General features: G+C 46.6%; 2 protein-coding genes across 2 annotated transcripts; one reads left to right on the top strand and one right to left on the bottom strand.

The window, feature by feature from the left end:
• The first annotated feature begins 3,954 nt into the window (after positions 1–3,954).
• On the top strand, positions 3,955–16,374 carry SASH3 (SAM and SH3 domain containing 3). The gene is made up of 8 exons (XM_060087725.1): positions 3,955–4,011; positions 11,485–11,580; positions 11,969–12,115; positions 13,478–13,619; positions 14,851–14,999; positions 15,121–15,330; positions 15,466–15,616; positions 16,140–16,374. Exons 1-8 carry the CDS (start codon positions 3,955–3,957, stop codon positions 16,328–16,330), a joined length of 1,143 nt encoding a protein of 380 aa, XP_059943708.1. The 3' UTR covers positions 16,331–16,374.
• Positions 16,375–25,971: 9,597 nt separating this feature from the next.
• On the bottom strand, positions 25,972–60,221 carry ZDHHC9 (zinc finger DHHC-type palmitoyltransferase 9). The gene is made up of 11 exons (XM_060087627.1): positions 60,030–60,221; positions 59,618–59,685; positions 58,127–58,428; positions 47,102–47,262; positions 41,196–41,354; positions 36,470–36,607; positions 35,520–35,566; positions 34,646–34,750; positions 33,114–33,217; positions 32,613–32,709; positions 25,972–27,755 (listed from the first exon to the last, which is right to left on the bottom strand). The coding sequence occupies exons 3-11, from the start codon at positions 58,291–58,293 to the stop codon at positions 27,639–27,641; spliced, it is 1,095 nt and encodes a 364-aa protein (XP_059943610.1). The 5' UTR covers positions 58,294–58,428; positions 59,618–59,685; positions 60,030–60,221; the 3' UTR covers positions 25,972–27,638.
• Positions 60,222–71,302: the final 11,081 nt, after the last annotated feature.

Here is a 71,302-nt window from a genome sequence, read left to right as displayed (position 1 = left end):
GCTCCCATCACTTCCGAGCTGTGTGGTCTTACATAGTTTGCTGAACCCCTCTGATTCTCGGCTTCCTCCCTAGAAAATGAGGATGACAGCAGTGCCTGCTTCATAGGCTTGTTGTAAAGCCCACCGCCTGCCACGTAGTGTTCTTACTTTCGACTGGATATGTGTGGGTGGCAGGGGGAGGTGAGAATAAGAATTATTATTATATATATATATATAATATATATATTATATTATAAGAATTATTCAGGAAGTTTTCCAAATGTAGATATCGCTTATCTGAACTCTTACTCTCTCAACGCAGGGTCGTACCCATTCGCAGAGTGAGGGATGCTTTTGTACATGTCTGGGTCCTATCTGCCCAATATTCCACTCATGATCGTCTACCAAATTAGAATCTCTTGCAGGGAGGTGCAGGTGGGGGGCTGCTCTACAATGACCTTTGTATCTCTGGAAGCCCAGTATCCACCCTCTGAAGGTTCAGACGGGTCTCACTATCGGTGGAACACCTCGTACCCCACCACACACACACACACACACACACACACACGGCAATATTGCCGTTAAATCAAGGCTCTCCTGCCCCACGTTTATACTGGACACATCTTTGCCATAATAATCCCAATTTAAACTACTTACCCCGGTTGGGTGGGGAGCCTGTGCCGGGATTAAATAACGTTTTTGAAGTGCCTGATGCAGTGCTTGTCAAAGAACAAGTGCTGGGCAATGTAAGCTTGCCGCCCCACCTAGGATGTAAGCTCCCGGGTGCAAGGGACCTTGACAGCTATTTATCTTGCATCTCGTCCGAGTGCCTGGCACAAGGACCCAGAGCTAGCTCCTAGGTCCTCTTTGCCAGCCCATTATCAAGTTTGAGGTGGCCTTGTTCACTGAACTACTGACCCGGATCGCTTCTTTAGTTGAGGGCTTTATGTACCTGGATCAGAACCTATAAAATGCAAATGTGTTGCTTGGAAGGGAAACCTATTTAAAAAGTGTTTAGGGCCCATTAGCCAGCTGGGGCCTGACCTAACGGAACTGGGGCCAGGGCAATCTGCTGCGAGAGAAAATTCCGGGAAGGCAAGTCCGGATGAGGGAGCCCAGGACCCCCGGAGTGGAGACTTCTTACCAGAAGCGACAGATATGAAAAGAAGTCAGAAGGGAAAGGCTGAAAACACCCGCTCCCTTCTGTCCCGGGGGCTGGTCGCCTCTCTGTACTTCTCTCGAGGTGCCCCTCACCCCGCCCCCACCCCGCCGCCTTTTCCCAGGCCTCGGCGAGGCGGTCGGGGCCGCCCAGCGCTGGGGTTAGGTGGCTGGCTGCCTTTGAAGGCTCTGTGGTTAGTGTGTGAGCTCGGCTCTCTGCCGGGACTGAGCAAACAGGAAGCCGGCACATCCTGCGCGGGGCCGGGACGCGCCGTCGCGGCGCAGGCCGGGAAGGTTCTGCCCGACGGCTCCCTCCCCGGCCGCTCCGGCCGCCGGACCCCCAGGAGCCCCGAACCCTGCAGCCGCGTCCCCCACCCGGCGCCCCCGATCGCGCCCGCCACCAAAGGCCCGCCGGGTCCCCGACACCGCGCCGTGCAGCCTCAGCCGTTCCCGCGCCCGCGCCTGGGGCGGCAGGGGAGGGACTTCCAGTCTGGAAAGCGCAGGCCCGGCGTGGGGGGAGGGGACGGGGGAGGGTGGTCTTTTCTCGAGTCTACCCGGCAGGCTGAGTAGGACGCAGCCAAAGAAGTATGGTTTCAGCTTGGGGGAGAAGGACCTCGTCTTTCCTGAGCTCATCCCCACGGATGGATGCTGGGAGGGCGTAGGGCAGGCTGGAGAGTAGGGGCGAGGAAGTCGCCAGAACATCTTGGGAACAGCCTCGGATTTCACAAGTGTCCCAGAATGGAAAGCCTTAAAAAGATGCACACCTTTCTTTTAACCCAAGGATTCCCCTTCTGGAAATCTATCCTAAGAAAAAATTCGTGGCTGTACACGAATATTTACTTTAAGGATGTACAATTAGGAGTAAAAATATCAAGGCAACGTAAGTTCATCTGTAGGGGCCTAGTGAAATAATCGTGGTGCATTCGTACAATGGGCTGCTCGGCGGCCATTACAAATCATGTTGTAGAAGAACATTTAATGGCAGGAGAAAATCTTGAGCCTGTGCTCAGTTTGACAAGCAGATTCAGTGTGTGAAGTGGGACTTTAATTTTTTTTAATTTAAAAACAGCTTTATTTAGGTATAATTTAACTACAATAAGCTGCACATTTTAAAAGTATATGACTTGTTGAGTTTTTACATATGTATACACCGATGAAACCATCACCACAACCAAGATTGTGAACTATCCATCACCCCCAAAAGGGTCCTTGTGCCCCTCCTGATCTCTCCCTCCCCTCCCCATCCCCCCAAACCACTGATCTGCTTTCTGTGCAAATCATGCTGCAGAGAGAGAGAGACAGACACACACACACACACACACACACACACACACACACACACGTGGAGAGAGAGAGAGGTTAAATGCTCAAAAACAGAAAAAGATATTCATGCAAATAGTATGGAAGATAATTTTGGAGAATTTTTGAATTTTCTTTTTGTTTATCCTTGTTTTCTAAATTGTATATGATGCATATGAATTGCTTTTGTAATAAGAAAAAGTAATTAAGGTTATTAAAATATCTGCCACAGATAACCCACAAAGCGAACATTCTAAACTTAGCACATAGACATTCGAGAAATGCCTGCTGAAAAGGACATTTGCTGGTGGTGTGGAGTTGCTTGCAATTGCTTTTTTTTTCATGTTGATGGCTGTGGTGGTGCTAAATATAAGTGGTGATGGCCAAGGGATGTTGACTCTAGGTGTGACTGCTCTGGTGAGAATGGCTGTAGGTGTGCCGGTGACAGTGGAGATGACAGCTGCAGGGTGATGGCGGAGGGGAGATGGCTCTAGGAGTTATGGCTGTAGGGGTGAGGGCATCAGTGAGCATGACTGGCTATAGTGATAGTGTCTGTAAGGGTGATAGCTATGAGGATGATCACTGTACTGGTGATAGTGGCAGTGGTGAGGCAGAGAGAGACAGATGGCCGAGGGGTGTTGACTATAGGGGTGGTTGTTTTAGCAGTGATGACTGTAGTGGTGCTAATGGCAGTGGGAATGACTGCAGGGATGATAGCTGAAAGGTGTTGGCTGCAGGGGTGTGGTGATGGTTGTAGGGGTGATGGCTGTAGGGATGATGGTCGTGGGGTAAGAGTGTCATGGGAGTGACTGGCTGTAATCTCCGTAAGGATGACAGCTGAGAAGATGATGGTTGTGACAGTGATAGCAGCAGTGATGACAACTGTAGGGGTGATGGCTGTAGGGATGGTTGTTCTAGCAGTGGTGGCTGTAGGTATGCCAGTAGCAGTGGAGATGACTTCAGGGCTGATGGCTGTAGATAGGAGTGACGGCTGTGGGGTGATAGGAGAGGTACTGATAGCAGTGATGACCTTGGTGATGCAAGGTGACTGGGAGCATTGGCCCCCCCAGGCAGAGAGATGGCCCCGCTTCCGGTTTCGGGACTCTGGTCAGTGAGATAAAGGGCTTGAGTAGGCCGTGTAATGTCAGGTTGACTGGCCGAAGGACCGGCAATGGTTGCCATGAGATGGCAGGGTAGGGACTTTTCTCTGCTTGTTCAACCCAAGAGCCGTCTGCATCAGAATCTCTGGAGACTGAAGCCGGGACTTCCTTCCTCCCTAGGGGCCGGCAGGGGCTGCGATTGCTGTAAGAGCAGGTCACGTGACAGGGCTTCCTGTATGCTGCTGCCGCCGGGTGTCCATGGCCCGCACCCCCAAGCTGCCAGTGCAGCAGTCAGAGTGGCAGCCAGAGGCTCAGTCCATGCCGTGCCCCCTGGACGGTGCTGGCGAGGCTGAGCAAGAGGCCTCCGCATCTCGATACCTAGGAGAGCAGGGACGGAGTATCACCAGGGTAGAGGACCATGTTGCGCCGTAAGCCCTCCAACGCCAGCGAGAAGGAGCCCAGTCAGAAGAAAAAGGTGAGGAACATCTTTGGGAACTCACTGCTTCCTTCCCTCCGCTCTCTCAACCCGTCCTCTCCGGGACTCACGGAAGTGGGAAGAGCCAAAGGCCTTCTGTTGAGTCTGTAGGTGAGGGCCATTCTCCCGAGGGCATGGGACATGGGCCCAAAGGTAACTAGAGTAACAGAAGTACAGAAGAGACTTCCCAAATTCTAGAGAAACGGAGTTACAGAATGCGTTCTTAGAAGTCTAAAAGTTGTAGGATTCAACCCGACGATGATAAGACAGAGACTTAAAATTGGGGACTAGAATCCTAGAGTAGAATTCGACAATTATAGAATACAATTCTCAAGTGGAACCCTAAGACCGTACTTAATTCTCCCTTCCCTACACCGGTCCCGCCAGCGGGAGCCATCTCACTCAAAGGGCTCCGCTGGGCCGCCCAGCCAGGATCCATGATGCTCCCAGGGCCCCCGCCCTTTGGCCAGAGCCCAGGCTCTGCCCACATGGTTCAGCTCTGTTGTAGATCCCGGGGCCCAAAGGAGAGGGGGCCCACCTGAAGATGGGGGCCAGCGTGATTTCCAGATTTAAGGAAAGGGCCTCCAAACCTGCAGTGGGATGCTGGGGGCATACAGGTTCTTCCCAGGTGGAGAGAAATTATTTGTGAAGAATGAGAAATGAAGGTGCTGAGATGATGAGTAGGAGGGAGGGCTGAGGAGGAAAACATTCTGTGGGCGAGGGATTTGAAAGGCCAGGAAGAAAAGCAGCTGCCACAGGCAACTGAGGTGCTCATCTTCCTGGAGTCTTGAGGCCAGACTAGAAGATTCCTTGAAGGCTCTGCCACATTTAGGTTTCTCTAGTTGGATCTGAGGATTTCTAGACTTAATTTTTTGACTCGATCGTCAGATCCTCCCAGGCAATCAGCAGATACTTCCCGCACAGCCAGCAGGAGCCTAGGACCATCCCAAAGCAGGCCTGAACCAGGTCCAAGAGGCCAGGCGTAGCCACAGGCCAAGGACCAGGGCCTTCAGGCCCTCACTGCGCCCCACTGGTTTCCCGTGGAGCCCAGTTCAGGTGCTCCGTGGGGGAGCCCCTTTGTCAGGGGAGTAGCTTCCAGACGGAGACTGAACCGGCTGAGAAGCCGAGCATCAGGGCACTGGGGTGTACATCCTGCCCCATCTCAGGTCCTGGGGTGGCTGCCACTTCCGGCTGTACTCTCCCCACTCCAACTGCTTCTCTAAGGTTGCAGTGGAGGTGGGCGGGTGGGAAAGAGATTCATGATTCTTCACACAGGCTCTGTCACCCCTGTCCAAGCCCCGCACGGCGCCAGCCCCCGGCAGACTTACCACTGGCTGTCCCTCCTCAGTGAGTGGGTCCACTTCCCCTTGCTGTCCGGCTGATGGGGGTGGGAAGCAGAGACCGCCCTACACACGCTGGGCCCCAAACCACAGGAGAGCTGAGCTGGAGGAAAGAGTCTGAGAAAGAGCTAACAGTGCAACGCTGGCACCCTGTGCCGCCTCAGGTGGAGGTGCCCGGAGGCTCACGGAAGCCAGAAGTCCCGTCTTCTTTCCCCACTTCCATTATCCAGATTCTGTGTTTGGTGACTGGGCCTCTGGGATTTCCCACAGGCCTCTCCCAGGAGAATCAAGGCCATTGTGGCACTCTGAGGACCATGTCCTCTAGGGCAGCATCGTCCAGGCAAAGCCTACCTCACCCCTGCAGAGCCTGGGCCAACCTCCAGAGCCACTCTCCAAGGCCCATCCCATGGAAGTGCCCTTAGAAAAGCCAACTTTCCAGAAGGTGGAGACAGCATCTTCCCCAGGCCCAGAGGCAGCGGCGTGGCTCCAGCACTGTGACTTGGGCAAGTCCCTTTCCCTCAGAGGCCAAGGTGACGTGGTGGAGGGGAAAGCACAAAGACAAGAGAGGCCTCCCTTTCCTGGCCCTCTCCTCCTTTCGGGCCTACCTAGTGGAGAATGTGCTGGGCAGGGGACAAGAGAGCAGAGGTGGAATCCTACCAGGTTCCAGCTGTAGGACCCTGGACAGTTCACTGGCCTTCCTTGGGCCTAAGTTTCCTCACCTCGGAAAAGGGGGATAGTTCCTGATCTGCCCACCTCAGGCGGGTGTGTGGATCGCCTGGAACAATACGTGTGAGTGCACTGTGTCACATGTGTACATGCGTCCATGAGAGGGTGTACGCCACAGGCGTGGGTGGGGGTGGGGAACCCACTGCAAGGACCGAGCTTCGGTCCCAGCCCTGAAGTGGAGAAAACAGCACCTAACAGCTCAGCAGGTGCCAGGTGCTGTGCTGTGCACTCCACCCATCCCTTAGCCCGCTGGCTCTTCACGACAACCTTGTGAAGTAGGGGCAGGCATTATCTTCATTCTATGCCTGAGGCTCAGGGAGGCGAAGTGACTTACCTGAGGTCACACAGCTAGTAAACTGCAGAGCAGGGATCTAAGCCAAGATTTGTCAGTGTCCAGGGTCTTGACCCCTTCTCCCTCTACTCTCTTGTCTTCCTACTGATCTCAAAAGCACTGGAAGAGTCTGATGAGCATAAAAGACTCAGCCTATCAGCAGGAGAGCTCTGCAGGGCAGGCCCAGATGGCCATGGAATGAGTGACCTTCAAAGCAGCAGAGCAGAGTCGGGAACAGGCCCTCCAGGATGGTGGGGTCAGGATGTGTCACCTGCTATGCATCATGAAGGACTGGGGAGACGCCCGGGATGGGGGGAGCAATACCCCTTGGCTGCCTTTTGGAGACTTTTGCCTCCATCAAGTGTCTCTCTGCACTCTCTTTGGTCTGTTGGAGTGTAGGTAGTCGACAGGGGTTTGTCCTGGGACCTACCTCCCCTAAGGATGGTCCTACCCCATCACACCCCTACTTTTCGCTACATCCCAGACCTCTCGCCAGGAGAAATGGAGAGGAATCAAGGCTCCCATTCGAGTGTGCTGCTGTCCCGTCCTTCCAGTCTCTCCCTGCTCCCCTGTTCCCCAATCCCAGCACACTACTTCCCCCAGGCTCCCTTCCTACAGCACACATCTGGCATCCCCCTCCACCCCAGCATGCAATTCATATTTCCAGTGGCTCCTCATTGCCCACAGGCTGATGCCATGGCTGGCAAGGGCCTTCTGTGGCCTTTTATGCTCCGCCGCCCACCCCAAGCACTGGCGTACCCACCATTCCATCGCCCCGCCTGGAACATCCCTAACTCTCACTCTTGACAAACCCTTCCCAACTCCACCTGGAGAAATCCTGGCTCCCCTGCTACAGCCCAGCTCAAATGCGCCTCCTTCTCCACAAAGCCCTCCGGAGCCCTTCCTCCTCCATGCTCCCACCTGCTCTCCTGGTAGCTTCCTCTAAACAACGCCTGCAGTCGCCATTGCCCTTAATCCACTTCTATACTAGGGGGCAACTTCTTGAGCTCTGAGCACAGGAACAAGCACAGGCTTCCAGAGCCACAGACAGGGGTTCAAAGCCCTGTTCCTCCCACTGTCAGCTGCGCCACTCCGCCTAGGATGCTTCATTTCTCCGATTCTGTGTCCCCAGATGGGAAGTGCGATGTAAAGACAGGGCTGCAGTGAAGCTGAAGTGAGCGGACACACACAAAGTGCTTGGCAGGGCACCGGGCACAGGGGCGGTGTTTGACCCCTCGTTACTGGATTCCCACACATGCACAGGCCTGTGCCCAGAGCCCAGAGGGCGCTCGGTCTTAGGAAGCAGGGGAAGAATGTGCCAGTGGGGGCAGGGTGAGGCTCTGAGGGGGTGATCAGGGAAGGCTTCCTGCAGGGGGCAGTGCCTTTAAAACCGGATTTGAAAAACCTTTTTTACTGAAGTATAATATCCGTAGAAAAAGTGCATAAATCATAAATGTAGCACTCAGTGGAGTTCCATTAAGTGAACATCCCCATGTAGGCAGCACCCAGATCAAACAGAACACTTCCAGCACTCCAGAAGCTTCCCTCATGCCCCTGCCAGTCACTACACGACCCCTTTCCCCAAAGGTCACCACTCTTCTGACTTCCATGGATTAGTTTTGCTGGGTTTTGAACTTTCTGTACGGGGAACCATATAATATACTCTGGTGGTGGGTCCCTTCTGCCCAGCGGTGTAGCCGTGAGAGTCACTGTATTGTTGGGGAGAGTTGCATGAAGCTCGTTGCCATGTGCTTTTCCCTCCTGTGACTCGGCCACAATTCACGGATCCACTTTACAGCTGATGAGCATTTGAGTTGTTTCCGGTTAAACTGGATTCTGAAGGATGGGAAAAACTATGGTTGACACAGAGAAGGGCAGAGTGTTCCAGGTGGGCAGCGCAGGGGGTAAGAGCCTGGAGGTGGGCTGTTGGAAAGGCTAAGTAAGCCTCCCTGAACGTGCCTCGCGGGGCTGCTGTGTCCCATGCTCACCCCTGTCACCCGCCCAACAACCCAGTGAGGTGTGTGCTCCGGTCTCCATTTCACCCATGAGGAAACGGAAGCCCAGAGAAGTTGAGGAATTGACCCAGCTTTACACAACTGGTCAGTGGCAGAGCCAAGATGTGAACTCTGGCTAGCCGACCCCAAGTAAAGAGACTGAGGTTTGGGGAGGTTAAATAACTCACCGAAGGCCGCACATCCCAGAGCTGAACTCAGCAATGTGTGACGCCAAAAAAGTAGCTCTTTCCAAGAGGCCCATATACTCCCCTTAGACACGAAAAAGTGGCCGACGTGTACGGTACGACCTCCCACCCAGGACCCCCAGGAAGGTCTCACCCTAAAGGGAGGCCAGGCAGAAAATCCAAAAGGGCCCAAGGATGTCCACTCACACCTGGCTAAGGGGGGCGGGTCACTTCAGGCTCATCGAAAGGCATTCAGGATATTTGAGGCCGCCCCTGAGTTTAGAGGTGGGCGGGGCAAGAGGCCCCCCAGGGCAAACGGCCCTCACCCTTAGTCACCCAAAGAACTTGTCTAGCTCCTTCCCCGTCCCTGTGCTGAGGAGTGGCCGGCCAGGCCCACGTCCCAGCACCACCCACATGGCCCTTTTAGGTGGTTTTCTCCCATTTTGAGCTAAAGCTGGGACAGAGGGGCCCTGACAAGGTCTCACGAGCCAAAAGTCACTTTCCCAGCCACCCCCCAACCCCGACTGAGCTTAATGACAGAAAAAGGTAAGAACTGCAATTAGAGGGCAGCCTGGCGGTGAGTCTGTTCTTCCTCAGCAACGCCCACTTCCAGCTCCACGCCTGCCCTCCTGCTGGCTTTCCAGGATCACTGGTCCCTGGGGCTTCAGGGGCGACTCTTGGGATTGGGATTGGTGGAGGGGAGGCCACAATAGGCCCCATTGGCCTAAAAATAGCACCCCAGCCTGCCCTCCTTGGGCCCAGGCCAGCCTGGTGCCCATCCTCTCTCTGTTCCCTCTTTTCCAGGCAATAAAAGGAGGAAGTTATCCAGGCAGCTGCATCTTAGCCATACAAGAGGAGGAAATGAATGGAAGGTGGAGGAGAGAAGGGGAGAGCAAGGAAGAAAAAGAGGAAAGAATAGCGGGCAGGGAAAACCAGGGAAGGAGGATGGAGGAGATGCACGGGAACAGGAGCGGTCACCCCACCGCCACGCTTTCCCCTCCCTGTAACCCCTCAGCCCCCTTTCCCAGCTCCCCAGCATCCTGCGGAAGAGGCTTTCTCCCTGAGGCTGCAAGTGCGTCACCCAGGAGGCCTTCATGGTGGTGGTGTCTGCTTGGTCTGACCGCTGACCTAGTTTCTGGTCAGCTAGCTTGCTGTGACCTCTAGGAAGGTGTGGCCGCTGTCCCTGACTGCTGACTTGCTTTTGGTCAAGACCCACCAAGAGAAATGAAGTGTTCCACTGCAGTCCCCAGGAGCTGGGGCCAGTTGTGTGTATGCTGAGGGGGCAGGTGATACTGCCCCTGCCCTAGGGGATTGTCACTGGACCCCCCTTTTGTAGGAAAGAGGATGTGAAACTTTCAGCTTTGAGCAGGTTTGGGGCTTCGGGGCTTCGGTTCCTCAAGCCCTTATCTCTGGTGTCTGCCGCCGACCCGCTCTATCTGTCTGGCCATCTGTGAACTCTGGTTCCTGTGTGTATCTCTGGTCTTGACTGTTGATCTTGATTCAGGCTCAGCCTCCACCTCTTGTGTCTAAAGTCGGCCTTCCTTACCTGGCCCGGTTTTCTCCTGCTATTTTGCCATGTGCGTTGCACATACAGTTAAGAAAGCTCATTTCCTGAAAACAGGCTTATCAGCACTGTCGACTGAAAAAAAATGCATAACCTAAAGGTTGAGAATTATGGTTTATTCGGCAGACTTTCTGAGGACTTCAAGCCCCGGAGGCAGCCTCTCAGAGAGCTCTGAGGGACTGCTCCCAAGAGGTAAGGGAGAAGCCAGGATATACAGGGGTTTTTGCAGCAAAGACCAGGTAGTGGGAACATCAAAAGATTACTGTTAAAGGAAACCAGGTATCCCAAGTAGTTGAATTTAGCCCTTTTCTGTGTATGGAAAGATGCAAGAGTCAGGGCTTTTTGAAATCATTCCTTTGCTATGCAAAGATAAAGGCTAGTATCCTGTTGTGTCCCACCCTGTGTCCCCTCAGGGTGCACCGCTGGGGGCTTCACAGAGGGCAGCCCGTTTGTCTCCATCCTGAGTTCCCTCGGGGCTCACCATCAGGGCAGCGGTTGTCAGTGGCTTGCTGGCCGCAGCATCCTTTGTTTGCTGATATGGCTGGCAACATTTTTCATTCACAGCACAAAAAATAGGTCGGGGCTACAAGTCTGAACACTGGCACACGTCTAGTGTAGCCAGCTCGTCGCATTAGCGGCTAACCTAAGTTAAAAGCAGAGATGAAGACAGACAAAATGGCAGCTTTCTTTTACTGTATTCAACCCAATCATTTGTATCTCAAATCTGCGGGCACCTTCTCTGAATCAGTCTCTCCTGTGGCTTTCCAGAACGCATAATGCCAGGTCTTGCCCCTGGGGGGATTGCCTTCCTCTTCTTGGGACACAGATGCATCAGCCTGGAGGCCCCAATGTGTTTGCCGCAATCACCATCCCAGGAAACCATGCTTGGGGAAGACAGAGTCTGGAGGCCAGGCTGCGGGGTTTGGGAGGGTTTGCCCTGTTATATAAATAAAGGTGATGCTGCGGTTCGTGCTGAGATATGTCTCCAGTAGGAGATCCGCGTTTACTCAGACTCATTTAGTCTTTCACCACAGGGTTCTGGGGACCAGACTTCAGGTACTGGTGGAAAGCCAGGCTTAGTCTGAGGCCTGACTCGGGTGGAGGCTCCTGAGGTAGGGAGCTTGCTCTGCGGCCTGCTTTAGCGGCTGCTCACAGCTAAAGAACAGGATGAAGCCCGGTAGCCAGAGGACGTCTTGTAGCTTCACCTCCATAGCCCCGTGGCCCTGTCCAGCCCTGGGGTACACGCGGTGTGTTGGGAGCCGGGTCAGCCTTTGGCTCCTGACTCGGCCACCATTTTTAGTGCCACTGATGGCGACACCTCTGCTTCCTCCAGCTCTCGCTTCAGCGCTCCAGCAGCTTCAAAGATTTTGCCAAATCCAAACCCAGCTCCCCAGTGGTGAGCGAGAAGGAATTTAATCTGGATGATAATGTGAGTTTCAGAGCCTCCTTGGGGGATCTGGCTGCGGGCCCTGGGTGGGGGAATGGCGGGGAGCGGCGGGGGTGGGGGGGCCGAGACCCTTTTCGGATTGTTGCGGCAAAGTCTTTTTAAAAACAATGGGCCCATGTCTCTCACCCACCAAAATTCTGGGCCCTAAAATCTCACCTGCATTCTTTTTGATTACAAATTAATTGTCAAGTTAAATACAAATGAATAGGGCCTAGGACGGGTCTGGGGCTAAAAGGGAAGGGGTGGGGAGCTCTCCTCCCCCTCCCAGCATCTGCCAGGACCCAAAAGCCGCCTTCTGCTCCCAAGTCGTGGACCCAGACACGGGTCCAGGGTCACCAGGGTTCCTGGACCTCCACATTTATTGTCACAGATTCCAGAAGATGAGTCAGGAGTTCCGACCCCAGAGGATGCTGGAAAGAGCAGCAAAAAGCTGGGGAAGAAGTGGAGGGCCGTGATTTCCCGAACCATGAACAGGAAGATGGGCAAGATGATGGTGAAGGCCCTGTCGGAGGAGATGGTGAGGCCTGGGACCCATGGGAGGGGGGACAGGGAGGACAGGCACCGCTCTGGTAACGATGCCTGGCCCCGTACAAGCAGGAAGGTCACCTTGGGAAGGGAGCTCCCTCAGCCATGGACATGGCAGGAAGGCATGGATGGTCCTGAGGGAGCAGTAGTGGGGTCCGAGGAGGGATGAAGTTCTGGGTAACAGAAGCTTCCTGGGCAGGCAGGTCTGAGGAGATGAGATCCCATAGCGCAAATTCATCCACCGCAAACTTTTGCTTGGAACCAGCCCCTGTGATTGGGAAGGCTTGGTTCAAAGAGGCCCTATGAAGGAAAATCGAGAAGGCTGACTTTGGCCCAGGGAGGGAGGGCAGAACACACAGCTGTGGGGCAGGCACATCCAAGTAGCCAAAGTCACACAGCGAGTCTGGTTTGCTCCTGGTTCTTGGAGGAGGTGCCCTGGCAGCAGTGTGCTCACTGGCTCATGCCAGCTCTGGATAGCAGTTGGTCAAATTTTCAGGAATTTTGTGAGCCAGGTGTGAGATACAACCATTACTGAAAATTAACTTCTACCAACTTAGAATTAAATCTATTATTTTTTTAAAAAAAAGCCTAAAGTCAGTCTTCAAAACTCATTTCCTAATTCTTGTACTACCTTTCACTGTTCTCTGTGCCCTTGAGGTTACTGGCATCTACAGTCTTTGGGGGGTGGAAATAGCCGATGATGCTACTCATTCAGTGACACCAGAGTGGTAGCTGTCTGTTGGACATGGTGGGGAATATTTACAATACAGGAGTTGGCAACTTCTACAAATCAGGGCTTTTATTGCCATTGAGTCATTTGTGAAAGTTACCACCGCACTGAGGTGTGGGGAGGCCCAGGAGCCCTAGTGTCAGACCGACTTGTCTGTGGGCTGCTGCGTGGCCTCGGGAACGTTCCTCCATTACTTCTCATCTGTAAACTTGGGATGACCGAGCACATATCCTCAAGCGAGGATTAAATGAAATCCTCTGTCTGGCACATAGGAGCACAGTCAAAAGTAGTGGCTCTCCAGCGCCGTGGTCTGCCTGGCTACGCCCTAGTAACAGCTCTGAGTTTCAGTTCTGGCACCGAGGCCTTTTCTGTGTGTAAGTTGGCACTTCAAGCTGACAAAGTGCATTCACACGGCACCCCCGTTGAGCCTCATTCCATGACGTGGGCAGGGCAAGGACTGTCAGTCCCACTTCACGAAAGAGGAAACTAGGGCCCAGAGGGCGCCATGCAGCCCGCAAGAGGCAGAGCTGGGGCTCCAGCCAGGCCCCAGTTCTCCCTGGAGCCCAGGCCTATTTCCTCTGCACCCGGGACTGCTCAGGGCTTGCTGCCTCTCCTCCCTTCCAGGGAGATACTCTGGAGGAGGGCTCAGCCTCCCCGACGTCTCCAGACTTCAGCCTGGACAGCCCTGGCCCTGAGAAGATGGCGCTGGCCTTTTCTGAGCAGGAGGAGCAGCAGCTCCCAGCACTCAGCCGCCAGGCATCCACAGGTGAGGAGGGGAGGAGGGGAGGAGGGGCACACCTGCCGAGTCTGGAGGAAAGGGCGGGGTCTGGGAGGGGGTGGTAAAGAGAAATGAACCTTTACTGTTAGCCTGCTGGGACCTTTCCCAGCCCTCTTCACGTTAAATCTTCACAACAATCTCATGGGGCCGGTACTATTATTATCCCCACTTTATTGATGTGAAAACTGAGGCTCAGGGAGGTTAAGTGACTCGCCTAAGGTGACCCAGGCTTGAACTTAGTTCTGCCCTAGAGGAGCCTCCACTTGCTGGAGGGGCCCAAGGGCACAGGAAGAGCCCCATTGCCCTCTTGGACCAGCCCTCCCCCACCTTCCAAGGGGAGCTAGAGGCTACGGCTCCCTGGGCCTCTGACATCCGAGGCTCGGGTGGGGGTATAGGGTCTCCAGCTGTGAAGACTCAGCCTCATGGACACCAGCCCTTGGTTTGCTGGGCTCAGGGTGCCACACGGCATCTTCTAGATGTCCGCGGGGCTGGACAGGAGCTTCCAGCAGCCCTGCCTGGACAAGGGGCTGCAGGCTTTGCGCTGCAGACCTACAGAGGCACTGTCGTTCTCTCCCTTCGGATTAGTTCCAAGTTCTCTGATCTTTCTCTGGCTCCAAAGACACCTCCCTACCCCCACTGAAAGCCACTTAGGCCCTCACCCTGCCCTTCCCAGAGAGAAAGTCTTGAGTTTCCGTGTGATGTTGTAACTTGACACAGAGTCTTATTAAGTAGACAGAGTAAAATATTGATGCACGATGTGGCTTCCTGGGTGGAAGGTGGCTTCCAGGAACACTGGAGTGGGAGTCAGGAAGCCTGGAGTCTAACAGACCCAGTGCTGCCAATTATAAGGTGAGAGGCCTTGGGCAGGTCACTTGGCCTGTCTGGCCTCAGTTTTCCTCATCTGTTCATTGGGGTGTTGGCCCAGTTGGTCTCTAGAGACCCTCCCAATTTGCCCAGTCTTTGATCTGTGAGCCATTCCTCCTTCTATGGTCAACTATTTTCATGCCTGGGACGCCAGGAGGGAAGCTATGCTCCTTCAGGGTGGCAGAGGGGTTGGGTCAGAATCCCTTCTGCAGTGTGAGACTTACTAGAGCTCGGTTTTCTTCCCCAGCATGTATCTTTGGGATTTCTAGCCAGACCTCCTGGAAGGTACCTGCTGGGCACTGCCCCAGCTGTCCGGGGACAAAGGTGACCTTCCTCCCTGTCCCATTTCCTGCAGGCAGTGAGCTTTGCAGCCCCAGCCCAGGCTCTGGCGGCTTCGGGGAGGAACCACCTGCCCCCCAGTACACAGGGCCCTTCTGTGGCCGGGCACGAGTCCACACCGACTTCACTCCCAGCCCGTATGACCACGACTCACTGAAACTGCAGGTAAGGTTGGCATCCAAGCCCCTGCTGAGCCTGGCAGGCTGTACCCCATACAGGTAGAGGGTACAGGAGGCCAAGGGGCCACCTCGCCCCTGCTCTGTTCCGCTCTGCCCTGCTCCCACAGAAAGGAGATGTGATTCAGATCATCGAAAAGCCTCCTGTGGGCACGTGGCTGGGCCTGCTCAATGGCAGGCTGGGCTCTTTCAAGTTCATCTACGTGGATGTGCTGCCCGAGGAGGCTGTGGGACCTGCCCGCCCCAGCCGCCGACAGAGCAAGGGCAAGAGGCCCAAGCCCAAGACTCTGCATGAGCTGCTGGAGCGCATCGGCCTTGAGGTTTGAGCTGGGACCTAGTCTAGTGTCTTGGAGCAAGGGGTGGGGGCCAGGGCAGGTCAGCTCTGCGGGGAGAGACGGGTCCTAGGTGGGGGCGGCTTGTAAGCGGCCACGCTGGTGGCCTGCTTCTGCCCACAGGAGCACACGTCCACCCTGCTGCTCAATGGCTACCAGACGCTGGAGGACTTCAAAGAGCTGCGGGAAACACACCTCAACGAGCTGAATATCATGGACCCACAGCATCGGGCCAAGCTGCTCACGGCTGCTGAGCTGCTGCTGGACTACGACAGTGAGTGGCCTTAGGAGTGGGGGAGGGGGCGTAGCGCTGGAGTCGGGTGTGTTAGGCGGGGAGGCCTGCCCGGGTCCTGCCCCTGCACCCCTCTGCAGTGCGCAGGCACTTTCCACGCTTGAATTCCAGTCTCAGGCAGAGCTTGTGATGAGAAGGGGTTTTAGGAACGATCGGGCTCAACTCCCTTTGGGATCAAACGGGAGACTTAGGGCCGGAGAAGATACGGCATGGACTCAAGGCCTCCAAGTTGGGTAACGACAGAGCCACGATTCAAGAGCAGGTGTCCTGGCTACTAGCTCAGTGCTGAAGAGCTCCTGGGCGGGAGAGTTGGCCTGGAAACCACTCCCACCAGAAGGGCCGAGAAAGGGCAGGGGTGCTTGGTGGTGGGTGACCAGAAGAAGAGACGGCCTCCAGCGGGCTTCCCAGGGTCCCTCCACCCACATGGGGCCCCCAGGGTTTCTGAAGCCCCTCCCAGCTAAGGGCCAAGCCCCCCACATTCCTCTCCCTCCCTGGCCCCTGGCAGCCGGCAGCGAGGAGGCGGAAGAGGGCGCCGAGAGCAGCCAGGAGCCAGTGGCGCACACGGTGGCGGAGCCCAAGGTGGACATCCCGCGTGACTCGGGCTGCTTCGAGGGTTCAGAGAGCGGGCGCGACGAGGCAGAGCTGGCGGGTGCCGAGGAGCAGCTACACGGCCTCTCCCTGGCCGGGGCACCTTGAGGCGGCAGTGTGGGCCGAGGCTGGGCCCGAGCAGCCCAGGCCACGGGGCTGGACCCAGCCTCCCGCGGTGGCCCCGGGCCGGAGGACTGGCACCGAGCCCGGCCCCGCTCCCCCAGGGGTGCCTAGGGCAGCAGAGGCAGGCCAAGCCCTACAGGCGCGGCTGGAGTGCACGACAAGCCAAGCGGCCGAAGCCGGGCCGCCTCCCTCCACCAGCTACTTGACAGCACAGCCCTTCCAGCTGCGGCCGGAGCAGGGGGGGCACTGAGGGGCCACCGGGCCCATGCCCCTCACCACCAAGGCCTCCAAGCCCTCCTTGCCTCCACACCACCTTCCCCTGTCGCGCTGCTCCTGAAAAGGGGGCCGAGTCAGTGGTTCAGGTCAATCTCAATACCCTAGGGAACCTGGTCATTGACAAGGACTCTAACTGATCACAGGTGAATCCAGATTCTCTAAATAAGGTTTGAAGAAAACCACATGTACATGTATCTTTCCTACTTTCCTTCACCTTAATTTTCTTACAGGTTTAGCCACTAAATCACTGTGCCACTTGAACCGAGTGCCTTCCTCAATCTGGGTCTAGGATGGGTCAGGATAAGAATGGATAGTTGCTGAGGGCCAACTCCGACATTCTGTGATATTAAACGTCTGCTGTCCCGTTACCTGTGGCCCAGGACACCAGTGGGGTTTACTAAGGGGGCCGGAGGGGCCTTGGGCTCCCAAATGAAACATCTCCTGCTCATCCATTCCACACTTCCCCACGTAACTCAAGCCAAGCTGCAACTCCCCCAGCTTAAAACAATGCCCACATCTCAGACGACAAGCGCCCTCCCCTTCCACTCCCAGCCCCTTAAATGACACTTCCCCCAAGGCCAATGGCAGATGGCCCGACCTGGCTTCCAAGGGCCGACCGGCCCCTCAGAAGCAAGACTTGGCCTCTCATGTGGGTCCTTACAAGCAAAGAAAGCACAAAGCTTGATTCTGGGGAGTCCACTATCCCACCTTTACTCTGCTGAAGGTTTTGATGTACCTTGAGCTCCAGAAGGGGAGGGAGAGTCAGGTATCCTGGTACTTGACCCCAGTACCAAATCCATGCCCAGAATTCCCAGAGTAACCCTTTCCCGGGGCCCAAGTGGCCTGAGGGCAAACAGTGCCCGCCATGTCTTGGACTGCCTGTTTACTGGACACTTTTGGACCTAGTACCAGGAACTCTGGTAGAAGCCATCTTGGGGGCACGGTTTGGGTGTAAATATGAGGGGGGTGGAGGGAGATGGGTTGGTAGCAATAAACAGGTAGAACTAAATTACCGTCTCCGGTTATCTTTTCTATGGAGAGAGCGTTGGGGGGGCGGGTGGAACAGACCAGTCTCCTTCAAAGCTGGGCTCAGCAAAATGTCCTCCACTGTCAGGGCCGTCTGTCCCTTCCCCAAAGATGCTCAGTGCCTTGACCCTGCTGACCACTAACCAGCCCTCCTCAGAGCTCCAGTTCCCGTGGCCACCAGCTGGCTGGGGTCTGAGGGTGGGGGGTAGCTATTCCCCTCTTCCTAGAACTATTCATTGCCCACCCTGCCCCCCGCACCCCGCTACAAAGGGCCTGCTCCGAGGGTTGTCCAAGAGGGAGATCTGCAGTGAGCAGGACCTTCCCTCTGAGGTCACCTCTTCCTGGGTCCCACTGTGTGCCCACTGAAGCTACACCATCTCCTGGGAGGTGGGCTGGAGACTCCTGGCTTCCTTTGGTTCTCCAGCATTAACTGCACTAGGGAGGGCAAACTGGAGTGTGAGCTTTGTTCTCAGCTGCACTCGTCCCACTACCCTTAGTGGCTTCGGGCAGCCCAAATGGCCTCACCGCCCTAGTGGTACTAATAGTTGCTGTCATTTTTCATAAGCAGCGACATGTGTGCTGGGCTCCACGCGCTTTGCACGTATCTCTCCTGTGATCCTCATGCTATCCCCTCCCCCTGAGGTAGTACCACCATCTTCCCAATTTGCAGAGGAGGAAACTGAGGCTCAGACAGGTTGAAGATGTTGAGTGGGAAGCCCAACAAGCTTTCAGAGCCCCGCCAGCCTTCCGGAGGGCAATCTATCACTCTGTGATGTGCCTCTGACACCCTTTGACCCAGCCATTCCCTTCCCAGGACTCCATCCCTACAAAGAGCCACACGAGTGCCCACAAATATATGGACAAAGATATTCACGACAGCTTTGTGTAAGAAATTGGAAACAACGCAAATGGGGAATTAGTTAGATACCTTATGGTTCATTCATACAGTATGATTAAACATAACGTTGTAGAAAAATATTTAATGACACGGGGAAAATCTTTGTGATTTTTTTATTGTTTAAATTGAAATTTTAAAATTATACAAATAATGTACAAACGTTCTTGTAAAAGAAGTCTGTGCAATATCATGGGGGAAAAGTGAGTAATAAACTTTATTTATAGGGTGATTCCATTTTTATTTAAGAAAAGGAAACATACACAATAAAGACCAGAAAAATCTGCACCAAATGGTTACCAGTGATCTTGTGAGGGGGTGGGTGGGATTAGGGGAGCGAGGAAGAGAAGTGTTCACTTAATACATTCTTATTTGAATTTCAAAAGTATTATTTTTATATCTATAAAAAGGAACAATATTTTAATTTTTGAAAACGATGAAACTAAATAAATAAATAGGCCTAAGCCTCCAATTTATGGTAGCAGCAAAGTCATGATCCTGCTGCCTTTTGATGCAGGCTTTTGGAAAGATGGGGGGTGGGGGTGAATAAGACCCAAAGTGCTTAAAATCCACATACACCAAGGGGAGCCTATCAGAGGAGATTCCTAAACCTTTTAAACCCCCTGGGTAATACCAATCTACTAGCTCCAAGCTGGGGAAAGGAAAATTTCAGAAAAAGAGGAATGACTGAGAAAATGATGTTTTAAACTCCTCTCCTGCCCTGGGTGGGGTGTGTGTGTCTCAGAGCTACGGGGCTTCAGTTTGGTCTGTAGGCTGAATACAGGCTGAAAGTAGGTAGTTGTGCAAGGGCTCCAATGATCACCAGACTTAGGGAGGGGCCAGTGAAGAGGGGCAATGAGGAAATGTAGACTACAGGCCAGGGCCCGAGGGTGAGGAAGGCAGTGCCTCTGTAGGTCTGCAGCGCAAAGCCTGCAGCCCCTTGTCCAGGCAGGGCTGCTGGAAGCTCCTGTCCAGCCCCGCGGACATCTAGAAGATGCCGTGTGGCACCCTGAGCCCAGCAAACCAAGGGCTGGTGTCCATGAGGCTGAGTCTTCACAGCTGGAGACCCTATACCCCCACCCGAGCCTCGGATGTCAGAGGCCCAGGGAGCCGTAGCCTCTAGCTCCCCTTGGAAGGTGGGGGAGGGCTGGTCCAAGAGGGCAATGGGACTCTTCCTGTGCCCTTGGGCCTTTCCAGTAAGTGGTGGCTCCTCTAGGGCAGGAAGGTGAAGACTAGCAGTTAGGAGCTCTGGCCAACCTGAGTTCAAGTCTTGGCTCTGTCACTCACTAGCTGGGTCACTTTGGACAAGCCGCTTAACCTCCCTGAGCCTCACTTTCCACATCAGTACAGTGGGGATAATAGTACTAGCCTCATGGGGTTGTTACACAGGTTGAATGAACTAGTGTATGTAGAATACTTAGCACAGTGTCAAGCACAAAATTCATGCTCAGTGAATGATAACAAGTCACCACCCAGCAACCTCCATTTCATTCCCTTCAAGGCTAGTCTCACCTTGGACCCCTAGCTAGTGTAGTGACCCAGGGCAAAGGCTTTGGCATTCTAAAGTGTCTTCAAATCCTGGCTCCACCGCTTACTAGTTAGTTACAGAATGTGAGGTAATTACATACACATATATTTCTTTTCTGTAAAATAAGAATAATGATCTATATTGCGATATATAAATATATCAAGTGAACACACTGCACACCTTAAACTTACACAATGTTATATGTTAATTATATCTCAATTTAAAAATAATTTAAAATAAATAAAAATTAAATTAAACAAAAAAGAATAATGAGCTAATAATACCTACCTCTTGGGGTTAACAGAGAAATAAATGAGATAGCATATAAAGTTTCTGGCACATAGTGACAATAAATGCTGGGGATTTTTGAACTTTTTTGTAACCTCCAAGGTGCTGAGCTCAAGAATGGGCACAAAGGCCACGCTGACATGTGCTTGTCTGCAGACTAACTGCTGTAGCTCAGAGACAGACATGCTATATGAAAGCTCCCAGAGGGTGCTAGGATTCAGGGTAGAGGGTGCCAGCTCTGGTGTCCGGAGAGGCTGGTGATGGGGAGAAAGCCCACCTGAGAGCCTGGGACAGCCCTAGCTCTGCCCAGCCTACAGTACGATGATCAGCCCTGGGTATCAGATTTATTTTAGGCAATTCCGCTGGACATCCATGGGCTGCTAGAAGGAAGAGGATAAAGGCCAGATTCAAAAAGAAAAAGTGTAGAGTCCAGCCAGCTCCTCTCCAGTTCAGGATTAGAGATACCTCCCCAGCCCATCAGGGGAAGCAGCTGGGGGTATCAGCACATTCTGGCTAAACCATCACCCCTGCCTGTCACTCCTTGCCTTTATTTCCCCAGATAGGTCCTGATCAGCTCCCCCCCACCAACAAACATGGCTATCGCCTCCACAAATTCCCTCTCCTGTTCCAGCCCAAACTCTCGAGCAGCATGGTCTGCCTCTCACTCATAGAAACCCCGCCCAGGCTTTTCACAGAAGTGGAGGCCTCAGTGGGGCCACTAGAGACCAAGGGCACTAAAACAAAAGCTAAAAGAGGTTTGTAAGGGGAAAATGGGCACTGATCACGGTAGTCTCAGTGAGGTTCAACACCTTCCCCCCTCCCAAGTCAGGAAATTCAGGATGAGGTATGAGGTTTCCCAGCTGGGGAAAAGAAGTGGCTCTCCCACCTCTCCTTCACAATAGAGGCTACCTTGGCTTCTCATACAACGTGGGCCACATTCTATATTATTCAGCCAACAACACAATCAAGTGGGAAGGAACTGCCTCCCCTCTAGACCCAGCCAACATTCCTCCTCCAGGAAGGTCCTAAATAAACGGAATTCTATAGCACTTGATATGTAGGCTTCACCTTTTCCTAGAACTTCACAGTTACCAATACAGCATTTGTATACCATTGCCTCTGGGACCTGCCACGGATAGCGTCAGAGAGAGCTCAGGGCAATGGCCCTTACAAAGGGACAGGCGATTTGACTGTGGGAACTCGGCAAGGCAACTTCCTGACTTTCTGTGCTAAAGAAACCCCACCATCAGTTCAACCTAAGTGCAGGGGTCTGTAGAGATATTTAAGAGATTTAAGTCTAAAACAAAAACCCAACAACTACCCCCATATCAGTCTGACTATATATAGTCAGCCCTCTGCATGCCTAAAAGGGAGAGATCATTGGTAAAATTCATCCAAAATGGCAAAAAAATCTTAAAATTGTTGCTGTTTCTCAACTCACAAGAGAATGGGGTCAGCAATGCCATTCCTCCTAAAGTTAACCCTAGCACATGGTCAGTTTTCAACAAGTATTTATTGAATGTTAAATGAAGGAAAGGTTCATTTCATTCAAGTGACACTTGGAATTATTCAAACTCCTTTCTCTGTCTACACCTGCTCGACTGAGGGGCAGGGGGTTTTGCCAGAAAACTCTCTGGACTGGGAGTGAGGACATCTGGATTCTGGTCTCTGCTTTACCAGTAACTGTCCACGTGACCTTAGATTAAGTCACAGTACTTAATTTTCTGATGAGAGAGAGAGAGCAAGAGTGAGCACAAGCAACGTGGACTACATGATCAGTGTTTTCCTTTGAGGGGTGCCATGGCCAGAGGCCAGGTTTTATGACAATCATATCTCTAATTTGGGGCACAAAACTATCACCCACTTGGCCAAGTTGGGACAGTCAGAAGCTGAAGATGGGCAATGGCTGGCAGAAAAGGCAGTGGGAGGGGGGCTTGAAGAAAGCGAAGAGGCATGGAACTTTAGGGAGGTAATTCTGTGCCGTGCTCCAGAGTTGTAAAACCACTTCTAAATCAAGGCCCCTTCACTTCCCGGCCCATGGTGCAGGGTGAGCTCCAAGCTTTCATTTATTAATTGAGTAGAAAAACCCCTAATACAAAAAGAAAGATGAAGGACTTGGAAGGCCAAATAGCAAGAAACATAAAGCAGAGGGGAGGTGTGGAAAATGTTTAACCTCATTATTAACGGAAGAAATAGAAATTAAGAAATGAAGGCGTCAAGATACCAGTTTACAGCTAGCTACTAAATTACCAAATGTTTAAATGAGGTGTGCTGAAGGAGGCTCTCTGATACAAAGCTGGTAGGACAAACTGGGACAGCCTTTCTGTAAAGCAATTTGGCCATATTTATCAAGAGCCTTTAAAAGAGCGCTCCCTTTGACTCAGTAATTCCACCTCTAGGAATCTATCCTAAGGAAATAAGATATGCCCATATATAAGGAAGTTCATCACAGCAATATTCATAGTAATGAAAAATTGGAGACACCTAAATGTCTGACAATAGGGAAAAGGTTATGCACATATTATGGAGTCATTAAGAAGTATTTTCAAATAATTTCTAATGATATGGAAAATGCTAAGTAAAAAAAGCAAGATTACAGAACTATATAGTTGAATTCCAGTTATGTTCAAAAATATATATGCACAGAAAAAAGACCAAAAAGAAATACACCAAAATATTAACAGTGATTATTATATTTGGTGATGTGTTTATGAGTGATTTTTCAATCTTCTTACTTTCCTGTACTTTCAAAATTTTCAGCATGTGCTACTTTTAAATGTGATGAACATGTGTTACTTTTAAAATTTAAAAAGCACATTAAAGGTATAAGGGGATGGGGGTGTGTTTGCTGATTTTCTAAATTTTCCAAATATTTAGAGGTAGAAAGGGACCTTTGAGATAATCTAGTCCAACAGTTCTCAACCCTATCAGCCCCAACCCTCCGTTGGTATATACAATATTTTGCAATGTACCCTTTGCCACCCTGAAATGAATTTCATAGTTAATATAAACTGCTTATACACATAATTTCCAGAATAGCAATATAATACACTAACTACAGTATAAAGGAGAAATAAAAGGAAAGTCATTTATAATCAGATAATAGGTATTTCAGTATGCAAATGCCTGCACAAGACTATACTAAAAGATCTAACAGTCAGATGCTTCCACTTATATATGTAGATTCACTGCGAATGCAGCTGCTACAAAGGAAGACTAAGTATTGGCAACTTAAAAATCCATGAATGGCATTGCTACTGGCGACATGATTTTCAAAAGTCACAACTCTTGGTAAACTTCTGAGTAAAATAAAGTACCATCTTCACTCAATTTACACAACTGTTGCATTACTGGAAATTCAGTGTATGATATTAAAACTATAAAAATATGTTAGTTCCCATTCCCCTTTCATATTTATCCGAAACATGAAATCCACAATGACTCCCTTTTTTTGTGAGTTGGGCTTGCATCCTTTAAAACTAACCATATTTGCAGTTCTAACCTTTGATACTGTTTCTAAAACGCACTGCTGAAGAACAGGAAGCAATTCCTAGAATGTATTCTCAAAACTGACACAAATGCTCTTTGAATTATCGGAAGTACTGGTCTTCTTTAGTATCACCAAGGCACAAGAGCAAATTATCATTAAAAACAAAATTTACTGTGATCCCTTGGTGATTTTCCCTAGCCTGGCCCCAAGCCTCAAGGGGTACAGAATGAACTGAGCTAGAAGAAAAGGACTAACAGGGCCAGGCTATGGGGAGAGGGAGGAGGGCTAGGTTGCTAGGTTACCACTTGAGCCAATCCAAGTGGTCCCAGAGGGGTACCAGACACACAGTTCAGGTCCCTCTCTCTGCCCCACTAGGCTGAGGGCCCTCTCAAAAGAAGGGGGTCAAAAGGTGGGGGAGGGGTCCGGTCACGCACGCTAGGCACAAGTAAAGAAATGAGGCAGAAGCACAAAGAAACAGACATCCCTGTATTTCTAAAACCATTCAAGTCTCCTTCATTAATTGGCTTCCCCCCGAAAAGAAGGATTTCTTTATTACGAAACACCAGAGAGTGAAAAACCCAGCACACATACACATTTGTAGGCTCACAAAAAAGTGCAGAGATTTACATATTAAATTGTATTTAAGTTAGAAAATAGATTTAAAAACAAAATACTTCTTTTTCCCCCAACAAGGTAAAGAGATTTGGTCAGTAGGAAAAGGGGCCTTAAGGGTAAACGCAGGAAGGGCAGGGCAGGAAGAATGGAGTTTAGCTGCTATAGAATTAGAACCCACTGCTGCCACTGGTGAAAAAAGCAAAGGGGGAGATGGTGTTCTCCACTGTGGCAAGCAGGGCCCCAGGGCCAAAGGGACATGAAAGAAAAAAAGAGGCCTCAAAGAGCCAAATTCCACCAACCCCCAGAGGTTTTGGATCCGTGCCAACCATCCTGGTCTGGGGAAGTGGGGTGCATAGGAAACTTAAGGAATGGGGAGGAAGGGGAGAGGTGGAAAGAATGTCAGCCATTGAAAAGAGCAAACAATTTAAAGCCTATTCCCCTGGGAGGGACCAATTCTTCAATCTCCCCTCTGATCAGAACTCAGACTAGGAACAGTCCCAGCTGGTGCATGGTATGAACGGGACAGATCTTCAGGCCAAGGTCTTAAATGCAGAAGATTTATATAGGAAAAGAACAAGGGTAGGGAGTAGGGAAAAGCAGAAGCTTTTTTTAAAAAATCATTTCACACTAATGATAAGGGGTTTCCATTCTGACCCTTCACCTCAGAAAAAGAAAGGGTCAACAGAAGAGTGACTGAGGTAAGTTGAGGGAGGAGAGAGGAGATGGGCTAAGACAGGCTGAGTTGAGAACTGACTAAGGTCATCTGACTGGCAGGTTAACTGGAAAAACCTAATATCTTCCCAACTCTCCAGGCTTGGCCTTATTTTGAACTAACTAAAATCCAACTACAAGGACAAAACTGAGAGAGCCAGAAAAAGAATGAGAAAGAGGAATCTGAGTCAGAGTCCCAGTCTGTCTCTCTGTCTCTCTAAGGATTGCTAAACTCAAATCCTGCTACAAGAAAATAGGAAGACGTAGAGAAAAAGCTAGGAGCGGCCGAATTTCATTACTTCTGATTAACTGGGAAGAGCGAGACAAGAATTGGTAAGGAATCTTGATTACAGACCATTTAAAAAGAAATATATACCATCACTTGTAAAAGATCACCAACAAAATATTTCCAACGGGAGGCCCTGAGGAGCCTGCTTTAATAACCAAGACTCATTTGCAATTAACAGCATCCATCTGCATAAAAACAATATCCTATTAAAGAACTTGTTCTCTTAATTTAATATAACCCCTGACCTTCCCAATCTTTCTAACACTGTTCATGGCCTTGAAAGGCCTCTTTTCATAGTCCAGAATAAGGTAAACTTCAACCCAGAATGTAGTATAGGTCAATGGAGAGTTTGGGAGCTACCTCTCCAACCCAAGGGCCCCCTGGAAAATGGAAGTATGCGTAGTAACAAGCACCCCCTTCAACCCCCACCCCCCCCCCCCACCCCCCCAAGATATTCACACCCCCATGGTGGTTCTTGAAATGGAAGGGGGAAGGAGGAGGCAGGCAGTTTGCATTAGACACAGTTTAATCGCCTTCAAATAGATTAAAAGTTCTGGTTTACACTCCCCCCGCTCCCCGGAAGTCATCCAGACAGGACCCTGGCTTAGAAAAACACAGGTGCTCTAGGAAATATAGCCACATATAATACATAAATCTTCTTCCCTGAAATAGAGCAGGTCCTGAGTAGAGCTGACTGGGGGCCACAGCCCACCCCCAGGGTGAAGCGGCTCTGGGACTCTGCCGGTGGAAGTGCTGGAAGAGCGGGGCCTGGAGGAAGTCCCCGGTGTGGTTACCAAGCCCGCGGTGGGCCAAGGCCTTGGAGTGGGTCCCCCAGGAGGGCAGCAGTGCAGGGCTTTCCCTCCTCACTCAGCCGAGGCCTAATGGAAGTACTGGTTATCCTTTCTTTTTCTTTTTTTTTTCTTTTTTGAGGGGACATAGGGGGAGAGGAGAGGAGAGCCTCTCTGTGCCTTAGTTTCCCCATTTGTGCATACAGGGCCTCTGCAGGCCTCACACAGGGAGTCTGAGGGGGTAGTGTTTAAGTGAGCACTCGGGCTTCCTCTGAGGAAAAGGAACCACCAAAGTGCAGACTTTTATTACTGCCATTCCTGCTCCCAACGGGAACAAGAGTCAAAAGGAAAACAAATTAAAAGGGGCTAATGAGGGGCTTCCCTGGTGGCGCAGTGATCGAGAGTCCGCCTGCCGATGCAGGGGACACGGGTTCGTGCCCCGGTCCGGGAAGATCCCACATGCCGTGGAGCAGCTGGGCCCATGAGCCATGGTCGCTGAGCCTGCGCGTCCAGAGCCTGTGCTCCGCAACGGGAGAGGCCACAACAGTGAAAGGCCCGCGTTATGCAAAAAAAAAAAAAAAAAAAAGGGGGGGGTGCTAATGAGAGAGGAGGAGAGATGAGACAGAGAGTGGGAGGGGCCGTGCCGTTGGCATCTCATAAGTTCTTATGGAGAACGGCACAGGTATTAAAAAGTTTCTGGGTAGTCTACAAGAAATGTGAATTGTTATCTATACTGCAATTACTTACATATATCTCACTGGAAAAGAGTGGGGCTTGGGTGTTAGAGAGTGGACAGGGGACAAAGGAGAAGCTGCACGAATAAATACAACAAGTGGAAACTGCCTGCCCCATTGCTGAAAGGATTTGCTGGCAATGTTGGCACTTTGTAGCCAGGAGAATCTTCCAACCCCACTCTCCATCCCCCTCCATTCTGAAGGCCTCAAGAATCCAGTTAGAATTCCCTGGCCAGAGTTCTCTGTGACTGCCCCTGGACTCATGAGGTGCAGCAGCCTGAGAGGATTTGAGCCAGTCTCAAGAACCTTTACCCCAGAATTGGGCCAGTGACCCCAAGCAGGAGAGCTGGGATCTGGGAAGAGAGGGGAGTCCAAGGAGCCTCTGTGGCTGAGGCCATGGAAAACCAGTGCCAGGGCCCAAGGGACCCATTTGTCCAGTTACCAGAGGTGACTGACATCTTCTGCAACTGCTTGGAGTCCAGAAAGTAAAAAAAGCTTGCAGCAAGAAAATGCCAGTTTACAACTGGGTGAATAAAGACCAAAGAAAAACAGTAATAGGAACAGCTTACTTGCTCTCTGTCTCAGGTTATCTTCTCCCATTAAATCTCTCACAGCCCTAATCATACACAACAAAAGTCTCTTCCATAGATAGGCTACTTCTCAGCTTCAGTGGCCTCCTGTGAGGGCTCTGGGGGCTCTGGGGGTGGCATCTCTTCAGGAGTGCTGGTGTCCTCCGGCATCTCATCGGAGCTTAGATGGTCTGTTGGAGCCTGAGAAGGAAAAGATATCAAATTCAATACAAAGCTCTCCCTCAAAATCCAAATGGAGATAATCCATAGACACTGAACTCTTCGTCTGAACCCATCAACCACACTGATGCTACAGATACGCCGCCACCAACACCAAACTCAGAACCAAGACAAGACTTTCGTCTTCTCAGCAGAAGGCAATTGAAGTTTATTTGAGTTCTATTCTTAACTGTCTGTTGTGGACAGATGGTTCAATTATTATGCATGATAATAATAAAAGGGACCACAAATAATTACACAGACCACTTTCCCTCCTTCACAACAGAATGTTATAACATACTTGTCTAACAAGGCCTGACATGGTGGTTTCTCAATCTTCTTTCGGCCCTAACACATACCTCCCTAGAACAGTGATTCTAAACCAAAGAGGGTGGGGTGGTAAAATCTTCAGATGGTATATCTGGTTTGAAAATGCCTCCTGAGTGATTCTAAAATACCACCCTTCCCCACATTCAACTGAGAATCACTAACCTATACTGTAATGATTTAGGATCAGACCCATCAGAAAAACAATATTCAAAATGATGATAATGATATATAAACATGAGTTTGCTGTACTTCAGAAAAGAAAATTAAAAATTTAAGAAAGGCAAAGTAGAGAACAATTATCTAACTTACAAATAGCATTCACCTAAGAGTAGGATTTGATTTCTTGTTTTTGGCCGCACTGCGTGGCTTGTGGGATCTTAGTTCCCCAACCAGGGATTGAACCCTGGCCCATGGCAGTGAAAGTGCTAAGTCCTCAACACTGGACCGCCAGGGAATTCCAGGAGAATTTGATTTTAAAAGAAAGTTCAAGTCTACTAAAAATCTATTAGAACTAATAAAAAAAGTTCAGCAAGGTTTCAGGATACAGAATCAATACACAAAAAAACCAGCTGGGCTTCCCTGGTGGCGCAGTAGTTGAGAGTCCACCTGCCGATGCAGGGGACATGGGTTCGTGCCCCGGTCTGGGAAGATCCCACATGCCGCGGAGCGGCTGGGCCCGTGAGCCATGGCCGCTGAGCCTGCGCGTCTGGAGCCTGTGCTCCACAACGGGAGAGGCCGCAACAGTGAGAGGCCCGCGTACCGCAAAAAAAAAAAAAAAAAAACCAATTGTATTTCTATATACTCCCAATGAACAATCTGAAATAATTTCATTCATAATAACATCAAAAATAATAAAATGTTTATGAATAAGTGTACCAAAAGAAGTGTAAAACTTATACTCTGTAAACTACAAAACATTGTTGAAAGAAATTTTAAAAGACCTAAATAAATGAAAAGACAGCCCATGTGTTAATGGCTCAGGAGACTTAATCTTGTTAGGATGATAATACTCCCCAAATTGATCTAAGGATTCAATGCAATCCCCATCAAAATTCCACCTGGCATCTTTGCAGAAATTGACAAGCTGATTCTAGGATTCATATGGAAATACAAGGGGCCACAGCCAAAACAACTGAATAAAGAATAAATTTGGAGGACTCACACCTAATTTCAAAACTTACTACAATGCTACAGCAACCCAGACAGTGTGATACTGGAATTAAGAGTAAACTTACTGGGGCTTCCCTGATGGCACAGTGGTTAAGAATCGCCTGCCAATGCAGGGGTCACGAGTTTGTGCCCTGGTCCAGGAAGATCCCACATGCTGTGGAACAAACAACTAAGCCCGTGCGCCACAACTACGGAAGCCTGCACGCCTAGAGCCCATGCTCCACAGCAAGAGAAGCCACCACAATGAGAAGTCCTTGCACTGCAAGGAAGACTAGCCCCTGCTCACGGCAACTAGAGAAAGCCTGCGCGCAGCAACAAAGACCCAGTTCAGCCAAAAATAAATAAATAAATACATTTTTTAAAAAAGAAAAAAAAAGAATAAATTTATTGATCAGTGGAATAGGACTGAGAGTCCAGAAACAAACTCTCATGTTTACGCTCAATTGATTTTTGACAAGGGTGCCAAGACAATTCAATGGAGTAAGAATAATCTTCAACTGGCTATCCATGAGACAACTGGCTATCCACATGCAAAAGAAAGAATTTGGGACTTCCCTGCTGGCTCAGTGGTTAAGAATCCACCTGCCAATGCAGTGGACACAGGTTCAAGCCCTGGTACAGGAAGATCCCACATGCTGCAGAGCAACAAAGCCCGTGCACCACAACTACTAAAGCCCACGCACCTAGAGCCCGTGCTCCACAACAAGAGAAGCCACCGCAATGAGAAGCCCACGCATCGCAACGGAGAGTAGCCCCTGCTCGCCACAGCTAGAGAAAGCCCATGCACAGCAACAAAGACCCAATGCAGCCAAAAATAAATAAATTTAAAAAATTAATTTAAAAAAAGAAAGAACTTAAACCCTCTACCTCACACAATATATAAAACTTAACTCAAAATGGATCAAAGACCTAAATTTAAGAGCTAAAACTCTAAAATTCTTAGAAGAAAACAGGATAAATCTTCATGCCCTTGGATTAGGCAATGATTTCTTAGATCTGACAACAAAAGCACAAGCAACAACAACAAAATAGGCAAATTAGACTACATCAAAATTGAAATCTTTTTTGTTTGGCTGTGCCACGCAGCATGTGGGAACTTAGCTCCCCAACCAGGGATGGAACCCGCGCCCCCTGCAGTGGAAGCTCAGAGTCTTAACCACTGGACCACCAGGGAAGTCCCAAAATTGAAATCTTTTGTGCTCGAAAGGATACCATCAAGAAAGTGAAAATACAATTTACAGAATGGGAGAATATTTGCAAATCATTTCTCTGATAAGGGACTTACATACAGAATTAAGAACTCAACAATAAAAAAACCCCAAACAACCCAATTTAAAAACTGACAAAAGGGCTTCCCTGGTGGCGCAGTGGTTGAGAGTCTGCCTGCCAATGCAGGGGACACGGATTCGTGCCCCAGTCCAGGAGGATCCCATGTGCCACGGAGCGGCTGGGCCCGTGAGCTGTGGCTGCTGAGCCTGCACGTCCGGAGCCTGTGCTCTGCAGCAGGAAAGGCCACAACAGTGAGAGGCCCGTGTAACCACAAAAAATAAAAATAAAAAATAAAAATTGACAAAGGATCTGAATAGACACTTCTCCAAAGAAGATACAGAAATGGCCAATAAAATCATGAAAAGATGCTCGACATCACTGTTCATCAGGGAGATGCAAATCAAGATTACAGTGAGATACGACTTCACACACACTAGGATGGATGGCTAGAATCAAACTGCTGGATGATAATAACAAGTGTTGCCCAGGATATGGAGAAGTTGGAACCCTCAAATGTGACTGGTGGGGATGAAAAATGGTACAGCCACTTTGGAAAACAGTACAGCAGTTCCTTTAAACATAAAGTTACTATATGACCCAGCAATTTCAATTCCATGTACATAGCCAAGAGAAATGAAAACACATGTCCATGTAAAAACTTGCATACAGGGGCTTCCCTGATGGTGCGGTGGTTGAGAATCTGCCTGCCGATGCATGGGACACGGGTTCGAGCCCTGGTCTGGGAAGATCCCACATGCCACGGAGCAACTGGGCCCGTGAGCCACAACTACTGAGCCTGCGCGTCTGGAGCCTGTGCTCTGCAACAAGAGTGGCCACGATAGTGAGAGGCCCACGCACCGTGATGAAGAGTAGCCCCTGCTTGCCGCAACTGGAGAAAGCCCTCACACAGAAACGAAGACCCAACACAGCCAAAAATAAATAAGTAAGTAAGTAAGTAAGTAAGTAAGTAAATAAATAAATAAATATTAAAAATATCTGCTAAAAAAATCTGAATTGTGTCAAAAAAAAACAACTTGCATACACATGTTCATTACAGCATTATTCATAATAACCAAAAGGTGGAAACAACCTAAATGTCTATCAATTGATGAATGGATAAATAAAATGTAGTCTATCTATATAACAGAATATTATTCAGCCATATGAAGGAAAGAAGTACTGCTACATGCTACAACATAGATGAACCTTGAAAATACAAGGCTAAATCAAAGAAGCCAGTCACCAAAGACCACATATAATATGATTCTATTTATATGAAATGTACAGAAGTCTACAGCAAAAGAAAGTAGATTAATAGTTCCCTAGGGATGGGGCTGAGGGAACTGGGGGGAAAGGGAGAGTGACTGCTAATGGGTACAGGGGTTTTTTTGGGGGGGGGGCAATGAAAATGTTTTAAAATGGATTGTTGTGATGATAGCACAATTCTGTGAACATATTACAAACCAGTGAATCCTACATTTTAAACAGGTATTTTATGGTATCTGAATTATATCTCAACAGAGCTATTACAAAAAAAAGCAAGTTCAACTAATAACTTTTTAGGAACATACTTTATTAAAGCATATGTGATCAGTATAGCTAGGAGAGTTTCCACATCTGCATAATCCAGTGAGGAAGCCTCCTTCTACCAAGGTAACCACACCACTAACTCCAACCCACCCCCCTGACCCCTGTCATTGCTCCTATAGCATTTTATGCTTCCCTCATCAAGGCACTTTTCACTACATGGACTAATAACCTGTTTTCTCTCGTCCCCACTAGACAATGAGCTCCATAAGAGCAGACGCATCATGTGACGTGTTCACTGGTGTATCCCTAGCACCTAGCACATTGGCTGGCACAGAATGTTGAAGAAATGACTAGATCTCAATCTATGTCAAGGGCACAAAGATCTTAAGGCAACGTCAGGGCAGAAGCAGAAACAGGGAAGCTGGAGTGATTGGACACAAAATTGCCTAATTATATCTCTAAGGTGTAAATTTAGTCTACACCCTCTATCCCCAACTCAGTCTTAAAGTCTAAAAGCCTTAAAAAGTCAGGAACACTTACTGGGCTCTGAGGCAAGAGGCTGGTACTGGCCTCTTGAGTACTGGGAGGTCGACTTCCACTTTCCTCCAGTGGCAAAATACCCCTTCGATCCAGCACACTGAAGGAGACAGGAGAGTTAACAAAGCACTTTGCATCCACCTCTCCACCCACCCACCCCACTGAATCTTCCTGTGTGTGCTGGAAAATATAAACCTGCCCTTTGGCAGTCTAGTCTGATCCTAGCACATATCTCCTACTTTCCATTCACTTTTTCTTCCACAAACCAGGGAATACCACATTAACAAGGGAACAAACAGATAAAATAAGAATGAAAGGTCATTCCTTCAAAACAACCAGCCCATGGTCTATGGTCCATGTAGATATGGCACCAAGGGACAATCCCTGGAAAGACCTCTTTTGACAGGAAGAGGCCATGTTCAGAAGAATGCATCAGACCAGGTGACAGGATCAGGTCAAACTGCTTGTCCCAAGAGTTCCAGGATCTTCTAGTCCTCTGAGTACCTGGGGGGCAAGGGGCCACACAGCACTTCACAGCAGTTCTTCACAATATTGCCATGGCTATAGGGATTCTGGACACGATTCTTCCCTGTCCATGAGCCTTTGATCTGCAAGATAAAAGCCAAGGCTTATATTAAACATTATGTTGAAGAAATACATGCAGCACAGGAAGATGAAAAAGTTCTGGAGATGGATGGTGGTGATGGTTGCACAACAATGTGAATGTACTAATACCACTGAATTGTAAACTTAAAAAATGGTTTAAGATGGTACATTTTAAGGACTTCCCTGGTGGTCCAGTGGTTAAGAATCCGCCTGTCACTGCAGGGGACACGGGTTCGATCCCTGGTCCAGGAAGATCCCACATGCCGCGAAGCAACTAAGCCCCTGCGCCACAGCTACTGAGCCCACGCGCCTAGTGCCCGCGCTCCGCAACAAGAGAAGCCACCACAATGAGAAGCCCATGCACTGCAACAAACAGCAGCCCCCGCTCACCGCAACTAGAGAAAGCCTGTGTGCAGCAACGAAGACCCAGCGCAGCCAAAAAAAAAAAAAAAGATGGTGCATTTTATGTCTTTTACCACAACAGAAAAAAAAAGAAATACATGCATAGCCATGGAAAAATATTCACAATAGAGTACAAAAGCAGATACCTGAGCATTATGTATTATTTCCATTTAAAAATACATAATATATTCACATAAACAAACACGGAACAAGTCTAGACAAGTCTAGAAGACTATAGATCATATCATTGACAATGGTGATGCCTATGAGGTAAAATTAAAGGGACTTATTTGCTATTTTTTGCTCATCTGTATTTCCTGATTTTCTACAATGAATATGGATTAATTGGTAACTTTTTGTTTTTAATTCATTTATTTATTTTAGGCTACATTGGGTCTTCGTTGCTGTGCACGGGCTTTCTCTAGTTGCGGCGAGCGGGGGCCGCTCTGTTGCTGTGCGCGGGCTTCTCATTGCAGTGGCTTCTCTTGTTGCAGAGCACGGACTCTAGGCATGCAGGCTTCAGTAGCTGCGGCACGCAGGCTCAGTAATTGTGGCTCACGGGCTCTAGAGTACAGGCTCAGTTGTTGTGGTGCATGGGCTTCGTTTCTCCGCGGCATGTGGGATCTTCCCAGACCAGGGCTCGAACCGGTGTCCCCTGCATTGGCAGGCGGATTCTTAACCACTGCGCCACCAGGGAAGTCCCAGTCGGTAACTTTTTAAAAGCAAGGACTTATTCAGTGCAACTGTCCCTCTCCATTCCAAACCCAGAGGCACCAGTTAGCTTTTAAGGACCTATGAACAGCTAAAGACCTTGTGCTCACCCAACCATTCAATCTCTTCTTCCTAATTCCCTACAACAAACAAAGCAGTCTGCTTTTTCTTCTACACACCTGGTTTAACAATCTCCCTCACCTGGCTTCTGCCTGCCTCAACCTCCCAGGCCCTGGAGACTCAGTTCTCCAGCAGGTAATTAGAGAATAGGCTTTTGGTAGAAGAATATGTAATGAGGAGAGGAAAAGTTGACTCACATCTTCATTGGTTGTCTGGTTGAGAGCCACAAGGAAAGTGTGGAATCCAGTCAGTCCCACGACAGACCAGAGTGTGAAGAAGCAAATGAGTACTTCTAGAACAGTGAGGTGTTGGTTAAGGAATGTGGAAGAAGCCACACCAGGGGACTTGATGCCGCAGCCCATACTCATGACACCAGTCACACCACCTTTACCCCTTGGAACATATATCACAAATATATATCCATACATAACAACGGGTGAATTCTAAACTTGCTGGCTATATCCCTCATGAAGGGTAAAGGATGCCTGTTTATTCACTACAAGTAGCTCTCTAACAGATCTAGTCTATTTAGGTGTTTGTTTATTCATCATTGGCTCTTCGAAGGGGATATTTAGGAGGGGTCCAAAGCTAAACAATGTTGGCCATCACTGCCAATGGAAAACACATCAAAAAATAAACTTTATAGATGAAAAAATTGGTGGGAAAGAAACCAGAATGTGATTTCTAGAAATCCCATCTGAATCTCCTTTTCAGAAATGTAACTGCTGTACAAAATAAGCCTTAGCTGTAACGGGAAGGTGGGACTTCCAGTAAGTGATGCAAGAGGTCTATTGAGAGCAAAGTATAGCCCACTAGAGAAGGCAGGGCTGAGCCTGGGATCAGAAGGACTTGGGAGGGAGGCAGTGGAGACAAAGTTGAAGGAAAGACCTCCCTTTAAGCCCTGGCCATCCTCCATTCTAGTTGCTACCACTAAGGCTACATTTTAAAATTTTAGACGTTGGCACTCTCTGATGTCTGAAAAATGAGATGGTGGAGAACTGCAGACAGAAAGCATGCTGAAAAGTAGTTTAAGAGGGCTTCACAGGGACATCCTGCCAGGGGAGGATATGTTCCAGGAGTTTCTTTCAATGTCTCCAGGAAGCCAATTTTCAAGGATTCTGTGAAATTGGGAGGAGGAGTAGAGAGAAAGATTAGTAACTTTAGTAAAAAATACACACATACCCTAGTGCCTACTCACTTTCTTCCCTCCCTATCCCTTGTTACAAGCCAGCAAGAGATAAGCCCTCATTCAGGCAAGGGACTCACACCTCCAAGCTGGTACTCTCTTGACTAAAGGGTTCATCTTCTCGATACAGGACCCAACACTGGACTAGAGAGTCGGCCACAAGCCAAGCATCTGGCTCCCCTCCCTTTTCCCTAGCCTCCAGCTATGGCCATGGAGGGGGATATTCATTCATAGATGAAAGAAATCAGAAATATCCAAGAAAAATCCTCTTTTTTCATCAATCCATATCTCTTCACTGTTCAAAATCCAGCTCAGGACTCACCTCTCCCCAGGAAGCTGCCTTGATTAAGACCACTCCTTTAACTCCGCATCCCATCTGCCCTTAGGCTGTTTTATGTGTGTGTGTATTTTCTATCTTCCAAAGTAGACCATGAGCCACTAAAAGACATTTCTCTGGTATAATCCCTTCTACCACCTGACACAAGGGCAGGTCTTATGAGGCAAAAGAGGTGACACATACAGCCAAAAATACATCCCCAACCTTTGGGATCACCTCAGAAATGCCCAGTACTCTAGGTACAGACCAGTAATTATGGTCCTGGTCTCCAGCAGAGGGCCACTGAGAAGGCCAACACACTCGGTAAATCCTAATTGATGTGAGCTGAGTTTTGGAGCCCCGTTCAGGAGCAGATAGTAGTGCTCACTTCTAACTGGTCCGAAGGTGCCTTCACAATGGTAAATTCCCACCAGGATACAGAATCACTCCCCTAAGCTGTCCTAAAGTCTTCTCCCACCACCCACCCCTCCAGCAACATACACTGCCCTGTATACTCACTGAGGGCCACGTAGACGATGTTGAAGGCAAAGACATAGATCGTGAGGAGGGACAGAGAAAGGATGAAGAGGTAGAAGTAGCGGTAGTTCCTCTTTCCAACACAATTCCCCACCCAGGGGCAGTGATGGTCGAAACGCTCTGTGGGAGAAAGAGAGAGTCCAGTGCCAAAACCTCCAAAACTAAGCACAACCCTGCCATCCACTTAATACCTAAGTCCAAGACCCCTAGGATCGCTGCCTATTTCAACTGTAAAAAACACTGGTTTTGTATACACTGATGTGTATAAAATGGATGACTAATAAGAACCTGCTGTATAAAAAAATTAATTAAATAAAATTCAAATAAATAAATAAATAAAACCAAAAAAACCTATTTCCTTCCAAAATAAATTTAAAAAAACACTGGTTTTTATTTTTCACTTTTTCACAATGTTTTCACAGCCATCTCATTTGATCCCCACAATCATCCTGGAAGTTGGGCAAAAGAAGATATTATTTTCTCCGTTTTACAGATGAGAAAACTGAGACACTGAGGGGTTAAGTGATCTGTCTCACTGTCAGTTAACAACACAGACCTTGCTTTTCCAAAGAAAAGTCTTAGTAAGTGTGTCTACTAAGTGCAGGAAGAATAAATAGGTGAAGTAGCCAAGGAAATTTTGAAAAATGAGTAGTGTGGTTTTTCTTAAACTCCAGTTAGTAAAAAATTATAAACCTACATACCTGAAATGGTGTGGCATAGCTCAATGGAATGGAAATCACCCAGAAACAGAATATATAAAAATTTACTGTCTGATAGTGCTTCAAAACCAGTAGAGAAAGGAAGTATCATTCTATCAACAACTCAGAGACAATTGGTTACTTGCTTGAAAATAAGGTTAGATCTTTTTCCCTCACACTATTTACGAAAATTAATTCCAGATGAATTAAAGAGTTAAATGTAAAAACAAAGTGAAACCTTAAAATAACCATAAAGAATAGGTGAACATTTGTCACCTGTATGGAGAAGGACTTTCTAAGCATGAAAGTAATGGAAAAAAACCACAGATGACAAAGAAAAATAGATTTGACTCCATACACTTTAAAAAATATTTCATAGATGTTAAAAATACTATAAAGAAAATTAAAGAGGAAAAAAAACCCCGAGAAAGTATGTGAATTTTGTAATACAAATCAATAACAAAATACAAATACTCCTTCAAAAATAGTCAAAAAGCGAAAGTTAATAAATACCATATAAACATATATTTAAACGTTTTCAGATTCACTAACTCATCGCAATACTAATACAACAATAAGATACTTTTCTGCCTATCAAAATAAGAATATAAAAAATAATATTCAGTGCTAGTGAGAACACGGTAAAATGTACACTCTAATATACTGTTTGTGGAAGTACAAATTGAGAGAACCTTTCTGGAAAGCAATTTGCCTGTATGTATCAACAGCCTTAATAATGCTCACACCCCTTTGGCAGAATAAATCCATTTTTAATAATTTCTCATAAGGAAATAGAGATGTGCACAGAAATTTAAGTTCAATACTTTTTTATTAAATTTTTTATTGTGGTAAAATATATAAAACATACAATTTGCCATTTTAACTAATTTTAACTGTAAAATTCACTGGCATTAATTACATTCACAATGTTGTACAACCATCACAACTACCTATTTCCAAAAATTTTCATCACCCCCAAACCACCGCTTGGATTGTCTCCATCTTTTGGCTATCGTGAACAGTGCTGATGTGAACACTGATGTACAAGTACGTTTGAGTTCCTGTTTTCAATTCTTTTTTGGTATTGTTATGGACAGAACTGTGCCCCCCCTAAAATTCAAATGTTGAAACCATAACGCCAGTGTGACTGCATTTGTAGGTAGGGCCTCTAAGGAGGTAACTAAAGTTAAATGAGGTCATAAGGGTGGGGCCCTAATCCAACACAACTGGTATCCTTATAAGAAGAAAAGGAAGAGATACCAGAAGTGTGCGAGCACAGAGAAAAAGGCCATGTGAGGACACAGCAAGAAGGTGGCCACCTGCAAGCCTCACCAGAAATCAACCCAGTTGGCACTGTGATTTTGGACTTCTAACCTCCAGCAGTATGAGAAATTAAATTTCTGTTATTTAAGCTACTCAGTCTGTGGTATTTTGTTGGCAGCCCGAGCACACTGGGTAATACAGGTATATACCCAAGAGTGGAATTGCTGGGTCATATAATTCTATGTTAACTTTCTGAAGAACTGCCAAAATGTTCTCCACAGCAGCTGCACCATTTTACATTCCCACCAGCAATGTATGAAGGTTCCAATTTCGCCACATCCTTAAATTTAATAATTTTTTAAAATTTAATAATTTTGATTGCAGTTTTATAATAATGAATAAAACAGGATAGTGAATAATAGCTATTGATAGGAGACCACCTAAATAAACTAGAATATAGCCATATGATGGATTATGCAGTCATTAAAATAATATATTCAAAAAACATTTATTAAAGATGTAGAAGAATGCTCAGGATATAATGGTAAGTGACAAAGGCAGGACTAAAAACTCCGGTATGATCCAATTTCACAAACAAGAGAAAAACTAGAAGGAAATACAGCAAAATGGAGAGTGAGTTTGGGATTAAGTTTTATTAATACCTGTACTTCCCATATTTTCTACAATGAACATGTATTATTTTAATGAATGAAAAAGGCACAAAGAATAAAATATATCATTTTTAAAGCACAGTGAGCTGTGTACCAGTCAAAAAATAAGGCTGTAAAAACAGGTGCATCTCCTAGTTAAAGGGCTATACCTTTTCAGAAAAGGGAAGTAAGACAGCCGTACTTTAAGCAAACCTGCCATATAAAAAACACTGATAAATGCAGATTTATACAGATATATTCAATATTTTTACCATCAATATATTATAAATCACACTTTTTTCTGATAATATTGATACAAGTAATACATGCTCATTGTAGAAAACTTGAAAATATTTTTTTTCTAATGAAAGAAACAAAATCCCTTATTACCCCACAACCTATAGATAATAGACAATAAGCGTTCTAGAGTACTTCCTTGTATAATTCTTTATACATACTTATATTTTTTTAAATGTGTAACTGAGATCACACTATAAATGTAGTCTATCTTCTATTTTATTTCATTTAGCTTTCTGGTATGAGCTTTACCCATAGAAGTCCACTGTATGTTATGTCCCACAATTTATTTGACCATTTATCTACTGGTGGACAAATAGTTTCTTTCCAATTTTTCAGTACTATAACAATCTGGAGGTAAATATGTCCATACCTAAATCTTTACCACATCCCTAACTATTTTCTTGGGATAGATCCCTAGAAGGCAACTCACTGGCATCAAAGGGTATACATGTTTTAAGGTTTTCATGAATTTTATTAGGTTGCCTTCCAAAAAGTTTGTTCCAATTTACACTCCTACCAGTGTAGGACTAAGCGTTATCAGGTTTTCCTTGCTAAGTTTCTAGGTTTAAAAAGATCTTGTTTTAATTTTTATTTCTTTGCTTTTTAGTAGAGATGAACCTTTTTTTCATGTTAACTAAGTAATTGCATTTCCTGTTTTATCTGCTGCCCATATTTCTACTGAAATGTTATTGCTTCTTTTTTAAAAAATCAATTTGCATGAGTTCTTTATGTTTAAGAATATTAATAAAGAGAGGGAATACTTTTTGAAAACCTTCACATCACACTTTCTTGAAATATCAAGTTTCCTGGCTCATTTAAAATGAGTTTCAATTTATAAAAATCCTATCTACATATAGCTTTTACCATATAAAGTAAGATATATCTTCCCAACCTTAACCTAAAAAGAATTGGCTAATGAGAGGAAAGCAATGTACTCAGGCATGCTCCATGGCATATATAAAGAATGCTGGAAGTATGCCTATTGACAATATAAGGAATTGCACATATCTGCCTATCAACAGACATATTTACTGCCTGTTTTTGATCTTTCCCAGGGCTCAGCATACACTAGGCAGTGATTACAACTAAGTCACATATATGCAGATAGAAGCACAGACCTCTGTATTATGCACACATACACCCCCAACCCTTGCAGCAGAAGCAGAGAAAGAACAAATGAGGGTTTTGGAATCAGAGCTGTTCCAGGTTCATCCCATACTAATTTAATTATATGAACCTACACAAAGGTGCTTCATCTATTTCTTCATCTGTAAAATGGGGATAATACCTATCTTATGGGGTTCTTATGAGTCTTAAATGAGAGAAAGGGAAAGCACTTAGCAAGTGCCTAGTATATATTAGGAATTCAAAAAATGCTAGCAATATTTTTCTTCCTGGGAACACCACTTCTTACTTAGCCCTTCCTTCCCCGATGCTGCCCTCCAGTGGACTAGGATTCTCCTCCCCCTACGTAAGGTGGGTTCCACTTGAAACAGATCCAGTAGAAGAAAATCTAGATTTGAAAAACAGGTAAAGTTTATTTCTTTATTTACCAAAGAGGTTGTTTTTTTTTTAAACTAGAGGATATTTAAATTATGATTTGATCTACAGAAGTACAGTTGATTTACAATTGTTCGGAAGCTTGTTTCCCATCTAAAGTTTCTTAACTAAAAATCTAGCTTGTTTCCTATCTAAATCTATCTTCCCACCCCCACTGATCTTTCCTGAGAAAAATCACCCTGACCCTCTTCTTCAACTCAGCCTTTCCCCAGGCAACGTCTCTTTGGTTTTACTCACCCACACAGTTGTCACAGATGCTGCAATGAGAGGCCCGGGGAGGCCGGAAGATCTTGCATGTATAACAGTATTTCAGCTTCACAATCTGGTTGTTTATCTGGAAATTCTTGATACGAGGGGGTGGTCGCTGGCCTTGGGGTACTGCACCATTGGTAGCTTCTGTAGATCAGTAAAGACAGTTAACACCACTGCTAGCCATTATTTGAGACCAAAAGTCTTACCACCTCTCCAAGAGCAATAGGAATAATCAAACGTTCCCTAGGCCCACTGTCATCCCCAGGCTGGCATTTCCAGACTAGACTCTCAACATCACAGAGTATCCTCCCCAAATTCCACTGAGTGCCATGCAATTATTTTGTGTACATGTAAAAAAGTGTTTCTTCAAGCTTTTTGGCTGATTACAAAGAAAAACATTCATAAAAGAAGAAATAAAAATGGCTAAAAAACATATGAAATGAAAACATACAACTTTACTGATAATCAAAGAAATAAAAATTAACATAAAGATACCATTTTCACTTTCTATATTAACAAGTATTAAAAAGAAGAACCTAGGGGCAGGACAGGAATAAAGACGCAGACGTAGAGAATGGACTTGAGGACATGGGGAGGGGGAAGGGTAAGCTGGAACGAAGTGAGAGAGTGGCATGGACATATATACACTACCTAATGTAAAATAGATAGCTAGTGGGAAGCAGCCGCATAACACGGGGAGATCAGCTCTCAGTGCTTTGTGACCACCTAGAGGGGTGGGATAGGGAGGGTGGGAGGGAGACGCAAGAGGGAGGAGATATGGGGATAGATGTATATGTATAGCTGATTCATTTTGTTATAAAGCAGAAACTAACACATCATTGTAAAGCAATTATATTCCAATAAAGATGTTAAAAAAAAAGAATAAAAATACCCAGTATTGGCAAGGATGGGGAGAAGGTATTTTTATACATTACCAGTAAGCAATAGGGCAGTGACTACCAAAATTTTAAATGTGTATACTTTTTTAAAAAATTAATTTATTTATTTATTTTTGGCTGAATTGGGTCTTCGTTGCTGCGCCTGGGCTTTCTCTAGTGGCGGCAAGCGGAGGCCACTCTTCATTGCAGTGTGTGGGCTTCTCATTGCGGTGGCCTCTCTTGTTGCGGAGCATGGGCTAGGTGCGCAGGTTTCAGTAGTTGTGGCACATGGGCTCAGTAGTTGTGGCTCGCGGGTTCTAGAGCACAGGCTCAGTAGCTGTGGCGCACAGGCTTAGTTGCTCGGCAGCATGTGGGATCTTCCCAGACCAGGGCTCGAACCCGTGTCCCCTGCATTGGCAGGCAGATCCTTAACCACTGCGCCACCAGGGAAGCCCCTAAATGTGTATACTTTTGACCCAGCCATTCTACTTCTAGGAACTTACCAAAATTACAAAGAGATGTACAAAAGATGGTAACACAGGATATTTGTCACAGAAGTCCCTTTTAATAGTGAAAGACTGAAAATAACCTCAATATCATAATAGGAGGTTGGTTAAGTACATTATGATACATGCATGGGATGGAATATTAGGCAGCCATTTCAAATGATGTACACATTTTAAATATTCACAGCATACTGAGAAATGAAAATGTACACTAAAAAGAAGCATGTATAAAGGATTTTACCTTGCAAAAGTAAAATATATGCATGAAAAAAGACTGGTAATATTTAGAATCAGAAAAACAATTATTTAAAAATAAGAGTAATACATGCTTATTGTAAAAAATTTGGAAAAAACAGCAAATATGAATAGAAGACAAAAAAAATCACTGATGGTCTCTCAACTCAGGGATATTTATGCATTTTGGTATATTTCCTTCTACTCTTTTTTTTAAATAAATTTTTACTTATTTATTTATTTATTTTTGGCTGCATTGGGTCTTCGTTGCTACATGCAGGCTTTCTCTAGTTGTGGCGAGCAGGGGCTACTCTTCGTTGCAGTGTGTGGTCTTCTCATTGCAGTGGCTTCTCTTGTTGCAGAGCACAGGCTCTAGTCACGTGGGCTTCAGTAGTTGTGGCTCGCGGGCTTTGTTGCTCCACGGCATGTGAGATCTTCCCAGACCAGGGCTCGAACCCGTGTCCCCTGCATTGGCAGGCGGATTCTTAACCACTGTGCCACCAGGGAAGTCCCTTTCCTTCTACTCTTAACAAATAAATAAACATTCATGATTTTTTTTTATTTTAGATACAATTTTATACCCTGTATTTTTCACTTAACGTTATACAGTAAGCATTTTTCCATGGTTGTTGATTTTTTTTCTGAAAACATCATTATTGGCAATACAATGTTCTATCATATGCAGGTACTGTAATTTATTTAACCAATTCATGTTACTGGGCATTTAAGTTGCCTCTGGTATTTTGCTATTTAAATGATGCTGCATGCAAAAACTTAAAACATTACAGACAAAGCTTAAGTCCCCTTTTATCTCCACCCTAATCCCAACCCCCTCCTCCCTTCCTCTATAATATGTTCATGTGTTAAAATTAATTTCTAAAACATAAAGAAAAAAAGAAAAGCATGTTGAAGTCTGAGTAGTAATATATGAAGTTGCTGGCATTAAAATAGCTAGGAAAAAGAAAAAATGATGCATTAAAAATCCTTCTACAAGTATTTGTGTAAATCTCTGATTATTTCCTTGAGCTAATCCTGAGAGAAGTGAAATTACTGGCTTAAAGGGTATGAACCCTTAAAGCCCATATCACTTATTGGGAAACCACTTCCCAGACAGACTGTATCAATTTGCACACCCGCCCATCTGCAGCATATGAGAGTGCCTGTCTCATTGCACCCTTGCTGTGCAAGATAATTCTAAAAACAGAATATTTTTTCAATTCACTTTGATTTTAAAAATATCTGCCATATGGAACTTTTTTTCCTTTTTTAGCGGAGTGGGGTGGATGCTGTGAAATCAAACAATAACAGTGTGACACAAGTCTTAAAAGAATGGGGATAGCTATTCATTAGAGGATGATATAAGTACCAGCATGGCACCCTAACATTCCTCTGCATGTGCTTTACATGAGGGCACCTGGGAGAGAGTTCAATGCTCTCCCACCCCATGAGGTGAGCTATGATGCAAGGGAGCCAACCACATGTCTTCCTCTCTCCCCCACCCAGCCGCTACCCACAGCATACCCAGTACAGGGCTGAATGTAAGTTGACAAAAACTTGCTAACATAAACATACGTATGAACTCAAGAACGCACTCTACTGTTGAGAGAAACATGCTAAATGCAGAGGTAACAACCTGACAGCTCAAACCTGGGCCCTGGGCCCAGCAATCTGGCAAAACAGAGCTAACCTTGCTAACAGCCTGCTGTGAGAGGCAAGATCAAGTCAAGGCACTGCCTTGACCTTCAGTTTCTCTATATGTGATGGAAAGAGGATGACAAAAGACTAACCCAGAGAGAGAAAAGACTACACTCACAACTGTCTCTTCCTATCTTGCTCCTAACTAGTCCAGGTCTCCCCCAACACCAGCTGCGCCAACACACCTCGCCTCTGTTTCCTTCCCACAATTCCCACCCTCTCCCCACCCCTAAGTAGTTTGAGCTCAGATGTGCACAAATCTATGTCCCCCTACCGCAACTAAAACAGGCTGAAATTTTTCAAAAAGAAATCCACTAAGAAGCTAAATAAACACAGCTAAATAAACAAAAGAAATACAAAAGCTGGAAGCCTTCAAAGCAACCTAAAAAAGTATCAAATCAAAATGTTGTACACCTTAAACTTACACAATGTCATATGCCAATTATATCTCAATAAAACTGTGGGGGGAAAAAAAGAAGCCAACTAGAACTGGGAGAAAATATTTCCTTGACAATAGCATGCATATAAACAGGAATAAACTCAATATGAGAAGTATAGAAACTATGTTAAAAAAAACACTATAAAAATTCTATTAAAGGGCACAAAATTCAGTCTAAAAATACAGAAAGATGTACTATCTTCTTGCGGATAATTATACAAATGTAAATTCTCTCAAAAATAATATATAAATATAATACCTATTAGAACCCCAATGTGTTTGTCTTTTTCATTCAATAAAATATTAAGATCCCAACAAACAAACAACAACAACAACAAAGCACCTGAAAGAACTAAAGGCTAACCACAGATTGGTGCCCCAATGGTATAGCTTTTAGTCTTACAAGTCCTGGGTCCCTTTCTTCTACTCTACGTGGCTTGGATGCTGACTCTAGCTACTTGGGTACCAGATGTGAGAACAATTTAGGTAGGCACCACTGTTGGATCTGGTGGGCTCCAGTCCCTCCTAGTACTGGCATCAGAGCCTTCTTTCCCAGTGTGAGCTCCAGGAGTCTCCCAGGAGCTCCCCTCCTCGAGTCCTGGGATGTTCTGCTTCAATTCATGAAGGCACCCTGGCTCCTGGTTAGTGTAGCTCTTCATTTCTGTCCCAAAGAGCCCTACCCTGAGCTGCAGACTGTACTGTGATTGGCCTGTAACTAGTTCCTTTACCATTCCTAGAATTCCCAATGTTTCCTGTCCCCTCTCATCTTGTGTGTTCCCCTAAAGCAGGAATTCTTGGTTAGAAACCCACTCATGTGCTTCAAAAGATCTATGAATCCCTGAAATTGTATCCAAAATTGTATGTATGTGATGCATATAAGAATATTTTTATGAAGAGGTTTATAGTTTTCATCAAGAAAATCAAATGAGGGACTTCCCTAATGGTCCAGTGGTCAAGAATCCACCTTCCAATGAAGGGGACGCGAGTTTGATCCCTGGTCGGGGAACTAAGATCCTACATCTGCGGGGCAACTAAGCCCGCGTGCTGCAACTACTGAGCCATGCGCTCTAGAGCCCGTGTGCCACGCTACAGAGCCCACACGTTCTGGAGCCCACACGCCACAACTAGAGAGAAGCCCGCATGCCACAACTAGAGAGAAACCTGCGAGCCACAACTAGAAAGAAGCCCACGCACTGCAACGAAAGATCCCGCGTGCTGCAACTAAGACCCGACGCAGCCAAATAAATAAATAAATAAATTTGAAAAAAATCAAATGAGTTGGGCTTCCCTGGTGGCACAGTGGTTAAGAATCCGCCTGCCAATGCAGGGGACACGGGTTCGAGCCCTGGTCCGGGAAGATCCTACACGCCACAGAGCAACTAAGTCTGTGTGCCACAACTACTCTAGAGCCCTGGAGCCACAACTACTGAGCCCACATGCCACAACTACTGAAGCCCACATGCCTAGAGCCTGTGCTCCACAACAAGAGAAGCCACCACAATGAGAAGCCCATGCACCACAACGAAGTGTAGCCCCCGCTCACTACAACTAGAGAAAGCCTGAGTGCAGCAACGAAGACCCAACGCAACCAAAATTAATTAATTAATTAATTAATTTTAAAAAAATCAAATGAGTTGATGACCCCCAAACAGTTTTTTTTAAAAATCCTCTTGGGAACAGTGCAGCAGGACCTTGGTAAGAAATCCCTCTTGGGCCTCCCTGGTGGCGCAAGTGGTTGAGAGTCCGCCTGCCGATGCAGGGGATACGGGTTCGTGCCCCGGTCTGGGAGGATCCCATATGCCGCGGAGCGGCTGGGCCCGTGAGCCATGGCCGCTGAGCCTGCGCGTCCGGAGCCTGCGCGTCCGGAGCCTGTGCTCCGCAACGGGGGAGGCCACAACAGTGAGAGGCCCGCATACCGCAAAAAAAAAAAAAAAAAAGAAATCCCTCTTAAAATGCAACCCAGAACAAGGAAGAATGAAGTTCACATTCTTCACAGGGTGGTAATGATCTCAGATTCAGGATCTCAGAGGGAAAAGGCTAGAAGTGATTATTAGTCTGCAACTACAATTATGATTCCATTCCCTTACTAACCAAAGCCACCCACTGTACAATATCTTGCCAGCTGGTTAGAAAACTCACCTATCTCCATTTCTATGAAAGCTGCTTCATCTGGTAGGGCCCGAGGGATCACTCCAGGATCACTGAAGCTGGTCCTCAACAGTGTAGCCATGGAGAAAAGGAAGAGCATGGCAGCAAACACAGGGATGGCAGGAGACAGCTGGACAGCCAGGTAGCGGCATCTGAAGAAAGCAAGCAATTGAACATCTAGTTATTCCTACCCTATACTGACCTGGAATTGTTACCAGTATGTCAATCTGATCCCCACAACAAAATTACAGTACCTCAAGGGCAGGGACCATATTTTTTACTTCTCTCGAATTACTGAAAAGTCCTAACATTTGGTTCTGCACATACTAGGCGCTCAAAAAATACTTCATTGATTGATGCCACCTATAACATACAGAAGATAGCCTAAGGAACCTCCGTTACCCTCAAGCCCAGTCCCTCCCATCAGCCTGCTGGGGGTCACATTTCCTCTGTACCTCAGCAAAGGCTCATACCTGTTCAGATCAGGGACCCAACTGAACCTGGATTGTAAGCACCATAGGTTGCTGACACTCTGGGAACGTCTAGAGCTTTTCATACCCACTCATCTGGCGTTAGGCCTGAGCTCAAGGAGGGGGAAGAAAAGATGAGGACCAGTCATGAAGCAGAGTCCCAGTGTCAGACAGACGGTATGTCCAGTGTGCTTGAAGGCCAGTGAAAAGCTTCAGGGCTGCTGACTGACTCTGCAACATCCACTCACTCCTCTTCCTTCCTCAAAGAGCTGAGCCAATAGGTGACTAGTGACCATAAGCAAGGGAATAAGGAAAATGTATCTCCTTAGCACCCCTTCTCAACATCATGTTTGTTCCCCTCTTCCCATAATTCACCTGGAAGGCCATTCCTCTTTCTCTCTGGATACCCCAGCTCTACTTGCCTTTCAGATCCAAAGCCATCAATGCCATCACTGTCATCATCGCAGCCACAATTTATTGAGCGCACACCATATGCACTAAGCTCTTTAGGCACATTACAGCATCCACTTCTCACACTACATCTATAATAGCTGAAGAATCTGGGATTTAGCGAGGTCTTGGCCCTTCCAAAGGCCTATCCTAAACTGCACTGTTTTTCACTATGTTGACCTCATCTCCCCCAACTGAACTTCATAAGAGCAAGAACCTTGACTTTTAGGAGTGGGAATGCCTGGGTTTGAATTCTGGCTCTACCAGCTCCTAGCTGGGTAACTGAGTTAACTTCAGTCTCCTTATCTGTGAAATGAGGATGATAATGACAGTATAGAGTGGTTGTGTGGTTCAAATGCATGACTAGAAATAAAGTGCTTAGAACTGCCCTTGACACACAGTAAATGCTAAGTAAATGTCAGTTATTAACATTATCATCATGGTTCTCTATCTCCCAGAGCCTAATACAAGTATGAGAACAAAGAGGCTATCAACAAACACTTGTCGAGTTGAACTGAGTATCAAACCAAATAAATGGGAATACATGATTGGAGTTACCACTGACCTATTTTTACTCTCTTCCTCCTGAGGCATATTTCCTCCTTCAACATAGACATCTCCTCTTGGAGGCAGACTATAAGTGGATGAGCAAGGACCAGAGGCAGAGGGAAGAAAGTAAGCTAAGGAAAAAGGCTTATCTCATCTGCACAGGGATTAAGCAAGCTGCTGTCCACAACCCTGGGTTGTACCTTAGCTGCAGGTTTGGAACAATCCCCACGAGATCCTCCCCCTGCCTCCGTGCCACACACACGACGGCATGGGGAGTGCAAACCAACTGTACTGAGCAGTTTGCCATGAAGGTGAACATACGGAGTGAACTTGCAAAATGATTTCTGTGGCTTTTTGTTTTCTTGCCTGCTCGTTTGTTTTTTAATAAAATCCTTGGTCTTAGCTTGCTTTTGTAAGATTTTTTTCCTTCTCCTAAAAGCCAAGGGTGGGATCTGGCTAACTGAGTTCAGGGTAATGAAGGTCCTTGCATTTCACTCGCTTGTGGATTACCCTCTTTTCCAGTGTTCCCCTTCACTGGTACAGATAATTAAGAAGTGAATTCAGAAAAGTCACCTCCACTTATCAGGGACCCAAAAGGACACAGGAGAATCATGAGGCTCCATTTCACAAACAAGCAAAATGAAATTACCACGCTGACAGAAAACAGCCACCTTTCTCGTCACTGCCCATCTCTAAAATCACTCCTGAAAACAAAGAAGTGACGTCTCCAGGATTCAAACTGCCCTGGGTGTATAGTCTCCAACAAAAACTCTTAGAAAAATCAGAGCCATCTGATTGGCCACCTAAAGGAGTTTAAACTGTTTTATTAGAGGGAAAAGATACAGAGAAGGTAGAACACACACACACCCACACACACACACCCCACACACACATACTAATGTCGCCCCCATGCACAGAAGGACCAAGCTTAACTAAGTCCCATTTCAACACCTGCTTGTTGACCGGACAAAGGACAACTTAGATTTCAATTACACTATGCCATTAAGGATAAAGGTCTCTGTAATCTCCACACAGACTATCATCTGCACCTGCTAAAACAATCCACTCTGTATGTCAACAAGTACACAACAGGCCCATTGTATTGTTCTCCAGAGACAAGGATCCTGGCAGCCAGTTGTCACTAGTGAGTGGGTGTGGCTGGCAAGGCATAAGTGGGACCAGCAGGCCTTTCTACCCCGAATAAGAAGAAATAAGAGAGCCAGCGGCTAAGCCCACTGTGAACTACAACCCATCTGTCTGTCTTTAATACCCACCTAGGTCAGTCCCATAATTGCAGTAAGCTAGAGATCTGTCTTGTATAGGAATGAGCTATGTGAAGATTTGGGCGTAATGCCCAGTATTGACCTCAAAAGTCAGGAGTATCCTCAAACATCACTAATTTGTCCTAGTGAAACACTGGATCTGTCATCCACAAATATAAGCTGTTTTTGAAACCCCGTAGTACTTTCCATCTATATCGATACGAATAATGATATCCATACACTTCTTGACACAGAACTCTCCTTTGTCTTCAGGGTACCAGGGGGTTAGAAGTTGCTTTTCTCCCTTGTGAATCTTATAAATGCAACCATGTGCCCACTAAGTCTTCATTTCTGCCACCTGAAGAGACATCATCATTTTAAGCCATCCTCTACCAACCTCTTGATTGGCCTCAGGCTTCCATAGCTGGACTAGACGACAGGACTCCCACATGGTGGTACTGACCAGCAGTAACCAGCAGTGCCAGGCTGAGCTGGTGTGTCATGTCCCATCCCCCATCCCTAGCACACTAGCGTTCATTGGAGGGACAATGATAGTGACACAGACTTCAATTCACACAAAAAAACTCAAAAGAGATTCATGAGGGGAGCTGGTAAGAAACCAGACAGATTCCACGGCAGGGCTGCCTCACAGACTGGCAGGGTGGACTAGTGTTCTATACTCTGCTTCTAAGTCTCCCTAATAGCTTTCTTGCTATGTTTTTTGTTGTTGTCCTTTTATCAATGCAATCAATCAGCCAACAAGTATTTATGGGTCTAACAAATGAAGAACAAGAGAAATGGGAGTTAATTTTGTTGAGGAAAACATAACTAACATATGAAACAGCTAAATAAGATAAGACCAATAATCAAGTGTTCACATGGTGAGTCAGACTCTAAGGACTGTAAGTGGTCAGAGAAGAGCTCTCTTGGGAAGCTGATGGCTGCTTGAAACTGCTCCCATAGCAGCCATTAAGGTTGGCTTTAAGGAAGAGCTGTGCTTGGAACGGCAGGAATGGCCCAAGGGTTAGAGCCCCATAATGGCCCTTGATCCCAGATAATAGAAAAAAGCCTTTGCTATAAGTCCTCCCTGATATGGACGGCTGTCTCTCCTTTTACATATGACCTACCTCTAGAGCACAGTAAACATGTGCAACCACCCATAAGACTGGTTCAACATTCTTCTGATGACACAGAGTCTGCTACGAGGGAAAAAGTTTCCTTGGACACTAAAATCATAATTTAATATCAGCCTCCAGATTTACTGCTATGTGAAGGTCAAAGGAAAATGCATAACCCTGTTTTGCTCCAGGAGCAATGGGGAAAATTAACCAAACAGGGACCTTTTCTCTTTTTTTTTTGCAGTGCGCGGGCCTCTCACTGCTGTGGCCTCTCCCGTTGCGGAGCACAGGCTCCGGACGCGCAGGCTCAGCGGCCATGGCTCACGGGCCCAGCCACTCCGTGGCATGTGGGATCCTCCCGGACCGGGGCACGAACCCGTGTCCCCTGCATCGGCAGGCGGACTCTCAACCACTGCACCACCAGGGAAGCCCGGGACCTTTTCAATTGTGAGGCAATGAGCCATCCTCTCACTGAGGAAGGCCAAAATCTCTATCCAGGCAAACCTGCTAAGTAGTTGCCAAATTTCAGTTATAATAATAAATTTCCCATTTCAATTATAACAAATATAACAAATTTCAATTATAATATCCTCCTGATCAAGAACTTAGAACAATTCCCTGATGCCTATTATATTAAGCCCCCCACTCCTCAGGCCAGTATTCCAAGGCCCTCCTTGAACTGGCCTTATCTAATCATTACCATAAGGTTCTTGCCTCCTCCTTGCTCCATTCCAGACACATCTCCCTCATTACCCAGAATTCACCAGCCTCTTGTTATTGCAAGAGGCATAAGATGCCTTTTTTGTTCTTAAACACAATACCACCTCTGGCATCTCTGAGGAGTAGGATTTAGGACTCCTCTCCCTCAATAAATATCTCAACTGATGTAGGCATGCTAGGGACATCCCTGTTCTTTGTGCTCACTTTTCCTAAAATAGACGATCACTATACTCAATTAAGACTCATTCCCAAAAGATGGGAGACACAGGCTTCCCTGGTGGCGCAGTGGTTGAGAGCCCGCCTGCCGATGCAAGGGACACGGGTTCGTGCCCGGGTCCGGGAAGATCCCACATGCCGTGGAGTGGCTGGGTCCGTGAGCCATGGCCGCTGAGCCTGCGTGTCCAGAGCCTGTGCTCTGCTACGGGAGAGGCCACAACAGTGAGAGGCCCACGTACCGCAAAAAAAAAAAAAAAAAAAAGATGGGAGACGCATTCAGCGGAGACTGACAGTGTGAAACTCATTACCACAAAAGGTAGTAGAGACTGAAAATATACAGATGAATTCTGAATGAGAGAACCGTAAATAATTGTTAACAGAAAGCACACTGTTCAGGAGACATGACCCAATCCTTCTCCAGGGGACATGCTTTATCAGGAAGTTGAGTTTAGCTAAGTACTGTTAACAGATTGATATCAAAGAGGCACCTATGCCTTTCTAAAACTGTCTTTGGTTGGCCAAGTCACAGACCGAATCTTGGGCGGGATAAGCACAAGACTGAACCTCCACAGAGCAGCTCTCCAGAGAATACTCTCTTGGTTAGAGATCCTGATAAAGTCACTTTTTCCTCTTCCTAATCTCACCTAAGGAATTCAGGAACCTGGACCTTGTCACTGTAGGCACAGATATTCTGCCATGTCAGAGTCTGGCTTTGGTCTACCTAGCCCTGTGTCTCCTCAAACCTGCTAAGTTTGTTATCAGATTGCCTCTTCTCTTCCTCCTGTCCATGGGGACATGGTGTCCCTTTCATCACCATCACCCACAGAGTAACATGGTAGGGAGCACACACTGCTTAATTTTTCTCCGAGCTGTCCTCATCCCGGCAGCAGGGACTAGGGGCAGCAACAGCAGTGATAATCTCTTGTAACACACAAAGCTTACTTGCTAAGTTCACACTTAGACATGGGCTCCCTTGTCCCCGCAAGGCTACCAGAATGCCATGCTGGAATGCTGTCAGTTTTCCACAAAGATGCCTTCGTTTTCTAGGAGCATGGGCTAGGGAGGTCAAAATAACCTGGAGTCCACTAAGGTAACACAAACACTAGCTAGCAAGACCCCAGAATATGCCTGTCCAGCATTCAGCACTATGCACATCTTCAGTAATCTGCACGTCTTCACGATTCCGTATTCAAAAGGTAACAATGAGATGAAAAGTAGTGTCATATAAAGGCACTGGCTGGCCGATCGATCTTGATGAAATAACCCCATTTCTGTAGACTTGGTTTCGTCACCTGCAAAAGGATAGGGATAGTCTCCAAGGCCCCCTCCGGCTCTATCACTCTATGATTCTGTGAGTCAAGACTGTTACATTTTAAGTGCATCCAGAATGTATCAATTCAGCAACATTTATTGATCACCTACTCTATGAAAGGCCTGGCAGAGGGCACTGTGGGGGCCACACAGACACAGAAGATGGTCCCTGACATTGAAAGAGCTCGAAGTGTAATCACCACAGAATTCAGAAATATAAAAAATGTCATGTAATTATGTATTAAATGACTGGTATGTACAATTAGTCCTGAGAATGCAGAAATTACTAGAAAAATTTCATGAAGGAAGGAAGACTCAAGAAGGGACTTGAAAAAGAGGTAGAATATGAATAGGCAAGAAGTGGGACAATTACTAAGCAGTGCTACAAAACTTCTTTCAGTTCATCCAATTCAACGACTCCTCTGTACATCAGGAGCACCCAGGAGGTTCGGTCCAACAGGGTTTGCTAGTGCCTTGATACGGTTTCCTCTAGATACAGCACAGTGAGGCATAAGCACTGATCACAGCAGCAAACTACTTCTACTTCAGGGGTCAAGAGTCACACAATCATTCTTGCCACAAGAGAAGTCTCAGGACCTTGACCCCACTAGTGATCTGGTCACAACGTTAAAAGACACAGCTAGGAAGCCACTTCCAGAACACAGTGCACTTGGTCCTTTCCCCAAGCTTTATGAGGAAGTTGAATTTGACTAAATACCACAATAGCCTTTCAGTAGCTGGACAGCTCACAGGTTGTCAGTGTCATTCTGCTATAGTGTCCTGACATTCCCGGCCAAGCTGTTTGCTATGTGTTCATCACACAAGCTGGACAGGGTTTGGGCAGAAAGGACTGAGAACGGTTCACGTGCTCAAAGCTCACACTTCCTAAATACCTCATCCTAAGAATACATTAGGAAGTTCTTTTTTTTTTTTTTTACTAAAATATTTTTTGAAGTATAGTTGATTTACAATGTTGTGTTAATTTCTGGTGTACAGCAAACTGGTTCAGTTATATATACATTCTTTTTTTATATTCTTTTCCATTATGGTTTATCATAAGATACTGAATATAGTTCTCTGTGCTGTACAGTAGGACCTTGTTGTTTATCCATTCTATATATAAAAGCTTACATCTGCTCACCCAAACCTCCCACTCCATCCCTTCCCCACCCCACCACACCCCCGTCGGCAACCACAAGTCTGTTCTCTATGTCCCTGAGTCTGTTTCTGTTTCGTAGATAGGTTCATTTGTGTCACATTTTAGAGTCCATATATAAGTGATATCATATGGTATTCATCTTTCGCTTTCTGACTTACTTCACTTAGTATGATAATCTCTACTTGCAAGGAAATTCTTTTTTTTTAAGTACTGTACAATTTACACTCTGCTTCAAAATTCAAAGACCTTTTTACTACAGATACAATTACATTTAAAATACAGCTACCTACTGGTAATCTTCTATAACCTCCTTTTCTGTGTGTGTATTTGAATTTTCCAGACAGACACAGAGTTATACAGAATTTCAGACTCTCAGAGTTGCAAGAAGCCTAGTGATAATCTAGCCCAATTTCCCATCCTGGGCAGGAATCCACTGTGTGACAGCAGCCCTGAGAGATGGCTACCCAGCTTCTTTAGAAACACTTCTAACAATACAGAGCTAACTCGCTTCTGGATGGACCACCTTTGTTCATTTTACGTATTCAACCTACTGTCTGTCCACTGAAAATTATAGGTCCCTCCTTTGAGAAATCTAAACGTGTAAAGGCAAAATCCAAAAATAAAAAGATGTCCACCGGCACTACTAACACTGCATGTTTTTCATCCAGGGGCGCCCACACGCCTGACCAGATTTCTCAAGCCATATGGCTGACCCAGGGCTGTGCCATGGGTGGTTATAAATCACCTCGCACTCGTCCCTATGCACCTGCTGCAAGCAGGACGCTGTTACTAAAATGCAGGTCCAGATGTGCCTCAAGATCTGAACTTTCTTCCTCAAGGCCAAAATGTAGCAGTCAGGGGATGTACAGTCTATGCTCCTAGACAATTTAAAGATGAAAAGAGACAGCCCTTTGTCACTGGTGGTTCAGACACCCTCAACTGCCTGAAGGCAGGGGGCTAGATCAGCTGATTTCTTTCTTTTTTTTTTTTTGCGGTATGCGGGCCTCTCACTGTTGTGGCCTCTCCCGTTGCGGAGCACAGGCTCCAGACGCACAGGCTCAGCAGCCATGGCTCACGGGCCCAGCCACTCCGCGGCATGTGGGATCTTCCTGGACCGGGGCACGAACCCGTGTCCCCTGCATCGGCAGGCGGACTCTCAACCACTGCGCCACCAGGGAAGCCCCCAGCTGATTTCTTGAGGTCTCCCTAAGTTCTCATACTAGCGAAGGAGCCCATATTCTGCCCCCAAAACCTATCCACCACCACGTGATTGGTAGTAAATTACAGACCCCAAAGAAAAAGGTCGACCAGAAAGAAATTTCATTCCTCAGAGGCATGCTGGTGTCCTCTGTACAGCCTGTCATTGGTTAGGCTCAAGGCAGCTGCCACCTAAAGTGCCTGTGTGTCTGCATGTGACAGACAGATGCACGCACGCTCACAAACACAGATTCTATCATTCTCAGTAAAAAAAAAAAAAGGATTCATTGCCAGGGTCCTCTCCCCTTTGGTCAGATGTAGACTTCCCCATTCCACTGCTCAGCTAACACGTTTACTTCCTTCTCCCCTCTGGCCTTCTTACTCCCTCCCCCAAGCCCTACCCTCAAAAATATTTACTCTACCCCACAGACAGCTGGAACCCAGGGCAGTTTACAAACAACCTCACCCTTCATATCTGAGGGCAAAGCGCAAGAAATAACTTGGGGGAAAAAGTCATCTTGGTAGAAAACCCAACCTTCCTCTGTCAAACAGTAACTTGGCTAATTACAAGCTTCATCCCACAGGCAGTTTTCTTCAGAGGCCTTCAGGGCTGAAGTGGAACAGATCCATATCAGACTCTGTCTGGCTCCCAGATACAAAAAGGGCCAAATGCCAGTAGCTCCAAATTTCAAGTTCCCTTGGCCAGTCAAACCAGAGGTTTCCTGGGCCCAGAATTACCAGCTCACTCAGGGTCTAGAAACAAATCTCATCTCTGTTTTGAATGGTTCCAACCACAAAAATTTAACCCTGGGCTGGGCAGGGAAGGTGGCAAAAAGAGCTAGTGATTCAGCAGAGGAAGGAGTGAGAATGATAGAAAGCAGAGTTCATCTCTGCACTTCCAAAAAGAAGCAAGGCGGGAATAAAGCAAAGAAAACTTGGAGAAGGGTGAGGAGTGGGGAAACATTTTTTTTAATGTTATGCATATGCCTGCCCACCTGCACACGCTCACTTGTACCACACATAGGTACACACACACACACACACACACACACACACACTCGGCCATGAAACTCAGACTGGAAAGCAGCTAAGACGTCAACATCAAACTGTCTGACTTTGCCAAATACTTTACAAAGTCAGCAGCAAGAGCAGCAACAGAAGTGCCTTTGACAAAGAGGTCCTCTGACCTTACTTTCCTAGCCCTGTTATAAACTACATCCCCTTCCTTCCTCTGCTGTTACTCAAGCCAGCTGCAACCATCAAAAAGTCCGGTAAAGGGCTTCCCTGGTGGCGCAGTGGTTGAGAGTCCGCCTGCCAATGCAGGGGACGCGGGTTCGTGCCCCGGTCCGGGAAGATCCCACGTGCCGTGGAGCGACTGGGCCCGTGAGCCATGGCCACTGAGCCTGCGCGTCCGGAGCCTGTGCTCCGCAACGGGAGAGGCCACAGCAGCGAGAGGCCCGCGTACCGCAAAAAAAAAAAAAAAAAAAAAAAAAATCCGGTAAAGCAGCCCGAAAAAAAATCACTCTTGATACACTGGGTAAGCCAGAAACCCTTATAGAACAAAGACAAAAATGAGCCCCAAGAGACCAGAGCTCATTTTAATTACCCCCGAAGTCTGGCCAAGAAGTCCCGTCCTCCATCCCATGGCCACACCCCCTCATGGGAGCTCCATTTCCAGGTCACCGGAGCACAGGAACTGTAGCAGGCTCATATTAGGTGTGGTTCACAGTCCACAAACACACCTCTTGGCTCCTCAAGGCCTTCCTCATAATACTGTAATACCAAACCGATCCACATTACCCCCAGCCCTAGAGTGTACAGCATTCTCAGCATACCCAGGAGTCACGCCACAGTACCCTAGAATCCAACTGGCCACCTCCCTCAAGCAGTGATCTACACAGACTTCAAACAGTGGCTCTAGTACTAGCTATTACATCACAGAAAAAATAACTCCAAGGCTGGTATCAGGCACACATAGAATAGAGGGTTGTTTATGTTGAGTGATTTTGAGTGAAAGAAAGAGCAAGTCACATTTAATAAGCACATATGTGCCCCACACACAGCTAGACTGTGGCACAGCTGAGGCTGGAACCGATCTGCAGTTTCCCAATTCAGTTGGCTTTTCAATTTAACAGCTAGCTGAGAGCTGAGCCCTAAGGAAATAGGACCCAGAAAAACAGAATAAGTGAGTATTATGGGGTGGAGTTATGACCACGGGGCGTGCCCCTAGGCTCGGGAGGGTTAGGGAAGAGGCAGTCTGTCACTAAGCACCTAAGGAGACCACTGCAAAGGGGAGGTGAGTAATAAAGACAAACTCTTTTATTTCCCAAGTGTTCCAGGGGTGGCCCCAAGTCAGTGCTATAAAATTGGTATCAAAGGTCTTGGTGTTTTTAGGAGACACATACTCTGCTATAAGCTCAAAGCAATGAATTCAGTTGGCATGATCTATAGACATTGCCCAAGAGGACAATGACAGCCATCCAAGGACTAGCCACAAACTCCCAGATTCTTCCCCTGGACCCAAGGTAACCATAATCAGGCAACTCTACTCAATGGAAACTCACTCGAAGGCGAAGAAGAGTGTACACGTCCCCAGGATGAGGAAGAGGGTCAAATAGAAGATGCCCTTTTGCCGGGCCATCATCACACGGCCATCACAGCAGAAGGTGTTCCTGCCTGGGAGTTTCTCCCATTTCCGTGTCACCTTCTTTCTCACCACCATCACAGACATGATTGGAATTCCTGGTCCAAAATGGGTTTTGTGATTACAAGAGGGAAGAAACAAAAGCTGAGCCCAGCTTTGAAATCACGTTGCCTGCTACTGCTGCCGCTGGGTCAAACATCATCAGAAGTCCAATTTCTAGCCCTAAGAAAAAGCACACACACACACACAAATGAGACAGGAACAAGAAAATGCAGTTCAATCTTCCTTTCCCAGAGGCAGAAAGATGAGCACTGCTTGAAGGGATGGGGGTGAAGAAATGGGAGAGTTTATTTCCAATCTGTTTTTGTCCCCTAAAAGAAGAAAAGGTTAAAGGTTCTCAAAAAGAGAAGGGGGCTAGCATATCTTCTTAAATATACCCCTTTTCTTCCAATATAATACTGATGATGTGATTATCATAGAACCTTGGAACTAGAAGGGATTTTGTAGTTGATAGGCCCAATTACTTTGCTTTGGAAATGAGTAAAGTGAAGACCGAAGAGGGGAGATAACTTCTCCAGGGTCACAAAGCCACGAAGCTAAGCCAAGAAAACGGGTCTGCTGACTTTCAGTCCAGGGAACTTTCCACTATACCATATTTTTCTATAATCATCACAAAGAGGACTCTAAAAATAATAGTAGAGTTTCTGTCCTTAAGGAGCCATTCGCACCCCTCCTCCACTTCTTCGCCTTCTTTCTTCAATTAGCCACTCAAATGTGAATCAGACCAGGGAACAAGTCATCCTCTGGCAGAGCTAGGAGGTTGTGGACACTCTGTACACAAACCCAGGTTGTATTTACTTAAAACAGATTTCCCCTAATCAAACCCTACTAACTTCCTGAGTCCGGGAAATGAACCAACCTTGCTGGTCTAGCCTAACATCGGTGGGAATCTTAATGAAACCACATCACAGACCTGTAGGTGAAAGGCTGACTTAAGCAGGAGAGGTTCTGATATGGCTGGGGGGAGGAGGGGCGGGAGGGGGGACGGCAGCAGTCAAGAAAAGTCATAAAGGTGCTTTCTGGGACATTTCGGAAATACCATCTCCACTTAGCATCCTGAATCCCCAGGCCCAGCCTTTCTCCGCCACTGCCACCCTTCTCCTCCTCTCAGGTGTGGTGCTGTGGCCTCTATTTACTGATACCACATGCCCCGCGCTGGCAAGAATGAGGCGGAAGCCTGCAGTTCAACTGACTGATGAGAAACAACCAACTCGAAATCATTCCTGGGCTGGAGAGGGTAAGGGTCCCAAGAGAGACGAGGAACTGAGCAGGGAAAGGAGAAGGTGGAAGGCTTGGGAAAGGGGAGGGGGCACCAGAGGTACAGAGAACACTTCCTTTGTGTAAAACTAACCTGGAAAACAATCTTCTCCTGATAAACCGGCCCAGCGAGAGAAGAGAGACCAGGAAGGGGAGCCGGGCCTGGGAGAACAAAGATCAAAATCCGTCAAGAACCAGCGATCGGCCCAGCGGCACGGGGCCCGAGGCCGGAGTCCCAGGCGGGCGGCGGGCGCGGCCTCGGGAGGCCCGCCCAGCCTCCGCCACGCCGCCGACCACCGCCCCGGGCAGGTTGGGACGAGCGCCACCTCCGCACGCTCGTACACACTCACACACGCCCCGCCACGTGTAGTCACCCCCGGCCAGGGGCTCGGCAGTTGCCTAGCCAAGAAGGGAGAGCCAGGGTCCGCGCGTCCCGGTGCAGCCGAGGGAGCTGTAGCTTACCACGCGGCCGAACCCCGGAGACCCCCACCCCCACCCCTTGTTACCTGAACCCCAGAGACAGAACTCGGCCGGGAACCGAGGCCAGGAAGTGCACTGTCCCAGGGGACCGCGTCGGCCGCCCGAGGTGGCAGCGGCTTCTCCCCAGCCTGGAGGATGCCTCCTCCTGACAAGGGGCCCCAATGTTCGGGGCCCTAAACCAGCTGTGGAAGCCGCCCACCGCTGGGCGAATGGAACGCTCCTCACGTCACCAGGTCGTTCCAGTAGTTGCTCGCCCTCCATTGGCTGATCCGCCTCGGTGCCTCCGCCTCTGCCACCCCTGCCCCGAACTACCATTGGCTGATCCAAACGCCGCTCGACGATGCCTCCGCCCCACTCCCCCACCCATCTCCCGGCTTCTTGCCCACCTGCCAAGCCATTGCCAGACTCCCTTTGGTGTCTGAGCGCCAATGTGTGAAGTGTTGCCTTCTATTAATATAGTTCCGCAGAGACTGGGGTGAAGGGTAGTGCCAATGGGACCAGGAGGGACAGAGGATCTGCCCCCCCCACACGTACCGTGAGACGCTGAAGCAACACTGGCTCACAGATCCCGGTGCTCACCCCAAACTAGGTCCTCCCTGGGCCTCTCCAGCCCTACTTGCATGAAATCAACTGCGACTCGGGATTTTGCTCTTTACCGGTGTAAAAACAAGTCCTCTGCCTCACAAGTCCTATTTTCTAGGTAGGGACCCCACCTCTGTCCCAGTCACCCTGGCCTGCATCTCTAAGGCTTTCAGAACAAAACAAACGAATGTAAAAAGGAACTTGAAAGGGATAACTGTCCCCAAGAAGAGAATAATTTTGCAGTATCGTAAACAAAAAATTGACAGTGATGAGTTTAGAGAAACTCTACTTACAGGACGTAAATTCTTTCAGGTAGATAATGAAGTAAAGATTGCCCCAAAATGCTTGTAAATTCGTATTAGATTTGAAGAGCTTGTGAAAATGAGGCGGGCAGCGGGGCGGGGAGTGCGGGGAGTGGGGATCCAAGGCAGAATCTCCACCCACCAACCACATTGATTCTTTACTTCTGTCACCTTCTTCAGCAGGGCAGTTATTACCATGATGAGCCACTGCTACTGATCTGAGTGAGTGGCATCCTTTAGAATAAGATTGGAGTGGGGAAAACAGTTGAGAACCAGGGTATCAGTATTATACAGCAGACTTTAAAAGACACTAGGTCTGTTTCCTCTAGGATGGCTCTTGGCTTCCAAATATAAAGGGAAATATGAGAGGGCTAAAAGTGGCCTTTCCTTACCTGTTACAGGTTAGGGAGAGTGCACAGATTGTCAGCTATTTTCCTGAGCTTGAATAAAGTTTCTCTAGGGTGAAGGTATTTGCAGTGAATACAAAAGAGACTGCCAACGCTCTTCCCAAAGCAGTTTTTTTGTGTTAGTTGAAGGACCACGTGCATGGTCAAGAACTATTTCTCCTTTTACAGGATTTGGGTCCCACGTGATATGAAGCAAAATGCTACCTAATGATAGTTACATTTGACACATTCATGGCACCCTTCAATCAAAAATTTTAAAGGATTAAAAAATCACTAGGTAATTCTCTTATGAGAGAGATGTGTTATAATAAATTTGTAGGGAAAAGTATGTCTTTATAAAGGTTCTATTGTTCCCCAGCACTCATGCTGATTATAATCATCGGTTTAGTCTTTATGAATCTTATGATCAGTATCATTGCCTCCAGTTCCCTTTAAATCCTGGAGGCTGCTGGTATTGCACACACTTGGTATGGAAGGGAGAGGAACGTCCCTCAGCCCCATCAGGCCCCTGGATTCCCAAGCCTGTGTATACCAGATGCCCTTAGGAGTGGCACAGTCACCCCAGCTGCCATCCTCCTGACTGGGGAGCAGACAAAAAGAAACCTCCACAGCATCCAAACATACTTTGTCCATATCTCAGGTGCAGGTGAAGCCCAGGGTGTCCTGGAATCAATGTGTCACAGCAACACATTCCTGAGCTCTGCACCTCCTTCCTCTGGGTCACATTCCCTCTGGGATCAAGTGGCTGTGTAGGTCAGGCTTGCTTTATTACAATCTATTATTATTTGTGCTCACCTTTAAAAGAAAAATAAGGAAAGTGTATATGGACTAACATTCCATACCGATTCCTTCTATGTCATTACATCGTTTTATATAATCCCGAAAGTCTTTTTTTTGTGTGTGTGTGTGGTACGCGGGCCTCTCACTGTTGCAGCCTCTCCCGTTGCGGAGCACAGGCTCTGGACATGCAGGCTCAGCAGCCATGGCTCACGGGCCCAGCCGCTCCGCGGCATGTGGAATCTTCCCGGACCAGGGCACGAACCCATGTTCCCTGCATCGGCAGGCGGAATCTCAACCACTGCGCCACCAGGAAAGCCCCCGAAAGTCTTAATACACACACCCAACTACACTGTGACTATAAACTAAGATCGTTTTTTTCTTTTCTTTTCTCTTCTCTTTCTTTTTTCTGTTTGCTCTTCCACAAATCTCTAGACTTCATGCATCCAAATCGGTGTCGGCTTCTTTGAAGGGGAGTTACAGTCACATGGTGAGCACTCGAAACAGCATGGAATAAAGGTCTAGGCTTCCACTGTGTGGTCACATATATTCTGGTGTGCTTGTTTAAAAACACCTGTCTCCATATTGATGGTTCCTGTGTGAATGTGTGTTCATGGTGTGTAGGTGCAAAGTGCTGCCTGAACAACCTCAGATCCTGAGTGCCGCCACTGGGTTGCAGCTTGCCTGTTAGTGTTGCTTCAGACATCTCTTCTGTAAACACCCAGAGACTCCTTCAGTACTGTATCCAAGAACAGACCCCAAAACTTAGTCCGCATCCTGTGGTCAACTCTTGTTGGCCCTTTTTGTTCTCTCTGTTTACTTTAGCCTCAGCCCTTCCATGCCCCCTTGCTCTCCTACACACACAAGTGTCCCTTCCCACCTCACCTACCTGGCCTGCTCTCCTCTCCTTACATTCTGGCTATAAATAAACATATATTTGTAGAATGAATTGATGAACAAAGGAGAGAACCACGGACATCCTGTCCACACATGACCAACTAGTGTTCTTAATCAACAGCTGTTTCCCTGAGGCCTGGGCTGCTATCACTGACGCAGAAGAGACAGGATGGTGTGCATGGTAGAAAGCTCCAAAGCTTTACAGCCAGAAGGACCCAGGTTCAAATCCTGACTCTGCTACTTAGTAGCTTGTGTAAACTACAGCAAGTAAGTTCTCCTTTCTGAGCCAATTTCCTCATCTGTAAAATAGAGCTAATGCCCACTTCATAGAGTGATAAAGGGGATTGGAGGTAATGTGTGTGTGCTAAATGTCTGACATATAGGAGAAACACAATCAATGTTGTATGTTCTAATCACGTCTGTGGTAACTGCCGTTTCCCACCTCCCTCCTTGACCTGCACTGCTGACTTGGGGGAGAAAGGTAAGAAGAAGGAGACCCATTCTTCACTCTGTCGAACCCTTGTCATCCATGTGCCGCATGTTTACAGACCTTCTAAATCCGTCACTGAAATTAATCCTTATCTGACTGGCCACTTAGTTTCTCAGTCCCCGGGGAACCCTACTGCTGCTTGGGAGAAGTTTGGGCTGTAATCTTGGTCTAGTAGAATGGCTGTTCTGTAGCACCATCACCTCAAGTGAATCCTCAATATTGCCTCCACATTATTTGTTTCAACAGGTGAGAGATCAACGGCATCTCTTTCATTACACAACTTCTGTGTTCACATCACTGTGCCGGGATTGTTGGCTCCTGTCAGAGACTGAGAAGCATCATAAAGATGCCACCGTGTGAAAGCCAAACACACAAAAAGTCCAATAGGGCTTCCCTGGTGGTGCAGTGGTTGAGAGTCCGCCTGCCAATGCAGGGGACACGGGTTCGTGCCCCAGTCCGGGAAGATCCCACATGCCGCGGAGCGGCTGGGCCCGTGAGCCATGGCCACTGAACCTGCACATCCGGAGCCTGTGCTCCACAACCGGAGAGGCCACAACAGTGAGAGGCCCATGTACCGAAAAAAAAAAAAAAAGTCCAATAAAAACTGCCTGGGGTGACAGGGAAGGTGCTATCACAATGCAACTAAATTGCTCAAACCCAGCCTCTGCTTCTGCCTCTGATGCCTGTCTGCTCTCACTGGTTCTGAATTTTATTTCGTCTCTAGGTTATGGATTTCTGACTCCACCAGGAGTGACTTTAGATGCTGTGTCAGAGCCCTCAACACTAGTCCTAAGACTACCCTGTCACTAAACAGGAGTCATAATAACATCATTTATGAAGGACCTCCTCTGAGCCAGGGATTGTGCTAGGTGCTCACAGTTTAGGTTCCTAGGTTATGGTCTAAATTTGATGTCAAAGTGAGAGCATCTGATAGTGACCCAGCACAGCCCTAGCCTCCCACCCTGCCCAGCCTTCTCATTCCAGGAACTGACCTCAAGGGATTGTGTAGCCCAAAACGATAAACTGGTTTATCGGTCAGTTAAGTATGTGTCAAGCACCCACAGTTTGCCCAGCCTGTACTAGGCACTATGGGAAATACCAAAGAAGTAAATGACATGATCCCAGGCTCTAAGGAACTTCAAATATTCTAAGCAAGAAAAGACCAGCTCATGTGAAGTCATTAAAGATAAACATGAAACAGGGCAATTGAGTCCAATTCTCAACCACGCACAGCAGAGTCTCCAACCTTTTAAGGAGAGCTTGCCTCAGAAGGGTGTACCCTCTCAAATACTGTTGATAGAAGAGGAAATTGGAAAAATCTTTCAGTAAGGCTGTTCAGTAGTATCTCTTAATATTTTTACATTATATAACCATTGACCCAACAATCCTACTTCTATTGATAAATACTAGCACGTATGTTCAAAGATATATGTACAAAGATGTTCACTATAACATTGTTTGTCATTGCAAAAGTTAGCAAACACAAAGTTCTTTAACTGTATACACAGGAAAGAGTAGACTATCACCTTCCTGTATGTGTATATATTTCAATAAAGATTTTACATTAAAAAATTAAGTATCTATCTGCTGACATGTAAGTATGCCCAATATATACTAAGTTTAAAAACCAAGTATCTAAACTTTTATAAAATCCAAACTTTATAAAATTTAAAAAACCATTTTGTGTGTGTAAGTGTATGATTTTATGTATGTATATTTTATTTTAAAAGTCTGGAAGGATATTTACTGAACAGTGGTTACCTCTGAGGAGTGAGACTGATGAACAAACTTTTAAGTTTTACTTTATACACTTCTTTCATGTCTGAGTTAGTTGCAAGGAGTATTATTAATTTTAGGACTTAGAAAGATTTTAAAAATTATTATAAGGCTGTATACCTCTCATTCAATATGGCAGAATGACCACATGCATTTATATCCACTCTCTCCTAAGACACCATTAGAATTATAGTAAAGGGATTAAAAAGGCATAAGCTCATAGCAAAGAAGAGAAGAGGGGCATTAGATGACAGTATATTTCACAAACGTCTGGAAGACAGAAATTGGAGGAAACGGTATTGACTTTACACACAAAAACTAGGGCTGATTTTGGAACCAACCAGCCCAGAAAAACACCATACAGAACATAAAAAGAGGCATCCAGGAAAAAGCGAAGTTGGCAAAAGAGATGGTATGCTTAAGAGCTAGGAAAACTGAGGATACAATAAAGGCACAGAATGCAAGAAATAATCCAAAAAGAGGCAATGAAGAAACGTCAAGAAAAACAAAATCTGTACAAGAAGTCCATGGATCAAATGTGAAGAATTGGATAGAATTAACACAGGAAGTGGGCTTCTAGACAAACAGAATTTATTCTGAGCACTAGACAAAATGAGAAAGCTGAAAAATAGCAGAGATATGGTAAAGACAGCATATGTTTAATCGACCCACAGCAAAAAAAAAAAAAAAAGGGCAATCAAAAATTCAAGGAAAATACAAAGCCTGCTGCGTATTCACCTGCCAAGCAACGGACAAAAGAGGCATTTCCTCCCTGCAGCAATACTTGCTGTTTGCTAGTCTGACGGTTAAGAAATTGTATCTCGTTTTAATTGCCCCAGGTATTGGTGAGGTAGAACATCTTTTCATGTGTTTTTCGACTATTTTTATTTCCTGTTTTAAAAATTTCTTATATATATATCTGTTTCTCATTAAATTTTTTTTTTTACCTTTTGGTGTCCATTTTGCTGATTTATTGGAGTTTGCTGTAAATTTTGAATCAGTTGTTTGACACATATTGCATTTTTCCTCCTATTTTATCATTTATCTTTAAGATACCTGGTGTAAAAGTTTTAAATTTTGTTTTAGTCAAGTTTGCTAAAGTTTTTTTTATATTTGCAATTTTTTACTTTATATTTGCAATTTTTATTTAAGAAGGCCTTTCCTACTCCAAATCAACAACATTTTTCTTCTATAGTTTTACCTAATGATTTGGAGGTACTTTATTTTCCATTTTTAGCTCAAAAAAGACATTCATACACAATTCATCATTAAGGTAGTTTTTGATGGGACTGAAAACAAACAGCTTCTATTTATTTGCGAAGTTCTATTCAGCATTTGAAAAATCTGAAGTCTGACATGTTAAAAACCATAATTTTACTCATTAAATTCTACTTATCACGAATCATAATTGTTAAGGAAGGACCTACATAGGAAGTCAAATTTTAAATAAAGTTTTGTTCTAGGCTAAAAAAAAATTCAAGGAAAATACAAAACAGTTCAAAAATGCCACCTTCCAATAATGAAGACAACTAGAACATGGAGTGATATAGAATAATTGATGGAAGTTGTAACATAAAAATGTAATCAAGGCCCATTTCTTGGCTTTACACTGAAAACTCTACAACTGTAATAAGACAAACACTATCTTTCTTGGTTTTTAACCTTTGGAATCCAACCTAGAGACAATCACTGGAAACTTAATTATGATTACAAAGTATAAAGTAAATGTCAACGAACAATGAAGAAGCATAGGGTACAGAAATTGAAAGGTAGATGAAGTTAGAGGAGGTGGAAGGATGTGTAGAGGCACTAATATTCTAATTTTAGAAAGTATAGACTCAAGAGATTCGGTCTATAGATGATGGAACAAGAAATAGAGATTTATGTGTCTTATATAAAGGTACGAAGATAACCAAAAAAGACATGCAAACAAAAAGATACACATTAAAATGGTTGTCTGTTGGGAATGGAATTAAATAGAGGAACTAAAAGGAGTGATGTATTAGGAGGAAGAGAGAAGTGGTTGCTGCAGTGTAAGTGAGCTAAATCTCCATTTATTAGAGCAGGAAGTCACTAGATGGACAATGTCTAGACCTGGTCAACCAAGGAAGGACATATCATTTAGAGAAAATGGATTATTACAACACTCCCCTTCCTGGTCTCTCTGCTTCCACCCTTGCCCCCTTTTGATCTATTATTAACACAGCAGCTAGAGAGATTCTTTTAAAAGTTAACTCAGACCTTGCCACCCAATGGCTTCCCATCTGTGAAATAATAGAAAAAAAAATTTATTGGTCTCTGCCCCCCAGTTCCTGGCAAAGAGCTCCTAAAACCCTTGTCATTTCCTGGGTGATAGGAGTGCCTTTTGTTCTAATGAGGCGGTGCTGGGTGGGCTCCTGGCTGGCTCCTGGATGAAGGCTGGTCACCAGAAAGACAGAGCCATGATTAGTAGCTTGGAGTTTTCGGTCCCAACCCCCATTCTCTTGAGAAAGGAGAAGGGCTGGAAAAGGAGTTAATAATCAATCATGCCTACGTGATGAAGCCTCCATAAAGCTCCCAAAAGTCTGGGTTCAGAGAACTTCCAGGTTGGTGAACACATCCATATACTGGGAGGGTGACGCACCCCAACTCCGAGGGGGCAGAAGCTCCTGCGCTCAGGACCCTCCCAGACCTCATCCTATGTATCTCTTCATCTGGTTGTTCATCTGTATCCTTTATCATATCCTTTTTTTTTTTTTTTTTGCGGTACGCGGGCCTCTCACTGTTGTGGCCTCTCCCGTTGCGGAGCACAGGCTCCAGATGCGCAGGCTCAGCGGCCATGGCTCACGGGCCGAGCCGCTCCACGCCATGTGGGATCGATCTTCCCGGACTGGGGCACGAACCCGTGTCCCCTCATCGGCAGGTGGACTCTCAACCACTGCGCCACCAGAGAAGCCCTATCATATCCTTTTATAATAAACTGGTAAACATAAGTGTTTCCCTGATTTCTGTGAGCTGCTCCAGCAAATTAATTGAACCCAAGGAGGGGGTCATAGGAACCTCAGTTTACAGCCCATCAGTTGGAAGTAGAGGTGACAACCTGAACTCACCATTGGCATCTGAAGTTGCGGGGGAGGCAGTAGTCTTGTGGGACTGAGCCCTTAACCTGTGCAATCTGACGCTCTCTCCAGGTAGAAAGTGTCAGAATTGAGTTAAAGTGTAGGACTCCCAGCTGGTGGCACCGAGTATTGCCTGTTTTAGGGAAACCCACATACACAACTGGTGTCAGAAGTGCTGTGAGTATGGCAGTTGTGTGTGAGTAGAGAAACACAGGAAGGAAAAACAAGGTGTTTCTAATTCACCATCTCATTCAGAACGAAAGCCAAAGTCATTACACTGGCTTACTAGACCTCAGCCCGTCATCTGCCTCAGCATCTCCCAAGCCCTGCATCTCCTGCTGCTCCCCCTTGCTCACTCTGCGTCAGCCCCAGTGGCCTCCTTGCTGTTCCTTGAGCAAACTGGACATGTTCTATCTCAGGACCATTTTGCACCAGCTGTTCTGTCTGCCTAGAAAACTCTTTCCCCCAGATATTTGCATGGATTGCTCTATCACCTCCTTCATGTCCTTACTCAGAATCTCCCCTTCTCAGAGAGATTTCCCCTGGCTACACTATTTGAAATTGTAGGCCCCCGCCCCCAAGAACTCCCTATCTCCTTTTTCTGCTTTTTCTCTGTAACACTTGCTGTCTTTTAACATACTATATATTTTAATTATTTATCTTGCTTATTGTTGCTCTCCCCCACCGGAATGTAAACTCAATAAGAGCAGGGATTTTTGTGTTTTGTTCACTGCTCTATCCCCAGTACTGAGAACAGTGACTAGCACACAGTAGGTGCTTGTTATGGGCTGAATTGCATGCTCCCAAAATGTATATGTTGAAGTCTCAACGTCCAGTATTTCAGAATGTAACAGTATTTGGAAATAGGTCTTTAAAGACGTGATTAAATTAAAATGAGGCCGTTGGGAAGGGGTCATAATCCAGGATGACTGGTATCCTTATAAGAAGAGGAAGAGACACCAGGGGTGCACATGCAGAGAGGAACAATCACGTGAAGAGGCAGCAAGAGGGTGGCCATTTTTAAGCCAAGGAGAGAGGCCTGGAACGGATCCTTCCCAAATGGCCCTCAGAGGAAACCAAGCTTTCTGGAACCTTGATCCTGAACCTCCAGGCTCCACAACTGTGAGAGAATAAATTTCTGCTGTTTAAGCCTCCCAACCTGTGGTATTTTGTTATGCCAGCCCTAGCAAACTAACACAGTGCTCAATAAATATGTGGTTTCTCAAGTAGGTCTGTGTCTTTATTCCTGTTTTACCCCTAGGTCCTTCATGACATTTTTTTTTAATTCCATATATATGTGTTAGCATACGGTACTTGAGAATGGACTTGAGGATATGGGGAGGGGGAAGTGTAAGCTGTGACAAAGCGAAAGAGAGGCATGGACATGTATACACTACCAAACGTGAGGTAGATAGATAGTGGGAAGCAGCCACAGAGCACAGGGAGATCAGCTCGGTGCTTTGTGACCGCCTGGAGGGGTGGGATGGGGAGGGTGGGAGGGAGGGAGATGCATGAGGGAAGGGATGTGGGAACGGATGTATATGTATGACTGATTCACTTTGTTATAAAGCAGAAACTAATAAAAAAAATTTTTTTTTAATAAATAAATATAAATAAATAAATAAATATGTGGTTTGAGTGAATGGATAAACAGGTTGATGGATACTACAGGAACATTAGAAAAACCCAAACCAGAAATAGTTAAAAGTGGTAAGCCTCAGGGAATGGGACCACAGGTGGGGAGGAGTGGGGCAGGAGATAGTTGCTTTTTACTGTAAGGAAGCTCTTTGGCACTATTTCATTTTTAGCCACATGAATGTATCACTTTGATAAACATTTATAAGTGTTCATTTTTAAAAGGGGGTTTTACAGAACAACAACAGAAAACTATGTAAGTTCACCTGGGGACGATTTTGCACCAGAGGACATTGACAATGTCTGGACATTTTTTGGTTGTCACAACTGGCGGTGGAGTGCTACTGACATCAAGTGGGCCGAGGCCTGGGACGTTGCTAAATATCTTACAATGCACAAGACAGTGAGTGCCTCACAAAAGAATTATTCGACCCAGAATGTCAAGAGTCGTCAGACTGAGAAACTGTTTTACATAAATGTGTGGATGATAGATCCATAACAAGTTACTAAGGAAAGTTATGGCTGTTGAGTAAATAGAATTAACCTCTGAGAAGAACATAATGGAGGAAAAGTACCATACTATCCTACAATCCATTCTTTGGTGCCTCTGTTAGAGAAAAATTCTGGACTGATGGAAGTACTAGGAACATGGAAGGCATAGAGGGACTGACTGACCTCTGTCCATAGATCCTTATACAAAACTTCACTACACACAAACGCAAATGGCCATTCATCCCATATTACCTCACTTTCACTGCACTGCCTCTTCCTGCCAGTCCAATTCATCCCCTCGGCTCTTCACAAATCAACATTCAACACTCTCTTCTTTATTTTATCCGAAACTCCAAATTGAAGATTTCCCCCGGACCACAACGCATGCTGGAATGCCTCTTCCACACCTTCGAGGCCAAAGTTTCTCCCTTCTGTTGTTTACACAACACCTTTCTGATATAACCTTCTCCAACCCCTTGGAAAAGAGTGAACAATTGCTCACTGAGTCCATACTGCGTAAAAACAGAACCCCTTCCTGCTCAACAACTAGAAAAAGAATCTACTTTTTCACATACACAACTAAGTAAATATTTAATGTATGGATCTGTTAGGTGTTTCTGTTGCTGTGTATTCCTGATAAATGAATCTGTGTTAGTGTTATGTCCAGTTAGAAGTGGTTTAGACAAATGTCTTATGATCTGCTTTGGGTATATGGTTTCCAAGGAAGGATGTGAGAAGGAGCAAGGGCAGTCACTGTTCCTTGCTACTGCTTATAGCATTAGTTTTCGCCTCAAAGAGCAGCATTTTCATGCTGCCAGGTACTGAGTGCCAGCAAGGGAAGGG

Source organism: Mesoplodon densirostris, chromosome X (genome assembly GCF_025265405.1).
Source record: "Mesoplodon densirostris isolate mMesDen1 chromosome X, mMesDen1 primary haplotype, whole genome shotgun sequence".
In the NCBI taxonomy this organism is placed as follows: Eukaryota; Metazoa; Chordata; class Mammalia; order Artiodactyla; family Ziphiidae; genus Mesoplodon; species Mesoplodon densirostris.
The sequence above is the reverse complement of the archived record's forward strand: the minus strand, read 5'-3'. Positions and strand labels throughout refer to the sequence as shown.

Excerpts from the sequence above, each read along its gene's own strand:
- ZDHHC9 (XM_060087627.1), bottom strand. The coding sequence starts at position 58,293 with ATGTCTGTGATGGTGGTGAGAAAGAAGGTGACACGGAAATGGGAGAAA. Across the intron at positions 47,263-58,126 it reads ACACTCTTCTTCGCCTTCGA|ATGCCGCTACCTGGCTGTCC; the intron begins GTGAGTTTCCAT and ends TGCTTTCTTCAG. Across the intron at positions 32,710-33,113 it reads TGTGGCCCCTTGCCCCCCAG|TGTGCTGGATCGAAGGGGTA; the intron begins GTACTCAGAGGA and ends TGTCTCCTTCAG.
- SASH3 (XM_060087725.1), top strand. The coding sequence starts at position 3,955 with ATGTTGCGCCGTAAGCCCTCCAACGCCAGCGAGAAGGAGCCCAGTCAG. Across the intron at positions 13,620-14,850 it reads CAGCCGCCAGGCATCCACAG|GCAGTGAGCTTTGCAGCCCC; the intron begins GTGAGGAGGGGA and ends CATTTCCTGCAG. Across the intron at positions 15,331-15,465 it reads TGGAGCGCATCGGCCTTGAG|GAGCACACGTCCACCCTGCT; the intron begins GTTTGAGCTGGG and ends TTCTGCCCACAG.